The following is a 71232-nucleotide window of genomic DNA, read 5'->3' as shown; positions in this document are numbered from 1 at the left end:
TGAATATAGCTATCGCTGCATAACAGAAAAAAGACCTTTAATAAATGTATTCTTTCGTCGCTCTTTTTTATTGCTTTCGAAGGTTCCAACCCTAAACAAATATTCACATTATTTGAGTTTCAGAAGAATCCTCCTAAAAACTGCATTCCTGAAACAGCTCCGAAATGTAAAAACCCCGTAAATCTAGGGAGAAATCATTAACCCTAACAGCGCTAGGTTTAAACTAAATCACTGATAATAAACCACTTCTACGGAAAAACTTTTTGAATACCCATAATTAGAAATTAACTCTGAGTTGATACTGCAGTCAAGCTAAAGTTTGCAAATAATCATCATTCAAAAATATAAAAAGAATACTTAGCTGAACATCCTTGAGGCATCCAATGAAAGTTGGTTAATCTTGATTCACATAATTGACCACTTTTCTCAATAAATCACAATTCAGCAAAAGAAATTAACAATTTAAACCAAAAATATGAAAGGTCTTGAATTTTTTTCTCACAAATTAAATACAACCGTCATCGAAGGTCACAGCCTACCCTTTTCCGAAATTTCATATTTGGAGATAACTCAAAAACTGTTCTACTGAGATTTTTTTAAATATCATGTTTGGATTCAGCGCCCGGTATCACATTAAAAATGACCTTCAGTTTACTTAGATCAAAAATGCTGTAAACTAGTGTAATTATTGTTATTCTTCAAAATATTCATCTCTGAAAACGATTAAATTAAAAAAAAAAACATCCAAAAGTCCTTATCTGTGAATACAATGAATTTAAGTTATAAATTTAAATTACTCTCAAAAAGTATTTATTGATCAAGGTGTGACGAGCTTTAGTGATTTGTTTCTTTTGTAAAACTTACTGAAAAAACGTTATGAATAACTTCTACAAAATAGCCAATATTTTCAAAATTACTTTAAATAAAATTAATCAATCGAGAAGTTTTTATAAAATTTGAAATTCCGCAGTGAAAATCGAGGGAATTAAAATACCAATTTTAAGTGGTTCTGAACAAGGAAATCAGTTCAAAAATAATCTTTCAACTATTCCATCTAGTTTCGCAGCCATGAAATGCAGCATAGTCGAGTTGTTGAAGAATATAAGTATCTCCATTTTCAGGTTCACAAGAGATGTAAATGCACCTTAACAGGGTTAAATCGTTGTGGAATAAATTTTTTTTTTTTCAGTTTTGACGGCAATGACTTCGATAATGGAAAATAGTGACCTTAATCTTATTCTATAGTATTTTTTGATCAATAACATGAATTCGTCACAACTTGATATAACGATTTAAAAATAACATGCATTTAAATTTTGAGAAAAAAAACTGAAAATCAGCACAAGAAATCCAAATATATTAAATAAACATTTTATTAACATTAAAATTCAGATTTTTTTGATAGCATTTTCATATTAAACTAGCTGCTTTGGTGTGCCCCACCTTCCAAAATTGAATGAAATTTTATAACATTACTAGCTGATCCCATACGAACTCCGTTTCGCTTTCAACTTGGAATGTGTCATGAACAATTTGTATGGAAGTCAATTGCCGAGCATTTTCCAGATGCACCTCCGGATTCATTGTCAAGTAATAATTGCAAAAATATTGGACGATCACTTTTTTGTCGTCTGCTATTAAATTTGAAATCAGGAATGAATTGACCGTGCTAAGAATCCCCTATGTAAAAATTTCGACTCGATAGTTGCAAAATAGTGATAGTTGTAAACCCCTTTCGGTGGCCTCTTATACAATCTTTGAAATCTGAAATCGATTGCCCTTCCCTTAAAACTCCCGTGTGCAAATTTTCAAAGCAACCCATTGCTTAATAACGTCAATATTGCTTAAAGCAGTGAAAAATTAAATAATATGAACGACCCCTTTCATCGACCTCTGGAAAAATCATCTCAATCCGATGTCAAATAATGACGAAATTGCAAAAATATTGAAAGGTTAATATGGACGACCCCTTTTGCCGGCCCTTTACACTGAATTTGATATCTGAAATCCAGTGCTCGTCTTCAAAACTCTTGTGTACTAATTTTCATCTGAATCCGATGTATAAAAACGACAGTATCGCATTAACAGTGAATAGTTCATATGGACAACCCCTCTGGCCGACCCCTGACTTTTTAGGATAAGTGAATTCAACAGTTTGCCCCCTCCTATGTGCAAATTTTCATCCCAATCCGATGTATAAAAACATCAGTATCACTAATATATCGAAAAGTTAATATGGACTACCCCTTTCACCGGCCCCTTACACTGAATTTGATACCTCAAATCGATTGCACGTCACTCAAAGGTGTCGTGTACCAATTTTCATCTGAATATGCTGTATAATAACGTCAATATCGCAAAAACAGCGAACATTTAATATGGACGACCCCTTTGACCGACCCCTTACACAAAATTTAACACCTGCAATCAATCGATTGCTCGTCTTTCAAAACACTCATATGCAAATTTTCAACACAATCCGTCGAAAAGTAACGTCAATATTGCGAAAACAATATTTGTCTTGTATGGACGACCCCTTTCAGAAGGGGTCTTCCGAAAATCTGAAAACATTTTTCATCATTCCTGGTCCTAATAAATATCCATGCCAAATTTCAGACCTCTAGCTCTTAAAACGGCTGAGTCTAGAGAGGACAAACAAACAAACAAACATACAGAAATTGCTTTATATATATATATAATATATATATATATATATATATATATATATATATATATATATATATATATATATATATATATATATATATATATATATATATATATATATATATATATATATATATATATATATATATATAAAGCAATTTCTGTATGTTTGTTTGTTTGTTTGTCCTCTCTAGACTCAGCCGTTTTAAGAGCTAGAGGTCTGAAATTTGGCATGGATATTTATTAGGACCAGGAATGATGAAAAATGTTTTCAGATTTTCGGAAGACCCCTTCTGAAAGGGGTCGTCCATACAAGACAAATATTGTTTTCGCAATATTGACGTTACTTTTCGACGGATTGTGTTGAAAATTTGCATATGAGTGTTTTGAAAGACGAGCAATCGATTGATTGCAGGTGTTAAATTTTGTGTAAGGGGTCGGTCAAAGGGGTCGTCCATATTAAATGTTCGCTGTTTTTGCGATATTGACGTTATTATACAGCATATTCAGATGAAAATTGGTACACGACACCTTTGAGTGACGTGCAATCGATTTGAGGTATCAAATTCAGTGTAAGGGGCCGGTGAAAGGGGTAGTCCATATTAACTTTTCGATATATTAGTGATACTGATGTTTTTATACATCGGATTGGGATGAAAATTTGCACATAGGAGGGGGCAAACTGTTGAATTCACTTATCCTAAAAAGTCAGGGGTCGGCCAGAGGGGTTGTCCATATGAACTATTCACTGTTAATGCGATACTGTCGTTTTTATACATCGGATTCAGATGAAAATTAGTACACAAGAGTTTTGAAGACGAGCACTGGATTTCAGATATCAAATTCAGTGTAAAGGGCCGGCAAAAGGGGTCGTCCATATTAACCTTTCAATATTTTTGCAATTTCGTCATTATTTGACATCGGATTGAGATGATTTTTCCAGAGGTCGATGAAAGGGGTCGTTCATATTATTTAATTTTTCACTGCTTTAAGCAATATTGACGTTATTAAGCAATGGGTTGCTTTGAAAATTTGCACACGGGAGTTTTAAGGGAAGGGCAATCGATTTCAGATTTCAAAGATTGTATAAGAGGCCACCGAAAGGGGTTTACAACTATCACTATTTTGCAACTATCGAGTCGAAATTTTTACATAGGGGATTCTTAGCACGGTCAATTCATTCCTGATTTCAAATTTAATAGCAGACGACAAAAAAGTGATCGTCCAATATTTTTGCAATTATTACTTGACAATGAATCCGGAGGTGCATCTGGAAAATGCTCGGCAATTGACTTCCATACAAATTGTTCATGACACATTCCAAGTTGAAAGCGAAACGGAGTTCGTATGGGATCAGCTAGTAATGTTATAAAATTTCATTCAATTTTGGAAGGTGGGGCACACCAAAGCAGCTAGTTTAATATGAAAATGCTATCAAAAAAATCTGAATTTTAATGTTAATAAAATGTTTATTTAATATATTTGGATTTCTTGTGCTGATTTTCAGTTTTTTTTCTCAAAATTTAAATGCATGTTATTTTTAAATCGTTATATCAAGTTGTGACGAATTCATGTTATTGATCAAAAAATACTATAGAATAAGATTAAGGTCACTATTTTCCATTATCGAAGTCATTGCCGTCAAAACTGAAAAAAAAAAAATTTATTCCACAACGATTTAACCCTGTTAAGGTGCATTTACATCTCTTGTGAACCTGAAAATGGAGATACTTATATTCTTCAACAACTCGACTATGCTGCATTTCATGGCTGCGAAACTAGATGGAATAGTTGAAAGATTATTTTTGAACTGATTTCCTTGTTCAGAACCACTTAAAATTGGTATTTTAATTCCCTCGATTTTCACTGCGGAATTTCAAATTTTATAAAAACTTCTCGATTGATTAATTTTATTTAAAGTAATTTTGAAAATATTGGCTATTTTGTAGAAGTTATTCATAACGTTTTTTCAGTAAGTTTTACAAAAGAAACAAATCACTAAAGCTCGTCACACCTTGATCAATAAATACTTTTTGAGAGTAATTTAAATTTATAACTTAAATTCATTGTATTCACAGATAAGGACTTTTGGATGTTTTTTTTTTTAATTTAATCGTTTTCAGAGATGAATATTTTGAAGAATAACAATAATTACACTAGTTTACAGCATTTTTGATCTAAGTAAACTGAAGGTCATTTTTAATGTGATACCGGGCGCTGAATCCAAACATGATATTTAAAAAAATCTCAGTAGAACAGTTTTTGAGTTATCTCCAAATATGAAATTTCGGAAAAGGGTAGGCTGTGACCTTCGATGACGGTTGTATTTAATTTGTGAGAAAAAAATTCAAGACCTTTCATATTTTTGGTTTAAATTGTTAATTTCTTTTGCTGAATTGTGATTTATTGAGAAAAGTGGTCAATTATGTGAATCAAGATTAACCAACTTTCATTGGATGCCTCAAGGATGTTCAGCTAAGTATTCTTTTTATATTTTTGAATGATGATTATTTGCAAACTTTAGCTTGACTGCAGTATCAACTCAGAGTTAATTTCTAATTATGGGTATTCAAAAAGTTTTTCCGTAGAAGTGGTTTATTATCAGTGATTTAGTTTAAACCTAGCGCTGTTAGGGTTAATGATTTCTCCCTAGATTTACGGGGTTTTTACATTTCGGAGCTGTTTCAGGAATGCAGTTTTTAGGAGGATTCTTCTGAAACTCAAATAATGTGAATATTTGTTTAGGGTTGGAACCTTCGAAAGCAATAAAAAAGAGCGACGAAAGAATACATTTATTAAAGGTCTTTTTTCTGTTATGCAGCGATAGCTATATTCAAGTATTCTGAACATAACTTCAAACTTCGTTTTTCTTGGAAGCATAACTAAATTGTTTTGAATACCTTACATGTATGTATTGAGAATTTCACTCATTGAAAGTTTAATTATGTTAAAAAACTTATGAAATTACTGGTTCGATAGAAATATTCAAATTTGTATGTGCTTCTAGCTCTTGGCGCCACGTACAATGATTCTATTACGTTGGTTTATCCAATCAAACAACTTTAATTTCAAATGAGTAAACTAACAAAAGGCCAAAATTAGAGAATCATTGAGAAGTTGTTAGAATGACTATGATGTTAATTCTTCTTATATCAGGTTTTCAATTTGCCCTTTTCTTGTTCTTTTATTTCTTTAACATTCTAACTGATTCTGGAACTTTAATATAAAGTCGTTGTAGAAATTATTATTGTTTTGTGAAGCAATTAGAAAAGCTAGCTAGTTTGGTCAGAGGAGTTAATGTATTAAAATTAAGCACCGCATAATCTGGCTCGGTAGGCTGTGGCCGTCGATGACGGAAGTGTTTTTCCGTTTGAAGAAAATTTTCAAGAGTTCTGAAAAGGAGATTTAGGATTTTTCTGAGTTTCAAAGTTGTGAAAAGATGTGAAAATTTATCTGAAAACGGAATGATAGCGCTAAGTATTCCGGATCAGCCTTATGGTGTTGTAAAGCTGGTGGAGCATTGAATCCGACTGCAGGACGGATCAACATTATTTCTCAGATAAGTAGTTTGTTTAATTTTTTACAGATAGATAAAGAAAGAAAAATGTTTAGGAGGTTATTTTGAATATTTTGATAAACAGCATGAAGTCGAGCAGAAAATATTTCATTGGATAAATTGCATGGTTATTTTTTTGTGAAAACGCAAGTTACGGGTCAAGGAAAAGCCTTTTTTGCGTTTTTTTTTTTCTGAAGTCAGTTGGAGATAACACCTTCGGAGAGCATAATTCCATTTTTCTCAGCGGAGCTCTTGAGTTAGCGGATAGTAAAAACAATAGGTACTAAGTTTGAATCATAAACTCAAAGCAGAAGAAAGAAAATTCTATGTATAAATCAATGGAGTGAAAAATATTTAATTGATATAAAAATTATCGTGGTCAGGAAGGTATGAACTTTACGTTTCACAGATGTTCAAGATGGAAACATACGGTTGCGTTCGAACTGATTTTTCTGCCCCAAAGTGAGTTGACCAAATAGTTTTAGTAGGGCATTTTATGTTGAAGCATAAGAACATACACAATTCAATTCAATGGTAATTTTTATGGCATTTTAACGTGTGCTTCAGAAGTTTGGTTAGGCACTCAACCAAAGTAGTAGGTTGTTTATCAGAAAATATGTACATGGAAATAATTCTGTATTTGTTTGTGTTTTTTTGGGATAGGAGTGAATTATAAACTTTTTTTTTTTAACACGCTCTGGGTAGTTCGGATTATGTTTAGAAGTTTTAGTGCTTCGAAATTATGTTGAGTTTTCTCAAATAAGTTTTCATTTTTAACTAGCTTTTTATTCACCTAGGAACATTCTTAACAAAAGCATGTTCGCTCCCTCAGATAATTTCATATGTGAAAAATTTAACTTGTTTAAATGTCTCAACAACTTGAATTTTAATTTTAAATTATGAACAACTTATGGATCCTTTTTCAAAATTATTATTAGCTGCCCAACAGGATCCGAAATCACTTCAATTTTTATCTCAAGATACAAAAAATAAAAGCCACGCGACTATATAAAAGAAATATTTTTACAAATTTATGTTTACACTTGATAACAGTCGGTATTTTTTTTTTATCACCATTTAATCTAACATACTCATGCCTGCTTCTATAGAAACTTTATGAGTCAGGAAAATAATATTTATTGTTCACCGTAACACTAGTCAAAAGTGTCTTCCAACCAATTCCTTTAACCTCTCTCCCGACCAAAATTATTTTGCTGGGATGCAGAGGTGACCTCGGTCCTAAAGCACAAAATAGATCTTTCATCCTTTTTCTTTTTTTCAATCTATCCATTTACTACTAGGACGTGGCCGGCGCCGTTATTGACGTTAAAAGAGAGGGCATCAGTTTTGTGCAGTGTGAATGAGCTGCTAATCCCAAGCATCATTCATTTGACCTCTGAATAAAATTGATGGCCTCGGTCAATCACGGAGTAGCAACCATTGGCGATGTGGAACTTGTTCTACTGAGCCACGCCAGCGATCGTGGAACTCGAAGTGATAGTTATCATAATTTGATTTTTTGATAAGTCATGCATACATTTTCTTCAACCATGCATTTCGGGTTTTACGATTCAAGGTGGATGTGAGTAGTTAATCAAGCTAAGCTAAGCTAAAATTAAGCACCGCATAATCTTTATATGTATATATGGATGGAAATACGAGATAGTTCTAGGAAATCTAAGCAAAAATTTTTTTCGATATTTTACTTTAGAAAAGAGCCGTGTTAGAAAATGAAAAAATTAAAAATAATGACAACAAATAAGGCTTTCAGTTTGAGCAGGTAATAAATATACTACATCGCACTTGTCAAAAGTGTTTCCTGATCATATCCTTTATCCCACACTCCCAAAACAATTTCTCTTGCTAGGATGCAGAGGTGACCTCGGTCCTAAAGCACAAACTTGATTCTTTCATCCCTTTCTAAATTTTGCCTACCTATCAATTGACTACTAGGACGTGGCCGGCGCCGTTATTGATGGTTAAAGAGAGAGTATCAGTTTTGTGTATTGAGAGTGAGTCGCTAATCCCAAGCATCGTTCTTTTGACCTTTGCGCAAAATTGATAGCCTCGGTCAATCACGGAGTAGCAACCATTGGCGATGTGGAATTCTTTCTACTGAGCCACGCCTGCGATAATGGTGCTCGAAATGCATTTATTATAAAAAAACAATTAACAAAGTTCATATCATCAAATAACAATCAGAATCAGGAAAAACCATTTCAATGAATTCCATTTTGTAAAAAAATTAACAGAGCATTTCGGGTACAATGATTCAGGTGGATGTGAGTAGTCAATCAAGCTAAGCTAAGCTAGCTATCTCCAAATATGAAATTTCGGAAAAATAAAAAATGTACTTGTAGGTACTTAGATTAAAAAATCTCGGACTACATAACAATAATTTGAAATCCCTTTTTGGCATATTAAAGGTGAATAAATTTTCTATCGATCATCACAACACTATTTTTGCGTATGATCAACAGTATTGCTGATATTAGTAACTTTATGATTCATAGTTATTCATCAAAATCGGTTGAAAATTGAAGAAGTTATAATTACTTTACCATAACAGTAAATTTTGCATTTTTGAATAATTTAACGAACCGCAGTACACTTATCACAGTATAGGAAGAATCTAAAACTTCTGATGAAACAAAATTTTCTCTAAAAAATGCGTTTTTTTATAATTTTTTCTATCAGATAGTCAATAATATCAACAATACTATTGATCAGATGCAAAAATGGTGTCGGGATGATCGATAGAAAATTTATTCACCTTGAATATGCAAAAAAGGAATTTCAAATTACTGTTATGAAGTCCGAGATATATTAATCTAAATACAAGTAATATTTATTATGTTTCCGAATTTTGACATTTGGAGCATAACTCAAAAAACTGTTCTACTGAGATTTTTTGAATATAATTTTCGGATTCAGCGCCCGATTTCACATTATAAATATAGGTCGGTTAATAAGTTCACGATTTTTCTTTAATTTTGTAAATAATAATAAATAATAAATAATAATAATTATTTTTGTTTCTTTATATATTTCTAAAGAAGCTTTTTTTAAATGAACACCGGTTCTACTAGAATCGATCAAAACATTGTTTGAATGATCTGTCATTCACTGATCGAAACCAATTTCTATCTGCCATTGAATGAACCTGTTGCTAATTTTGAAGATTCAACCGATTTGACATTTCACTACGGAATATTTTTTTCACTGACTGGTGAGTTCACGTTCACGTTCGCGTCCGAGTTCACAAGAACTATAAACGAGCTTTAATACCGATCTAAATCGCGGAATTTGCAAAAGTTTACAATAGTTCGACCTCAAACAAAAAGAGAAATTATATTAAAGAAAAATGCTATTGCATTCACGTTTTTTATTTACAAAAAATAGCGTTTGTTTGAAAATCCATTTATTCAAAAATTGAAAAAATATCGAATTTTACAGTGTTCCGCACAATAAATCGAATTTCTCAGATAATTCCTCATGAGTTTATTTTTTGTTATCTGCAGTTCAACTTTCTTAATAGAATAAATTTAAAATATCCACGCGCTTTGGAGACAATTCGATTAAATCTAGCGTTATTTTAAAACAGTTCTTAGCATTAAAAGGTCAATGAAAAATAAGGTCATGAATTTGTACGCTTCGGCTTGTTTCTATGTTAAATGTCAATCCAAGATGTTTGTCTGATCTATTTATAACAAATCTAGGTATAAAATTCTTGATTTCGGTTATAAAACGCAAATATCAGCTAAACATATTTTTTTCAAATACATTTTTCAATCAAATAAATAATATTTAAGCTGTGAATAGAAGAGTCGCATGCGGCTCGCAAGCCGTATGTTGCCGACCACTGGTCTAGAAGATTGTTATAAGATGGAAAAAAGGGAATCAATCATGGCAAAAATAGTTCGGCGAATCTAAAAAACCCGACAAATTAGGTTGTGAGAGATCGATGTGCTATCGTTCAAAGACAAATTTCCAACCGTGTTTAGTGTTTAAAACTTCAAATGTCTTAATTACGATTCCCCCGATATAACAAAATTTCCGCGGTAAAAATCTAGGGAATCGAATATACAATTTTTTTTTAGCTGTTCAGAACACAAAGTCTGGTTCAAAATTCATACGTTAACATTTTCCCACAGACTACAACACCATTGTAACAAAACCAAATTATGTCGCATTTTCGAGTTATTGACGAGATAACATTTTCTTTCATTTTCACCTGGGATGAACATGCAGGGTCCTTCAACATGTCTCTTGTCAATGAAAGATCCCACTTAAAAAGTGTACATTTGTTAATTTAAGAATGATAATTACAATAAATCAACTAACTGGTCGCAGTGATAGGTACCCAACAAGGAAGAATGATAAGTGGTGCATTGTAGAACGTAGAACTAATTCGTATAGGATGGTTAGCTCTGGAAAGGCTTTCGGTTAGACAGACGAGTCCCATGTGCTAAAAGACAATTCTGAATATAAGGCATTACTTTTCTCACAAACGCACCTGTTACCCTGCATTTAGGTCATGCGCAGTAATGTTCTGAAACTTGAATCAATCGATGTGATTTTTGGGAAAAGACAACGGTTAGTTACAACGTAATATTTATTTTAGATATATGTATGTACAAAAAATCAGAATAATAAGTCAACCTTAAAGCGAAATGTTAAGCTTCCAACACATGATTTAAATAAGCTATATAACATATGGCAAGTTTTAAAATTTCTATTTTTGATAATTTTTTATCCGGCGGAAGTGTTGGTAATAACTTCCGGAGTTCTGTGAACGCTACGTTGAACGCTTCAACTCTAATCCTTTCACCTAAGGTAGGAAGAAAAATTTAAAAATAATTAAATCATAGAAACATTTAAATATAAACATTTTTACAACATACGTGTTGCGTGCGCCATGCGATATTTCAATGTAGCTCGCCGACGTCTTCTTCGTTCCTCTCTAGATAGTCCGGCTAGTTCCGATTGGACACCGTTGTCTTGCTTTCTTTTGCCACAACCGGCAGGGGCATTGATGCTGTTCTTGGATATTGGTATCGGAGTCAGGGATTCACATGTTAGTCCAGTTAACGAACCTCTACTTATGGACACTGTTGGAGGACTCGGAATCTGAAATTCGTCGATGCCGTACACCATCTGCAGATAATTATAGAAAGGTAATGTTCAATATAACTAATATTTCTTTGGTTAATGGTCTATAAGAATTATTATAAAATCTATAATCTGATCTCAGTGACTGTTTTAGAACTATTTTTTTTAAAATTATGATCGATTAAGTAATAACTAGAAAACTAAAAACAGTACACCCCAAGATTGCATTAATTTAGCTGGGGATCATGATCCTCTGAATTACAGGAAAACTGAGATTTGAACACGAGATTCGTTAAAAAAATGGAGTTTCCTAAGGTACGGAAAAATATCCATAAGAATCTCGTAACAATCCCTCGCTCCTGAAATTCGAAGTAACTCTGTTTTGAAATCTCAAGAGCACGCATAAATTAAGGATGATTTTCACCTGTACAGTGACCGAAACAAGAACAGTACCACTATGTGTTTTGCATGTTAAAATATAAACTATTGAAAATCACCAACATTTTCTTCTACAATTTGTTTTAAATTGTTTAATGGATGAAAATTTGTTTACTTTTTTGGACGAAGCTATTGACGTTAAGGATCAAGATTATTTCTTAAAATTTACTGTTTAAAAGTGAATAATAATGCTCCTACGAACTATTTGAATAGATATCTGCATTTTAAGCGTTTTTTTAGTATTTCAAAGGTTTTGAAGAGAGGGTGAATGACTACGAAGGTTAAAATCCTCTTTAAATAAATAAAAACAGAATAGAATAGAATAAAAAGGTTTTGAAGGCCGTTTTGAGAGATGCTTTTCCTGCGCTAAGGAATTTGATATTGAGCTATACTGCCGCTATTCGCAAGACTGTCCCATATGCATTTTCGTCATTTTTCAGTTTATCTCAAAAATCGTTCAAATACAGTTAGTTCTTTAATTTAGACTAAAAAATCTCATAACTTTGTTCTCAACATGTATGAAAAAAATACCAAGTCATGTCTGTCCCATTTGAAATATACCCGCAAAGCTGTCCCATATGTTTATTTTTACAGAATGCTTTAAAATTGCTCCTCTAATTTACGTTAATTCTACAAATATGCATACAATGTGTGCGACATAATAAGCATTAATTTGAATTACGGAAGTTAGACTAGATAAAACAGTCCAGTAAAGTCAAAAATAACAATTTCTATAAATTTTACAAGCTAAGTTTAGCATAATGATGCATGAGGCTTATTGAATTGTTTGTTAGAAAACATGGAAAACAGTCAGCTACAAAGCCATATTTTTCATAGGTTTTTGTTATGCTGTTACTTGCTGCTTGGACCTTCATAAAATCTATGAACAAAAATTCGGGTACCTTATAGCACACGCGTACGTCATATTGCATTGATTTATCTCGTTAAATATTTGCAGCCAAGATGCTTTGCTGTTTCTGATTCAGAATTAATTTAATTTAATCGACCGTAAAACTTTCCGAACGATGAAGGTACAGGTTGTTTTATTCATGGAACGTTGTTATTCATTTTATTTTAGACCTACTCAATTCTTACGATAAATTTACATTATCTTTATATAAATATGTCATAAACATCACTTCAAACTTATTTTCATCAGTAAACAACCAGTAAAGTGAACAATAGGGCTTTTGCTACACACACATACAAGAGGTCTGTTGGGCACACATTAGGGGTTTTTATATGCGAAAAAAGCAACATTCCATCAAAATGATGGTTTTCCCTTAAATGAATGCTAAATTTATCTGAAAAACATTCAAACAGTATATTTCGGATCATTTGCTAACAAGTGGAAACGATTCTGTGAGTATTTTATTGGATATCAGTGCGGAACCAAGCAAAACAAAAATGAAAACAATCCAACCATTATTGTAAAGCACATTAAAAGGTTTTCCCAGATCCTTTGCTCACGTATTGGGGTCTCTCATATAAAATTTAGAACCAGGAAGATGAAATTAAGAGTTTTCGTCACGAAACTGATTAAGAAACTTGAGCCTGCTTCCACTAAAAACGCTCGTATCCTGTATAAAGTCTTCATTTTCGTCGAAGAACCTCACCCAAAATTAGAAAAAAAAATCACAAACAAGTCAAAAAATGTTCTAGCTTTTGAAAAATGTATCGTACATAAGAAACTTTTCAATAGTTTCCATAAATTCTAGTAAGTATCTTTCTTTCGGCGATTTGTATTCATTTCACACGGGGCTGTCACATTGGTTTGCCCAACGGCTTACTAATACTAATGCACTGTGCAAAAGCCCTATACAGCGAAGATAGAGAGAATCAAATGATCAACTGACAAAAGAAAAGCCAAATATGGGACAGCTTTGCGGGTACATTTAAACGCATGCGAAATATACTCGCAAGGCTGACCCATCATTATTTTCTCCTCTGCATCAACAACTTCCAAAGCAAAAAAAATATTGGACGAAATTCTACAACAATTATCTTAATATCTGTGAAGAAAGAAATAGAAAAGGTTAAGTTTCAACCGAGGAATCCACGAAAGTTTTTAAAAATCTTTAAAGCCGTTTTTCTCGGTTCGTTGTTTTTGCATATGGGACAGACTTGCCGGCAGCGGCAGTATAATACTGCATCAAACTTCTTTAATTCTTCATTAACATTCATTAACATGACGTAAAATGATGAAACATATATTCTGGGCTGAATTTGAATCCAAGAAATAGGTTTCTTAATCAAAAATACTTATGTTTTCAAACAGTCAAACACTATTTCTCCAGTTTCAAGTCATAGATGACAGCACTATCTTGCTATCAAACGGAATTGAGACCCACTTTCGACTTTCCGGGATTATTAAGGTGTGCAAGATGATTTGGGCCAAGAAATAATTACTTGATACCGTGTGAACGCCTTGGAAATTCTAAGATCACTAAATCAAAAAATTAGAATTGTATCAAGATCACAAAAAAGTGAGTGTCTTGGACCGATAATCGGAACAATGTTGTACTTTCCGTTGGAGCTTGATGGCTAGCAGTATTATTAGTATTTATTTATTTACATAGTATTCCGTCTCACGACATAACTTGACGAACATAATTCCTGAAATTCACTCGGTCCATGGCAACCGTTCTCCAATTTCTCGGACTCCCCACGTTCGCCAGATCACGCTCCACTTTGTCTAACCACCTCGCTCGTTGCGTCCCCGCTCGTCTTGTTCCTACCGGATTCGTGCCCGTAGAGAACAACCGGTCTAATGATCGTCATATACAGGTTACACTTCGTGCGAGGGCTAAGTCTTCTCGACCGCAGTTGCTTGTGGAGTCCATAGTAGGCACGACTTCCGCTGATAATTCGCCTCCGGATCTCACGGCTGTTGTCATTGTCTGCGGTCACCAGTGAGCCGAGATAGACAAAGTCTTCGACTATCTCCAGCTCGTCGCCGTCGATCGTGACCTTGTTAATGCTGGACAAGCGGGTTCGATCGGTCTCGGATCCGCAGGCCAGCATGTACTTCGTCTTGGACGTATTAATCATCAACCCAATCCTTCCTGCTTCGCGTTTCAGTTTGCGGTAGATCTCCTCCACCGCCGCAGATGATCTGCCGACTATATCAGTGTCATCGGCAAAGCAGATAAGTTGACTGGTTCTGTTGAAAATCGCCACGCCTTCTAGCGCCACGTTGAACATCATGCAGGATAGACCATCACCTTGTCGAAACCCCTTGCGCGATTCAAATGAACTCGACAATTCACCCGAAATTCGCACACAGCACTGCGTTACATCCATCGTCGCCTTGATCAGCCTGATCAGCTTCCCGGGCAAGCCGTTCTCGTCCATGATTTTCCATAGCTCGTTACGGTCTATCGTGTCGTATGCGGCTTTGAAGTCGATGAATAGATGATACGTAGGGGCTTGGTGTTCACGGCATTTTTGGAGGATTTGCCGTAATGTGAATCTGGTCCGTCGTTGACCGTCCCTCCATGAAGCCGGCCTGATGACTTCCCACGAATCCCACGGCGGAGTAGGATTCGGGACAACACTTTGTAGGCGGCATTGAGGACAGTGATCGCTCGGTAGTTCTCACAGTCCAATTTGTCGCCCTTCTTGTAGATGGGGCATATTACCCCCTCCTTCCACTCCTCCGGTAGCTGTTCTATGTCCCAGATCCGGACTATCAACCGGTGTAGGCAATCGGCCAACTTGTCCGGGCCCATTTTGATGAGTTCAGCTGCGATGCCATCCTTCCCAGCTGACTTGTTTCTATACAGCTGGCGAATGGCTTCCTTAACTTCACTCTTCGTTGGGAGTGGCTCCTCTACGTCGTTGGCTACGCCGGCGATGTACCTTCCCCCACCTTCTTGATCTCCTGCATGTGCGCCGTTCAGGTGTTCGTCGAAGTGCTGCTTCCACCTTTTGATCACCTCACGATTGTCCATCAGGATGCCCCCGTCCCTATCGCGGCACATTTCGGCTTGCGGCACGAAGCCTTTGCGTGATGCGTTGAGTTTCTGATAGAACTTTCGTGTTTCTTGGGAACGATGCAGCTGCTCCAGCTCCTCGAGCTTCTCCTCCTCCAGGCGGGACTTTTTCTCCTGGAAAATTCGGACTCGCTGCCTCTTTCGCTGTCGGTGATTTTCCACATTTCGACGGGTGCCTCTTTGCACTACTGCCGCCCGCGCGGCATTTCATCGTCCATCACCCTCCTACACTGTTCGTCGAACCAGTCGTTCCGTCGAGTTCGCTCCACATAACCGATGACGTTCTCCGCAGCAAAAAAAATCAATGTTTTGGAATTGGAATAAAACAAATGTATCAACAAAACAAATGAGTACAGCCCATAATATTTTAGAAACTGCCCACCCATTTGATTTTTAAAAAAAAAGGAAAATACTTGAAACCAAACTCTCACAAGTAGCAGGGTATACTGCTAGAATAACTGCAGAGACTTTTAAAATTAAAATTAAAGGTGATTTTATTATACACAGTAAACGAAAATTACCGAGTTCGGTAATTTTTTTACCGAAATCCTAACATGTATAAATCGTTAAACTGTTCGGTAATTTTTTCGGTAAAAAACAAACGAACATCGGTAAATGAAGAATCGATTTATTTATTTTATTTATTGTTCACGGTCTTCGACAACTTAATATCATTCAGACTGATTTCTTAATCTATGCTTAAAACTATCTTTACTTATATTATAATCAAAACAAACACAAACTTGATTAAACAATTTACACGATATATCAAATGGGTTGTAAAATTCGTTTCTTCCATAATTAATAGTTCTTAGAGGCTCAAAATACCGTAGAGAGCGAGATGGGACATGATACGGTATCATTTCGACGAGGTTAGCACTGTCTATATTTCCGGATATGATGTCGAATATAAACAGGCGACGAAGAAGTATAATTCGTGAGCCGATCGGTTCGATGTTCAGGATCCCACATCGGTCATGGTAAGGTGGAAGTCTCTGAGGTTCATTCCATGGTAGATTAGGGAGTGCGTACCTTAAAAACCGCTTCTGGACTGATTCGAGAAGTTTCATACCGCCGATTGAGTTTGGTGCCCAGACTTGTATGTTGTACTCCAAACCACAGCGGACGAGCGAGCAGTACAATGCCTTCAGAGTGGTGATATCGGTGAATCCTTTGGTGTTTCTTACCAGAAATCCCAGCACTGTTTTAGCCTTCGCTATGGTTACAGCAAGATGTTCCTTGAAGTTTAGAGACTTATCCACAATCACACCCAAATCCCGAATAGATTCAGCTTTCTGAAGTACCGTGTTATCAGCTGTGTAAAGATGTGCGATCTCAACTCTGCTTCTAGTGAACGTTATGAGCTTACATTTTTTCAGATTAACTTCCATCGCATTTACTTGGCACCAGCACATAAGTTTATCGAGATCCTGCTGCAGTAACAAACAGTCTGAATATTGTGATATTGAGCGGTACATTTTCAGATCGTCAGCGTAGAATACTAATTCAGAATCAATTATATCACAAAGATCATTCATAAACAAGTTGAAAAGTAGTGGACCCAGATGACTTCCTTGAGGAACTCCAGAAGGAACAGTAAAGTTTCGGGATTTGATGTGACCCTGTCGGACAAATGCAGTTCTGTCTTGAAGCCACGATTCGAGCCATTTTACGATCCAAGTTGGGAATCCCATCTTTTCTAGTTTATCGATCAGGAGATTGTGGGGAAGCCGATCGAATGCCTTCGCAAAGTCCACATACAAAGCATCTACTTGCTTTTTACCGATGTTTGTTTATTTTTTACCGAAAAAATACCGAACAGTTTAACGATTTACACATGTAAGAATTTCGGTGAAAAAATTACCGAACTCGGTAATTTTCGTTTACTGTGTAGTAAGCAAACTCGTGTAATTTTGTAAAACTTGATTGCTTATACGTTATTTTCAAAATTACATGCAAAGGACATTGGAAAATAGTCGAATTACAGGAAGCACAAGAACACAAGAAAACTGCGAAGCATGCTACATAGGATGTCCTCCAATCAAATTGAAACAACGAATCTCACAATACAGGACTCAGACGAACGAACTCAAACGCCTATGGAACATCGGCAGTGAAAATTTATTCCGAATAATAGGAGGAAGTACGAATTTTCACACAATCAAATTACAGCTTTGTCTGATCAGCCGAATCAAACCTAACAATTACACACATTTTAGGTAAGGATCAGATAATCTTGTAAAGAATTTTTGATATTTAGTTTACACACAATGAACTTTGCAGTCCCTGATGACGATCCTATATGGATCGAAACGTTAAATAAAACGTCGTTTTCGATAAATCAAAAAGACTGAAAGCAGAAAAACTTATTTTGAGATTTCAGGTTTAAGAATCCGATTTAAGATTCAGATTTCTGATTAAAATTGTAACTTCAGATTTCAGATTCAGGTTTTAGATTTCAGATTCAGATTTCCCATTCAGATTTCAGATTCAAATTCCAGTTTGAGATTTCATATTTAGATTTCAGATTCAGATTGAGATATCAGATTCAGATTCAGATTTCAGATTTCAGAAGCAGATTTCAGATTCAGATTTCAGATTCAGATTTCAGATTCAGATTTCAGATTCAGATTTCAGATTCAGATTTCAGATTCAGATTTCAGATTCAGATTTCAGATTCAGATTTCAGATTCAGATTTCAGATTCAGATTTCAGATTCAGATTTCAGATTCAGATTTCAGATTCAGATTTCAGATTCAGATTTCAGATTCAGATTTCAGATTCAGATTTCAGATTCAGATTTCAGATTCAGATTTCAGATTCAGATTTCGGATTCAGATTTCAGATTCAGATTTCAGATTCAGATTTCAGATTCAGATTTCAGATTTCAGATTCAGATTTCAGATTTCAGATTTCAGAAGCAGATTTCAGATTCAGATTTCAGATTCGGTTTCAGATTAAAATTTCAGCTTCATTATCAGATTTCAAATTCAAATTGCATTCAGATTTCAGAATTTTGGTTTCAAATACCGATTTCAGATTCGAATTTTAAGGGGGGAGTAGGGTCTAACGGGTAAAAAAAACACCATTATCACGAATTTTTTTGAGCTATCGTTCAAACAAATGTATTCAATTTTTTGCATTATACAAAGCATTGTATAATGCGAACATTTAGTAATTTTTTCGTAGAAAAATATTGAAAAATGAGCCGGTGACGTAGCACTTTCGAGGATGCCTTTTGAAAAACAGGATTTGCGGTGGACACTGTATCTCAGCACAGAATCAACTGAAGTCAAAAAATCAGAACAAAATATTTTTAATAGATGTTTTTCTGGACCCCAACGATTTTATTTAACTTAAAAAAAAATTTATGAAATTTTTGTGGCTGTTTGAAGAAAAAACTACGATTTTTCACGAAAAAATCCGCCATTTTTTATCTGTAAAATCTCCCCGAAGTAAAAAAAAAAGAAAATCGTAGGAGTTTGGTATTTTATATGTAGAAAATATGTTCCAAATTTGAAAAGAATCGGTGAAGTAGTTTTCAAATGACGATGTCCACTGACTTTAAAAATGTGCTATCGAGAAAAGTTTGAAGTTTCTGCTCTAAAAATGATGCAGTATTAGATAAGAGGAGATAAAGGCCTTTAATTTTTACAGTTTTGCTTCGATTCACTTGAAAATTTGACACAATATTCTTGAAATGTTTTACAATAAGAAAATAAAAAAATAAAAAAATCGATTTTTTGAAAGTGTTAGACCCTACTCCCCCCTTAAGAGATGAACCAGCTGAAAGCTGAAAATATCTGTAAAAAGATATTAGAAAAAAGATTCAAACTTCAGATTATATGTAATTTCAAATTCAGAATTTAGATTCATATTTTGGATTCAGATTTCAGATTAAGATTTCAGGTTTCAGAATCAGATTTCAGGTTTCAGAATCAGATTTCAGTTTCAGGTTCAGATTTTAAATTCAGATTTCAGATCCATAATTTAAATTCAGATTTCAGACTTTTACTAAATACGACATCGCTTTTCACCGATAAGGCCGATAAATGAAGTAACACACATAAATTACGGTGATTAATCTCTTCATAACATTTCAGAATTCAGATTCAGATATCAGGTTCAGAAATCAGATTCTGATATCAGAATTCAGATTCAAATTTCAGATGCAGATGTAAGATTCAGATTTGAATTCGGACTCGGATTCCAGATACACAATTCAGATTCAGATTTCATTGTCAAATGTTAGATTCAGATTTAGAATTTAGATACAAATGATTTTTGATTTAAGTTTCAAATTCAGATTCCAGATTCACTCTCTAATCTGAATTTCAATTCCAGATCTTAATTCTGAATCTGGATACTGTTACTGAATTATGGATCTGAATGTTGATTCTAAATTTTATTTCTGAATCTGATCAATCTGAATCTAAATTCTGAATCGGAATTCTGAATTTGAATTCGGAATTATAATTCTGGATCTGAATTTACAGATTTGAAGTCTGCTAATAGATTTAGGGTTAGAGCACCATTTTCGGGAAGATTTGAGGAAACGGATCACAGTCTTATCAGAAGAGAATATTGTCAGCTTATCAAGGTTTCTGGAGGTTTTATCGAAGCTTAAGCACTTCTATACCTTACGAAAAGGAACCATACAGACATACACACATCTTTATTCTGAATTTCTGGACATGGAGTCTCTAACTTCTATGTGATTTTGAATCATAATTATGATTGATTTGCACATATGTCACAAGATCAGTGGCTCATCTTGTTATGCTTGTGATTCGCGACATTTCACTGGTAAATAACAGCATTCCACTGTTTTTGTAAAAATGTTCGCTTAAGTTAATCACAAAATTTTTATAAACCTTCATTGAACCGATCATATTTTTCTCTTTTCCATCATTGAAACATGTGTTTATTTATTTCAAGGAATGATTTTATCTGCGATGTTCGTTTCACTTCACGTAATCCAAGTTTGAGTTTCAGATAGGTACATGTTGAATCACTAACCATTTAAACTAATTCACCCGTTTCGCTGTACTTTAGCATTCCAATCACAACCGAATATTCTTGGTGACGTGCTTTTCACATGTCTCACATTCGACTGATGTTATCGGAAAAATCCAGACAGTCCAATCTGCCGGATTGTTGAGCAGATCCGGCGGAAAATTGTTTTCCTCTTCGATGTCTCTTCTTTCGCTGCATACAGCATGAATGAATGATGATGGTGGTTGCCTAAACCACGCCTCTATTCTCTCTTCGACCAATCACCAGTAAGTTCGAACAGCAGAAGGAAAGGTTAAAAGTTCGAACGACTTGCATGCAAGGTTTCTATATTTCAAGCTATTGGTAGAAGTCTAAGTCTAATGAAACAAAATTTGTTGCCTACTGACTGGTTGGTGAATTAATCAGACTAATTTATCGTTAATTTTTTTTTTCATTTTTTGTTCTTCGTTGTTTAAAACAGTTTCGTCATTTATTTTCTCATACAAACATTTTCAGTAAAAAATTATAAATAAAATATTGAAATATTATAAAATAATGATTTTTAACACGAAGAATTTCCTCAGGTTGATACTAATATTGTAATCAGATCTCGCTACGGAAAACCAGACAAGAACATATCTACATTATCCGTGATATTTTACAAACATGACAAGGAATGCTTCTCGAATAATTAGTTCTTAATTGTGTGTTGTATATTTTTAGAGAAATTAGTATCTTCCATTCGAAAGTATGATGTGCAAATATGCATTTTTGGTTAGGCGTTGAAGTTGACGCTTCACACCAACTATCTAAAACTAGATCAAGTTTTTAGAAGAAACAAATATTAATGGAAAAAGTGGTTCAAATCAAGGCTTTTTCAAACACGAGGTTCTCCGACTTTCACATTGTAATAAAACTGTATTTTCGTACGGTTAAAGATGAGCAGAGAGTTCCCTTTAAAATATGACTATTCAAATCTTGACCGTCATCGTGATCGTTGACAATGATCGAAGCTTTCATTACCTTGTAAAAAAGTACTTGAGTGGACTTATTGCCGGCAAAGATAAGAATCTATATTATTAAAAATTCAGCGTAGCGAACATCATTTTAATGATTCCGATTTTACCAATTTGGTTGTACTTTGGCGAACTCCTTAGAGTATCAGCAGCGGTCAGGTGTCAAAGCTATAATAACACTCCATTTTGACACTTCGACGGCGCACCGCAAGGTTTCAAACCAGGTGTTATCTTGCTCCTGGGTGTTAAAAAAGCGAGCCAGGAGTCAAATATGAATACCGACCAGCACCTGATTTGACAGGTGCTAAAGTGTCTAGGGAAAATTTACAAAAGAAAATAGCAACAAACAACAACAACACCTATCGATGCGTCACCAGTGGCAAAAATGAAAACCAGTTTAGCACTTACTGGTGCGCAAATGAGCTGCTAAAGCTAAAATAAGACCGAAAATGTGTCTCGGGTTAACACCTGGGATAGCACTTACCGGTACTGATGCTCTTAGTGTCATACAAAGCCATTCGGTGTCCCTTCAGTAACATTCCGTCATTCCAAGAAGTTTTTTGAGTAGGGTTCAGTCAGGACACAAATCACCATAGTGATTTACGGTTGTTTATTTGGACTAGCAAAACCAATCTTGTGGAGAAATTTTCTTCGACAATAGCAGTTTATGTTGAATGTATTCCTTATAGAATTTATTTTATTTCTCTAACCTTATAATCTCATTTCAACATTCAATTAGTACTTTCAACAACGAGCAATTAATTACTCAGTGCTAGTTTGAGTTTATTTCCTTCGCTAGGAAATATAACTACAGATGTTTGAGGAAAAGTAAACGAAACGCTTATTGCTTGGATTTCGGGTAAGTATTCCATTCAGTTAAAGTGTGCTCATTTGATAGGTTTTTTTTAATAAAAAATGCTGTAGTAATTTATTTAAAATGATTTCCTGTTTATTAGAATTGAAGAAAATAAATCAAATACATGTGTAGTTTGGAAGTTGTATTTCAAATGATCTGGTATGTAATAGAAGTTAGAAATTGCTACGCATAAACCGTTTCTATAGCTATGTGCTTTTAATTGTTTATTTTTAGAAGTGTGCGCAAATACCGTCAAACGGGGCATAATGCAAAAGCAGGATACAACATTTGTATACCACAACACTTATTCAATTTTTATTTTAATATAATGTGTTAAAGTTATCAATAAATTATAAGAAAATGATGATGACATTGTTTCTCACACCATGAGATAGATTTTTAAAGTTTTCGATTCTCATAGAAAATTAAAAAATCTAGCAAAAGGTGTATAAATTTTTACATTTTTCGATGCCGTAAAAAACTTTACTCAGTATGACGGATTGGCTCAATGATATCACCTAAAAACTTTATATTACTTTTTTTATCCTATACCAGCAATGTTTATGTAAATACATTTTTCGGACAGTCACCAAACTTTTTTAAATAAATATTTTCATAATTCAGTTAACAGTCTGGGCTAAAATGCATCAAAATGCAAATCAAAGATTCACCTTTTAAATCTCGTTTCTATATGCTGGAATATGATTGTTTTGCATCACGCGTTTGTCAATTTCAAAATCTCATCTATCGAAAAAATTTTTTTTTATGATTTCAGTTAGTAGAATTTTTTGTAGTATTTTTTAACCCTGAATGTATGCATCACCCTCATGCTTTTTCTTTATAAACATTTCTGACAGAAAAAATGTAAAATTCAAAAAAACACAAATGCTGGAAAAACCAGCAAAAAGAATCATGCGTGCTGGTTTCCAGCAAAATTTGGATTGCTGAACGTTTCCAACATTTTTTTTTGCTGGAAATCGAGGCAAAAATTGACTTCGTATATAACTGTGGTGAACAATGTCATTGGTATACAATATCATTCATGTTAAAAAGGATTTAAAAAGCAAAAAAAAAAAAATTTAAAATCAAGGATTTAAATTTGTTTGAAATAACTTTTAAATAATCTTCTTTTACAGAATGCATTCAAAACCCCCATTCTTTTTATATGTTAGAGACATTAACATTTCAGAATATCACAACATAAAATTCATTAAAAAAAATCGAATGTAAGGAATTGAAAATTAGCGCAAATCGAACGAGCATGGCTGTAAAAAAATGAAAATAGTTTCACTTTCCTCACCGACACCAAAACATTTTTCTTGTTTAGATATTTAAATATACTTCTGAGTTTGAAGTTTGTTCGAAAGTAGGCCTTAGTTTGGCTGGCAGCGAAAAAATTTCCTCCTGCCAAAATTTGTGTTTCTATTTAATTTAATGTTTTGTTATACAATTTGAAAAATACAATGATTCTGTTAAGTTCAGTGCACATAAGGAGCAGCCTTCCATCCATCAGTTTTGAAACCGGATGTGTTCAAATCTTAAGAGGAAGCCGAAGAGAAAGCTCTTCCGATGGATACCACCAGGGCTTCCGACATTTAGCAGACGGACGAGGATTTGCGGAAAAACTATTTTATCTGGAGCTAAGTATTTTTTTATCCTAAAACTTTGATATTTATCGGTTGGTGGGATAGTCCATACGTTTCCGCGTTACGTTTCGGGCACATGACATTATTTCTAAGATGCTGCTCGAAAAATATGCTACCTAAATATTTTCTCGAAAGAAGATTAGTGAAGAGAGGTTATCAAGAATATTATCAGAGAATGGACTAGTTATTTCACTAGGTGGTTGGTACAAAATATTAAGAAATTTTTAATTCTTAGTGGTTAACAGAGCAACTTTTTATATTTTTTTTTTACATATTTGAAATGATTTGGACTGTTTATTCTAAAGATCAAAAGAGTCGATTGATAGTCAAATGAGGATAGAGTTTGCATTCAATTTCAGTTTATTTATTTTTAACAATAAAACAGCAAGTTGCATTTTTATCGAATTTTTTTTATTTCATCACTGGAAAAATATATTCAAACCATTTCCTATGGCATCAGTTTTAATACTTTTTCCTAGTCAATATTTACATTCAGGTATAAATTTACCATTGAAAAGAGGAATCAAGGAAAGTTGATTTATTAATTTTTGGTATACTGAAAAGTTTTAGTTGTCCAAAAAGTCTTAAATCAGTATTAAAAAGACAGCGAATTTCCATGCTTTTAAAAAAAATGTTTTAAAAGAGTTGCTATTCATCTTAATTTTTATTTTTAAACAATGTAGCTTACAGTTAGAAAAAAAAACAAAAATAGCAAAAATTACATTTTCAACACACATATTTCATAAAAAAATGTTGGAAATAAGACAACAAAATAGTTTGAATCAAAATTAAAAAGTTTAAACCTTGCAAATATAAAATTGTTTTAAAATTTTAGTTTCCACCAACTTATTGCTTTGATAATGTTGAAATGTTTCTTTGTTTTGATCAAAGTTAAAAATACAAAAAAAAAAATTAAAAATTTATAGCTCAGATCAAAAAACTTAGATGATGGCTTTCAGAAAGACACTCATAACTAACTTACAGTTTGATGATTGAAAATAAATTCTAAATGAGTTTACGAGTCTTATCATGAATTTTTCTTTTAAGATTGTGTTTGTTTCAATTTTATTAATAGTATCGTTTGTTTCAACTATTTTTGGTTCGATCCAGGAAAAGAAGTGAACACAATTTTCAAAATCTTCCTTCCAAAAAGCGTTCCTAAATAGATTGTCTTTAAGACTATCTTTTTTGAGCGCTTAGTTTGATTTTTTTTTCTCGATGGAAGTGTGTTTGCGAAATTGATGGTTTAGTTCGTACCTCTCAATACATTAACAACGTAATAACATTACTTATGATTAAAAGTTAGCTTTGAAAATAATATAAGAATTGTGTGTGTTTTTAAATTATCAAAAAATGAAACTGAAAGAATGGGGATAGTTGCTCAGTATGGATGGTGAATTGTAATAATTTTGTTGAATGTTTTTTTTTGTTGGATCCTTGTATTGAATTGAATTAAATTACAATTACGAAATTGTTTTGTTTCATGCTACACAATATGGTTGAAAATCCTTGATATATCAGTTTATAAACTCTTTATGGATTTGAAAAAAAATTACACTTTCAAATGTGAGGCAAAGAAAAAAGAAAAGAATCCAAGAGTTTTCAAAAAGGCAATAATCATAGAAAAACAATTTGAAAAAAAATGTGTCTAATTATTACAATATAATTTATTTTCATTATAAGTTGCTTTCCGTCTTCAACCATTAAAGTCTTTTTAAAAACTTTTTGCTTCAACAGGGATCAGTGTTAGGGAATATAGCTAGTTTATCAAGAAAGAAATTCGGATGGTTTTGATTTGCCTTCAATATTCTACTCGATCCATTTTTATTGGATTTTTATCAAAAGCCTCATAGAAATAGGAGTTCCCTTAGGGAATGTTAAGGGTATAGAAGGTGTAGGAAAATCATGATCGCACCATTTACCAAAATGGATCCTGATCTCTACCTTTCACCAACTAACACAACCCCTTCCTTGGGTACTTGAATATGGATTCGCAGACGTATAGACGGTTTCCATAGTTTGTGATACTAGCTTTTCTCTGATTCTGGGTATTTAAAAAAACTTTTTTTTTGAGTATGCAGGAGCGAGAGGTTGTTAGTTAAACTTAAAGAGTATCTTACTAACAATCCTTCCATTTTCCTAATTGACTACTAGGACGTGGCCGGCGCCGTTATTAATCATTTAAATCATATAAAAAAGGGAGAGCATCAGTTTTGTACATAAGAACAGCTACTAATCCCAAGCACTATTCTTTTGGACTTCGTGCAAAATTGATGGCCTCGATTAATCACGGAGTAGCAACCATTGGCGATGTGGAACTTGTTCTGCTTAGCCATGCCAGCGATCATGGAATTCGAAATGTATAGTTTGAAAACAAATGTAAAAAACACGAAGTCCCTTTAGAATCAATTTTAAAAAAAAAATTTAAATGAAGCATTTCGAGTTCAATGATTTAACCCTTCGTTTCATAAAGTAACAAATTTGCAACAATTAATGTATGGAAAAAGTGAAAAATCGTATTTTATTTTAATTTTTTTTCTTGATGTACTCATCATTTCCAACTGTAACAAATGATTTTTAAGGAAAAATAAAAAATCATGAAATGAAGGGTTAAGGTGGATATGAGTAGTCAAGCTTAAATATACTTCTGAGATTGAAATCAGTACCTAACTCTGAAAAGTCGTTTTTGGAAATGCAAAATGGAAATGTAACAAGAACAACCGCTTGGAAAATAAGTTATTTTAGAAAAAAAAATAAAAAAGCTTTATATCACGATGATTTACGGCGTGTTCGTAAACTGATTTTTTGTGTGATGCATCGCTTTTTTTTTGGTAGATGTCAAATCACCTTCCAATGCTTTGGCATACAGTTTGTTTAATTTACAAACGCCAGCATCGATGGAAAAAATCACTTCGATAGAAAAAATCAATTTACCGACACGCCGTTAATTACCGTAATAATTTGGTCATCAAGACTGCTGTTAAAACTGCTTATCACTGCTTCACAGATAGAATTAGTAGTTTCCTTGGAACATTTCTAGGGGAATAGAAGGTGTTGGAAAACACGATCGTACCATTTTCCAAAATGGTACTGATCTATCAAGATAGGTAGATCAATAAGTATGACATTGCGCTTAACCTCAATCGACAGAACTGTGTAAACGCAGGGTCAAAAATAGTTATGAAATTTCGAACAATATGTATGGGATTTGAAACAAAATTACAATTTTTGGAATTGAGGGGTCTTATTGTTCAAATAAGTGATCAGTCGCATTCTTTGAAATAACTTGTGTAGCGATTAGTAAAATTTATGTTCAAAAGCTTTAAATATTCTGACTGCACACACAAAACTTTCGGGGCTCCACTTTCCCTTAGCAAAAATATTTTTTTACTGTTGAGTTAGCAAAAAGCTAGATTTACTTGAGTTTAGCAAAAAAAAAAGTTCATTTTGCTTGATTTTAGTAAAACGAAGGTTTTCTAGCCGCTTTGTGTACAGACAGCAGCCGCCGCGGGTTGGAAGAAAAACAGCGCGCGTTGTCGAAAGTTCGATGCTGGTGGTTCTAGAGGTCAACAACTAAATACTAGCCAAATCGACACCGGATGCGTACAGGTAAGGGCCGATAATGAATTGAACAGATTTTTCGATTTTTAATTCAAAATTGTTTGTTTGTTTTTCTTCCTACCAGGTTACAACTGCAACAGGAAATCCGCAACAGACAGGAAATGAAAGGGGACTGTAGAGAATAGGATTGATTAGGAGTTAAATTGAATTATTGATTAAATAGACTACTAGACGTACTAGAGCTAACGTTCAATTCGAATGAATCATGTGTTGCTCTTGTCTGCGCGACTGTGAGAACATGCTTCAGTTGCGTAGCGTTAGCATGAATTGTCACATTAGAGAGAAGAGAGAAAAACAGATGTTTGATAAGTGTGTTTGTGAAATCGATTGAAAAATCAGCATAGAGAAATTAGTTGATGTCTTGGTATGCATGTTGGCAATAAAAGTCGTTAGTTTCATAGCTAGGTGGAAGAGGTCAGTTAAGAAAGTATATTTCATGAGTAAGCACGCGTTTTTAAGAGCAACGACGCGCGGTCACTACATTGGTGCAGCATACGCTCCCACCATCTTGTTGCTTAATTAGTTTTTTTTAAGTGATGTATTCAGTCTCAGAAGTTTAAAGATAATGATTAAAAAGAAAATTTTGGCAGTGTGAATAGTTTCAATGCATGATTGATAGTGGCTTTTTTTGCTGTGAAACCATTTAGAAGAAGGAAGAAAAACTTAATTTACCCATTTTTTTTTCAAAATGGCGAACATGGCAATGATTTTTGGATTCAAAGCGAGAAATTATTTTGGAGGGGATTTATACCAAAAACACTTATTTAAATGAAAATGTATTTTTCATGGAAGAATATTGAAACGCTGTGTGGAACACTTGATTTCGAAGTTATGAAACCAAAACGAAAAATGGGAGACATTTCAATGTAAATTTTTATTGGCAAATTTTTAAGGAAATTTAAATAATTTAAAACGTATATTTTTCGTATAAAAAATTAAAGAAAAGCTTATAAGGATCGAAAGCAAATTCAAAAAGTTTTTTGAAACAATTTATACGAAGTTTTATATTAAAAACGAAAACTATGAGGAATTTTGGTGATTATTCAGAGTTTTTTTTAAACAAGCGTTGTATTTTCAAAAAGAAAAAAACTATTTGGAACGAGTTTTTAAGAAAAGCGTAAAATTAAATAGAAAGTTATGATTGATATATCGAAATCAAAACCAAGAATGGCTGAAGTATTTGAGATATTAAGTTTTTATTCTAACAAACGAAATATTAAAAAAACGGATATTTTTGGAATCATAAGATAATGAATAATAATTAAAGTGGAACGAAAACATGAAGTATCACTGTTTGGGTACAGTGCGAAGTAATAAAATCTGAACTAAATAGGATTGGAAAATCAATTTGAAAATAATTTTTCAAACAATCGAAATATTACCAAAAGATTGGATGTTTTTGAACAGTTTATTTTTTTGAATCGAAAAAAAACAATAAATTATTGAATTTGATCGAAGTTTCAAAGTTCGAATGCTCGTTGGAAAGAAAACGAAATCGATTAGAGAATGAGTTTAAGGAAAGAAGGTTTCATTGAAAAAAGGAGATATCATTGAAATAAAACTTGTATTTTTACAAAGAGGTTTTCTGTCTTGAAAAATGGAAACAATTTTTAAGGTTGAATTTTTTTATTTAAAAGGATTTAAATAGTTGAATATTAATTTTAAACAAAAAAACCATTTAGAAAAAAAAGGTTTAATATAAATCATAATTATGGGAACGTGGTAAATAAAACAAATCGGATGAAAGTAAATTATGGAAGTTTTATCTAAAAAATAAGTGAAGTATCGGAATTAAAAAAAGAGATTGGAGCATATTAAGAAACAGTTTCATTAAATCTGGTATATAATACTAACATAAAAAAATAGCACCTATTTACAGTCATCAGTTTTACTGAATCAAACGAAATTGTATCAACGAAACGAATATTTTGGATAGAGCTTTTATTAAATGCGTCAATTTTTTAAAACAAAATCATTCAATTGAATAAAGTTACTCTTCATAGTTTTTTTCTTGGAATTTGTTAACATGAAAGTATTTGTATGAAGAAGAACTGTTTAATGGAATTAACAGAGATTCTTCATAATGAATATTTATAACTAAGTTGAAGTTCTCTATAGAAACTTTCTTCCCAGTCTTGTGATCGAAACGAAAAATGATTGGAGTATTTGAATTAAAAAAACTGGTTGAAAGTGAACGAGACAACAGCAAAAAAAATAGTTTTGGTAGAAATTTTATTCAAAAATGTTTTATTTAATAGAAATGATAAATGATTATAATGGAACGAAGGAATGTTGAATTAATTTTAAGAAGCAGCTAATTTTTAACGAAGTGATAATTGAAACGATGTTTTTTTTAAAAAAATATTTTAGAATGCCGGGATAATAAACCGAAATATTATGGATCTAAAGCAATTAAAATGATTTTTCATTTTTGGGCAGAAATCTAAGCGAAAATTGTTGGAACTTTTTTTAAACTGTGACCCAAAGATGGGTCTTGACTCAAACATTCAGTCAGCGAAACTTTTTTTGTAGAGAAATGAATCCAACTTAGATGAAATTTCAGGGACTAGAAAGGGAAAATTGATGTTGAAAAACATGCGAAAAAAAATTTGCCTTGTCTCCCGGTGAGACTTGAACCCACATCTTGCGCCTCTCCGGGGCCCATGTATTAACATTCTACTACAGGAGACCAACCTGGCGTATGAATATTATACTGGTTGAGTGTCGATGTCTATCGGAATGAAGGGAATAGTTCTCCCATGTGATCATAATCATTTTTCCTGGTCTATTTCTATTCCCATCTTTTCATCTTACGGTAGTTGGACTCAAATTTGGATATTTTAGGCACGGCAAGATTTGCATTGCCTTCTCATATACTGCACGGGTTGTCAGTTATGATGAGAAATGATGCGTTTGCCGTATTTGGATATCCAACCAAATTCGGTGTTTGGCACCGCCTTATTTTCTATTTTTAAACTGTGACCCAAAGATGGGTCTTGACTCAAACATTCAGTCAGCGAAACTTTTTTTGTAGAGAAATGAATCCAACTTAGATGAAATTTCAGGGACTAGAAAGGGAAAATTGATGTTGAAAAACATGCGAAAAAAATTCGCCTTGTCTCCCGGTGAGACTTGAACCCACATCTTGCGCCTCTCCGGGGCCCATGTATTAACATTCTACTACAGGAGACCAACCTGGCGTATGAATATTATACTGGTTGAGTGTCGATGTCTATCGGAATGAAGGGAATAGTTCTCCCATGTGATCATAATCATTTTTCCTGGTCTATTTCTATTCCCATCTTTTCATCTTACGGTAGTTGGACTCAAATTTGGATATTTTAGGCACGGCAAGATTTGCATTGCCTTCTCATATACTGCACGGGTTGTCAGTTATGATGAGAAATGATGCGTTTGCCGTATTTGGATATCCAACCAAATTCGGTGTTTGGCACCGCCTTATTTTCTATTTTTAAACTGTGACCCAAAGATGGGTCTTGACTCAAACATTCAGTCAGCGAAACTTTTTTTGTAGAGAAATGAATCCAACTTAGATGAAATTTCAGGGACTAGAAAGGGAAAATTGATGTTGAAAAACATGCGAAAAAAATTCGCCTTGTCTGGAATGGGAATGGGAATGGGAATAGAAATAGACCAGGAAAAATGATTATGATCACATGGGAGAACTATTCCCTTCATTCCGATAGACATCGACACTCAACCAGTATAATATTCATACGCCAGGTTGGTCTCCTGTAGTAGAATGTTAATACATGGGCCCCGGAGAGGCGCAAGATGTGGGTTCAAGTCTCACCGGGAGACAAGGCGAATTTTTTTCGCATGTTTTTCAACATCAATTTTCCCTTTCTAGTCCCTGAAATTTCATCTAAGTTGGATTCATTTCTCTACAAAAAAAGTTTCGCTGACTGAATGTTTGAGTCAAGACCCATCTTTGGGTCACAGTTTAAAAATAGAAAATAAGGCGGTGCCAAACACCGAATTTGGTTGGATATCCAAATACGGCAAACGCATCATTTCTCATCATAACTGACAACCCGTGCAGTATATGAGAAGGCAATGCAAATCTTGCCGTGCCTAAAATATCCAAATTTGAGTCCAACTACCGTAAGATGAAAAGATGGGAATAGAAATAGACCAGGAAAAATGATTATGATCACATGGGAGAACTATTCCCTTCATTCCGATAGACATCGACACTCAACCAGTATAATATTCATACGCCAGGTTGGTCTCCTGTAGTAGAATGTTAATACATGGGCCCCGGAGAGGCGCAAGATGTGGGTTCAAGTCTCACCGGGAGACAAGGCGAATTTTTTTCGCATGTTTTTCAACATCAATTTTCCCTTTCTAGTCCCTGAAATTTCATCTAAGTTGGATTCATTTCTCTACAAAAAAAGTTTCGCTGACTGAATGTTTGAGTCAAGACCCATCTTTGGGTCACAGTTTAAAAATAGAAAATAAGGCGGTGCCAAACACCGAATTTGGTTGGATATCCAAATACGGCAAACGCATCATTTCTCATCATAACTGACAACCCGTGCAGTATATGAGAAGGCAATGCAAATCTTGCCGTGCCTAAAATATCCAAATTTGAGTCCAACTACCGTAAGATGAAAAGATGGGAATAGAAATAGACCAGGAAAAATGATTATGATCACATGGGAGAACTATTCCCTTCATTCCGATAGACATCGACACTCAACCAGTATAATATTCATACGCCAGGTTGGTCTCCTGTAGTAGAATGTTAATACATGGGCCCCGGAGAGGCGCAAGATGTGGGTTCAAGTCTCACCGGGAGACAAGGCGAATTTTTTTCGCATGTTTTTCAACATCAATTTTCCCTTTCTAGTCCCTGAAATTTCATCTAAGTTGGATTCATTTCTCTACATTGTTGGAACTTTTTTTAAAAAAAAAATTTCATCGAACAAACGATAATTTCCAAAAAAATAATGTTCTGGAACTTTTTGAAAATAATGAATAGTTGAAATGGAACAAATGCTAGTTGAAATTCTTTTAAGAATCATTTTGTAGTATTTAAGTTAAAACTTAAATGTCTGTGGGGTTTGAAATGGCCATTTCTATTGGAACACCGAACATAATTTTTTTTAGAGTTTTGATCAAGAGTTTCGAATTTTCTAGCAGGATTGTTAATTCAAATAAATCAATTCAAGTTAGCTTTTTTTGTAAATAATTTTCAGTAAAAGTAGAAAATTGAATGGCATTTGTTCAAGATACATACTAAATGAGAGTAAGTTGTAACGCAATTAAAAGTTTTGTTTTGCTGGGATGATTCAAACGGGTCGAAAGTAAGTTGAAATTATTTTTCCTGCAAGTGTGGGAATCGAAGCGATAATAGCTGGATCGTTTTATAGGAAAGATTCCTTTGGACCAATGAAATATTTTCTTACGAATGTTTGAAAATGAAAATTCTAGAAATAACAAACGGTTTAAATAGCAGTTATACAAGTTGGCATTCTTTTTAGATAGTTTGTTTTTGTGAATTTTTGAAGGTCAAAGCTAAAATAATTGTAAGATTCTAAATTTAAAGAAGTTGTAATTGAGAAACACGAAGCTTCGTTTGAAAAGAAAACATTTTTTTGTTTAAAGTTTTTATCAAGAGCGTAAATGTAATAGAAAAGATGAATAATTCAATGAACCAAGTGGAAGTGAGAATGCTTTTTGGAAACAGTGTTTGATTTACGAACTATTTTTCTATTTAAAAAAAAACGAAAACGAAAGAAACGAAAAATGACAGGAGTATTTGAATTAAAAAAATTTAAGAAATCATAAATCTAATGCAGTTCGAGCAAAACTCGTGGGTAACTCGGTTGCCACTGCCAATAAACGAAAACACTTTAAAGGAAAATGATTTTGATTCAAAAACTATTTGAAAGCCCAAACTTTAAAAAGGACACTTTAAAAGAAGCTAATGAATTTTAATTAAATTTTTTTTTGCCCGTATATGAATTGAAAGTTTCCTGGAAATCTATTTTCTTTTGTTTAATGTGAAGTTATTAAATCATACCAAAAAATTTATTTTAAATAATAACTTTCAATAAAATTTGAAACAAACGTATTATTAATAGAAACCTATTATTTTGAAAAGCTCAAAAGCATAGGTCTTCATCCAAAACGATAAGTGGACGAAATGCATCGATACAAAGTTGGACTTATTTTAAAGATATTTTTTGTAAATTTTAATTAATAATCGCGATTTATGGAATCAAAGCTTTAAATATTGTAGCTTAAAATGGTAGTGAAAAAAGCAAACGGAACATTCATTAAAAAAATACTTCAACTTGGGATGTGCCCAAATATTCACTATAACTCATATGGGACGAACGCAAGTTGTTAGGCCTTTTAGAAAAGTTGATTTGTGCAAAGTATTAGAATCGAAAAGTTAAATATTTGAAGTATTGAAAATACGAAGTTTTTATAACAAATCAAACAGAATTAAAAAAAAGTTATGTTAATAATAATTTCCAGTGAAAGATAGAGGTAACATTTTTAATAATACAAACGGAAAGAAAAGTATTGGAATTAAAAATGAAAATCATTTGAATGTTTGTAACGAAGTTTTTATTGAAAATAACTATATTTTATTGAAAGTTATATTTTTTAAAAAGATTTATCAAATATGTTAAACTTGTTGACAAAACCTTGTGGCTCTTTTTAGCATTGTTGAACGTTTTTGTGTAAAACCAGATACTTTGAAGAGTAGGCAAGGGGGCGGATGTAGAGAATAGGATTGATTAGGAGTTAAATTGAATTATTGATTAAATAGACTACTAGACGTACTAGAGCTAACGTTCAATTCGAATGAATCATGTGTTGCTCTTGTCTGCGCGACTGTGAGAACATGCTTCAGTTGCGTAGCGTTAGCATGAATTGTCACATTAGAGAGAAGAGAGAAAAACAGATGTTTGATAAGTGTGTTTGTGAAATCGATTGAAAAATCAGCATAGAGAAATTAGTTGATGTCTTGGTATGCATGTTGGCAATAAAAGTCGTTAGTTTCATAGCTAGGTGGAAGAGGTCAGTTAAGAAAGTATATTTCATGAGTAAGCACGCGTTTTTAAGAGCAACGACGCGCGGTCACTACAGGGACCACAACTGGAATATCAACGAGCTGCATTCGGCACACACTCCGGTGCATTCGATGCGAAAAATGGCTCGACAGTTGGCTCGCCGGAATCGGAACTTCCGTTGAACGAAAAGTGTGAAATAAAATAGCAAAAAATGTGAAAAATAAAATAAAAGTGAATGAAATTTGTGTATTCTATTTCACAATCAAACATTCTCCCTGATTCTCCAGAAAAAAAAACAATAAATTTTTAAATTTCAGAACCAGCGAAATTTTCCTTCGGTTTTTGCTGAAAATTTGAGTAAAAATTGCGGCGGCAAACTTTTTGCTCGTTTGCTAAAATAATAGTTTAAAACTATTGCTAAATTGATTGCTAAGTTTCTAGCTGGTCAAATTTGAGCAAATTTTTGCTAAATTTCGGCCTCGAAAATTTTGTGTGCAAGGCAGTTTTTCTTTGGCAATTTAGCAGCATTTCAGCAAAATATTCAAATTTTGGAAAGCATTTTTTCAAATGTAGTTGCAAAAATATGCTAAAAAGAATAACTTGCTACTAATTGTAATGAATGCTTCTTTATTTTAGATAAACAAAATGTAAAACAAATCAGTTATGAGGAATTATGCAAAAAGCCATTTTTTTAACTCAATAGAAAATCTACGTTACAAATACGTATTCCACACGTACAAGAGCTTAATACATTGTAAATACTTTGGTGAACATTTTTATATTCTTTGCAGAATTTTAAAACCAGCAGTTTTTCTAAAAAACTAATAATTTAAAAAAATTCCATACATTTCTGTGGAATTCTACTGAAACAACCCTTTCCTTGGATATTTGAATATAGATTCGCAGACGTATAAGCGGTTTCTATAGTTGGTGATATTGACTTATAGATCTTTGTTTCTGAATTTTTCAAAACTAGTCTTTGGAATATATAGCGACAAAAGGTTGTTGATTGATTCTAGAAAGTATCTTACTACTAACAATCCTTCCTTAATTCCTCATTAATAGGACGTGGCCGGCGCCGTTATTGATCTTTTTTGTTTTTTTTTTAAATGGGAGAGCAGTGTTATACACTGAGAATCAAATATACCATTCTCTACTGGGAAAGACGGAGAACGGAGAATAAAAAACCGCCGTGCGATAGTTGCAAAACACCCCATTCTTTTTTCATGTTTCTCACTGTTGTAGCTAACCGAATTTCGTGACAATCATTTAATCTTGAAAATCGAAAGAATTCCCGTTCGAGTGTTCAGGAAGTCGATCAAATGCAGGAAAGAAATCCCCTGTCTCACGCTCACGTGACATTGCAGAAATAACAGTTGTGTTTTCATATTCGTGCTTTTTTTCCGGTCATCATTTTTTACCGCGAAAAATTTCAACTCGTCATTTTCTGTTACAATTACCGTTTGTGGTGGTCGGTACTCGCGCAGAATATCCGGGCGGAAGTAAAACTGTATATAGTTGTGGAGAACGGAACAATGTGCAACCGGGATCAGGTTCCAGCGAAGTTTGAAATATCAGTTTTGGAGAATGGTACGCTTATTCGAATGCAAGATGCTTTCCCACGAGATCTTGGGCCATGGTTTATCGACTTCATTCGAATTTGGTGCCGGTATCATAACCCCGGAACGCAAGGCACAGGTTCACACGGCGCATCGGCGTTTTAGTAAACGTATCAACAATATTTTTGATTTTTTTTTACAGAGAAAGTGTCCCGCCAGTGTGGTGTGAGCTAAGAAGGGGAGATAAAGACAAAATGGCCACCTTAGGAAGGACGCTAATTTAATCATGATAAAATATAATTTTTGAGTTACTTCATTGTTTCGTGTTCAGACACTGAAAAAGTCTATTTCCTAACGGGCTTAAACTTGAAAAAGTAGATAAAAACGCATTCAAAAATGCATTTTAAATTGTTTGCCAAAAGCTCAAAATTAGGCACTGTATGGGCATAATAAGAACCCCCACTTGGGCAGTGACAAAATCTTCAAAGCTTGAAATCTTAAACTTCAAACTCTTCTTTTGAAAATTTATAAACTTTTAAGTTGTTTTTGTAGTATATAACCATGTTTTTTAAATGATCATGATTTTTTAATAAATCTTTGAAAACTTCGAAAAATGATTCGAAGTAGCAACTTTAAAGCTAAGTTTGAATGCGCAATGCTAAATAAATTTTTATTTGTTTTGTGCTTTCAATATTTACAACAAAACTTGGAGTTCCTTTTTTTTCTTACTGAATGGTCAGAGTCAGAAATTATCCATTTTCCGAATAAGCACTTTGTCAGTTTAATTGAACATGATTTATCTAACATTCAAATAGAGGTAAAGTGATTGAGTTTTTGTAACAACTCATACGATACGTGCAATTCATGTTGTCTAGTGATTTTTTTCTTAGTGAGAACCTTCTGGTAAGGTTCGATTCAAGTGAAAAATAACCAGGTTCAGTGTTGAACAGTCATGGTGCTGCGGTAGTTTTCGCTGCTTTTAATATTTATGGTGAGCTCGTTTCTTTTTAATTTTATTACGATTCTTCGCGATAACCTTTACATTCACCGACAATTGCATCAGATAACGAATTTGTTAAAATTAAAGCATTAACGGGAAAAGATAGTCATATTGAAAATAGAACTGAATTTCGCGGATCAGCGGAAGATTTTTGGCTATTCCTGCTTTCCATGCCTGTTGTGACTTGGTATATGAATTTTACGATGCACGGTAGACTCAGCCTTTGTCCTTTTTTTTTTTTTTTTTTTTTTTTTTTTTTTTTTTTTTTTTTTTTGTAGCGGCCCACCACACTCCCCCATACCAAAAGGCTCCATTGAGCCCCCTGGTAATGGACGCTACTGTTCTCAGCACGTCTGGCAGCAGAAACAACAACAAACAATCTAATACGCGACGCGAGCAAAACATTACTCGTGCTGAGAACTCAAAGTTTATAGTTTAATGCGAGGATATGTGGCGATATAAGTTAAACTAATTTATACTTTGAATCTCAATGGAAAGAGATTTCCTTTAAAGAGATTCATTTTTAAGAAAATGTTAAATATTTATATAAAAAGTAATACTAAAATTAAGAGATTAAAATTAAAAGATTAAGTTATAACTATAATTTTACAATAATTAACGCTACAAAATTACAAAAATAATAAAGGCTAGCTTTGTTCGGCTGGTTTTACGGACTTAATTTATCTTTAAATATTTGAAGCAATTTGACTTTGAAAATGGATCGTGAACTGATTTCTTTTAATTCATTAGGTAGGGAATTATATTTTGTTGGTCCAATAAACGATATCCTTTTTTGTCCTAGGGAGGTTGAGGATCGACAGCGTTGAAGATGATTTAAGTGACGAGTATTATGTGTTCGTATTCCCGTTGTGAAACGTAGGTTTTGAATAGAAGTTGACGAATGCAGGTTATCAAAGACATACAATATAGTTTGGAGATCACAAAGATCTGATAAGGGTAAGATATTATGGACTCTGGATGAATAAATAAGCCTAGTTGGATGCAGCAAAGGAAGATTGTAAATATTTTTCAAGCATCTATTTTGCAAAGTTTGAAGTTTATGTAAGTGTGAAAGAGATGCTCGTCCCCAGACTGTTATAAGATAATGAAATAAAGAGTGAATGAAAGCATAATAGAATTTTAAAAGAACATGTTGTGGCACAAAGTTCTTCAATCTCCACAGTACACCACAGAGGGGAGAAATTCTTTTTTCTAAATGTTGTATATGACAACTCCAGGAAAGAGTACTATCTAAATGAATACCTAGGTATTTGAAGGTTTTCACCTCTTGTATGGCAAACTGATTCATATGTGGATCCCTGTGTTGTGATATTACTTTCCTGGATGAATGGAATAACATGTATTTAGTTTTTTCGTAGTTTAAAGAGAGTAGATTGCTATTGAAAAATGTAGATAGCAATCTCAAATCATGTTCCAGGTTTTCGATTATTGTATTTGGAGACTTTCCTGTGTAAAATAAAGCAGTATCATCCGCAAAAAGCCGTGCTGTACCAATAAGAGGAAGATTACAAATGTCGTTAATGTAAATAAGAAAAAGTAAAGGACCTATGTTACTGCCCTGTGGAACTCCTATATTGATATTTCTGAATTCGCTTGCTATTCCTTCAACCACAACAAATTGTTTCCTGTTGTTCAAATAACTTCGAATTATGTCATTTGCTTTTCCCCTTATTCCGTATCTGTTTAATTTTTCTAATAATATTTCATGATTCAGTGTGTCGAACGCTTTTTTCAGGTCCAAAAATAAAGCTCCGACAATATTTTTAGAATCAACCTCTGTTATAATTGAGTCAACTAGTTCAGAAATAGCTATAAGAGTGCTTGAGCCCGCTCTGAAACCGTATTGCATTTTGTATAAAATATTATTACAATTAAGAAAACTCATGATTCTGTTTACTAGTAATTTTTCGAACACTTTGCTCCTATGTTAATTTTGTGTTTTGAAAATTAATGATATACATTTAATTGTATACATGATGTTCAAACAAATATTTTCTCCTTTCGATCTGTTCAATGGTGGGAAGTTGTAAACGCTATTAGAGAAATCAAATTAAATGCAACGGGTCTAGATGGCCTGCCGATAAGGTTCGTGAGAATCACGCTCCCGTTTATTGTAGGACCTATAACGTTTATGTTCAACAGAATTATCGAAACCTCAGTATTCCCATCGATTTGGAAACATGCCAAAATAATACCATTGCGAAAAAAAACCACACTTAAATTCAGTGAGTAATCTTCGGCCAATAAGTATTTTGTGTACAATATCCAAAGTTTTTGAAAAACTCTTGAAGCAACAGATGTCACTCTTTATTGAGGAAAATGAGCTACTTACTGTACATGAAGCCGGTTTCCCTAAAGGTCACAGCATCAAAACAGCATCACTTCGCGTGTACGATGACCTGGCTCGCGTTATCGATAAAAAAGGCACTGCCATATTAGTGCTGTTGGATTTCTCAAAGGCATTCGACACAATTCCACATGGAAAACTCTGCTCCAAACTAAGCACCCAGTTTCGTTTTTCAAACTTCTTCTGTGGGGACCAGCAGTCAGAATGTGCCACCGTACCGTCTGGGGTGCCTCAAGGTTCAGTGATTGGTCCACTACTTTTTTGCTGTCATGTGAACGATCTACCTGGTGTTTTAAAGCATTGCTCCATCCAACTTTACGCCAACGATGTTCAACTGTATATTGGTCGCCTCGGTCCTTGCGGTCGAGACGTCATCAACATGGTCAACGAAAACCTGAAGAATATCGAGCAATGGTCCCATCTGAACCAACTTCTTGTAAATCCTGCGAAAAGCAAAGCCCTATTTTTAAACGGAAGACGACGTAACGACCTTCAGTGGGACGAATTGGTAAACCAACAATGCGGCAAGGTGTATGCGAGTCTTCGTTTATTGCGTGGGAGTGCGATGCTGGCTCTTTTAAACACACGATTAAATTTGTTTAAGGCCTTAATCCTACCTCACTTTTTATTTGGCGATCTACTTCATGTGAAACCAAGTGCCAGAAGCTTCGATAGACTCCGTGTTGCTCTCAATTGCTGCTGCGTACGCTTCGTATATGGTTTGGATAGATACGCACACGTAAGTCACCTCCAGAAAAACTTAATCGGTTGACCTTTGAAAAACTTGTACGCCCATCGATCCTGTTTATTTATTCGCAAGCTGATAACAACTGGATCAACCGATTCACGAAGCAATTTTTAAGAGGGGCTGCCTAGAGTTTTGGAACCGAAATTAATTGAATTTGAATTCAGAAAATTTTGTATAATTTGATAGATAACTTATAATGTAAAATAATGTACACCAGAATACCCCGATAGTGGCAAATTAAAAAGGTGAACCTTTATGCCACGAGACAAATAAACAAACAAACAAACACACAAACAAACAAATGGTTATTGAATTATAGGAGATTTTATGCTCCAATAATAATTTATTCACTATGTACTTTTTTCTAGTGTCTGTGAAAGGGCTTGAAGCATTGTTTTCTGTATTTCTATATTCGGTTAAATTCATATTTGTTCTGGAAATAAACATACCCGTTCTACGAATAAATTGGTAATTATCTTCGACTTCCATGTTAAGTTACAATAGTAATAGCGTTCGTAGAGTTGAATTAAAATTTTTAATGAAAACAATAGAGCAATGTTGGAAATTTTGAGTATTCCGTATTCTATTGTAATCGAAAAGCTTCAATTATTTTGACCCTATTTTTACATAAATTGATTCAACAAACTCGTGCTCAATTTTTATTAATAATAATTCGATTCGATTTTATACCAATTTTAGTAGTTCCCCTCTAAAGTTGGGGATGCATATCAGAAACCTAATCGTTTTGAAAATAAAAAAAGCCTCTTTAGAAATGTTAGGAGTTTCAATAGGAAACTTAGGGGGTGAGGAGCATAGGTATCAAGTGACTAAGTCGCCTACCAAGGTGATTTCCCATGTCACACGTCCCTTACCCCCAAACAATCAGCGTGGAGAAATGTGGAGCGATGACGTACAGCCGGTCTCCGCTAAACATATCTCTACATTAGGGTGTCCCAAAATTGCATTACTTCTGGGAATCTGGGGGCTCACCCTCCCAATGGTAGATTAGGATGTGCAGAACAAACTTTTATATGGGGCCGACTAAAAAAAATCATGTTTAGAGGTTCCGCAAGCGCGATCTTTGAAAAAAGTCCACTTTCAAAAGATTTGATTTTAAATAAATTCTAAGTCCAAAAGTTTTCATAAAATTTATATATTTTATATTTTTTTAATTTTGTTTGAGTTAAATACCACACGTAAAAAATGAAAAATGAACCAAATTTGTATCAAAATGTAAAACAAGCAAGCTATTTCCAAGAAAAAAAATTTTTTTGGTCCAAAAATTTCGAATTCAACTGACCAAAATGTGTACCAAGCGTAAAATATTTTTGATACCAATGCCATCAAAAGATGCGGATTTTTGTGCAATTAAACTTAGCTGAACAAAATATGTTGTTTGTATCATCGTGTAAAGAGCTATTCACGGTTTAATCCTCAATAAAAATCAAAATTTAGGATATTTTTTATTCAATTTCTAAAATTTGTCTTAATAAATACCTGCTTTAAAATCAAAATACTTGCAAAAAAAGACTTTGATGGTTTAGGGAATTCATCAGAAGGCCATATGCCAAATTTGAGCGGAATCGAACAACAGGAAGGGGTTGCACTGAATCTCAAGTGTGAAAGGGATTCTGAGACATAGTGTCTAAAGAAGCATAAAAAACTGGTTTTTCATCATACATTTTTTTCCTTATTATTTTATTAAAATTATTATTATTTATTATTTTATTAAAATTTCAGTTAAGACTAACATTTCACCTGAAGACTGCAACTCGATTGGACTTAAAACAAAAAAGTTATGGCTGTTCAAAGATTGTGTTTTGGTTACAAATTGTCCTGTAAAACGTAATGAGTAAAATGTACTCATTGTGTGTTAAACGACAATTTGCCACAAAAATACAATCTTTGAACAGCCATAACTTTTTTGTTTTAAGTCCAATCGAGTTGCAGTCTTCAGGTGAAATGTTAGTCATAACTGAAATTTTAATAAAATCTACATAATCAAGCAATCGATAGATAAGGAAAAAAATGTATGATGAAAAACCAGTTTTTTATGCTTCTTTAGAACACTATGTCTCAAAATCCCTTTCACACTTGAGATTCAGTGCAACCCCTTCCTGTTGTTCGATTCTGCTCAAATTTGGCATATGGCCTTCTGATGAATTCCCTAAACCATCAAAGTCTTTTTTTGCAAGTATTTGGATTTTAAAGCAGGTATTTATTAAGACAAATTTGAGAAATTGAATAAAAAATATCCTAAATTTTGATTTTTATTGAGGATTAAACCGTGAATAGCTCTTTACACGATGATACAAACAACATATTTTGTTCAGCTAAGTTTAATTGCACAAAAATCCGCATCTTTTGATGGCATTGGTATCAAAAATATTTTACGCTTGGTACACATTTTGGTCAGTTGAATTCGAAATTTTTGGATCAACAAAATTTTTTTTCTTGGAAATAGCTTGCTTGTTTTACATTTTGACACAAATTTGGTTCATTTTTCATTTTTTACGTGTGGTATTTAACTCAAACAAAATTAAAAAAATATAAAATATATAAATTTTATGAAAACTTTTGGACTTAGAATTTATTTAAAATCAAATCTTTTGAAAGTGGACTTTTTTCAAAGATCGCGCTTGCGGAACCTCTAAACATGATTTTTTTTAGTCGGCCCCATATAAAAGTTTGTTCTGCACATCCTAATCTACCATTGGGAGGGTGAGCCCCCAGATTCCCAGAAGTTATGCAATTTTGGGACACCCTACTCTACATGTGTTGCACTTCCCTTCCTCCTATCGACTACATGGACTTGGCCGGCGTCGTTATTGGTTTATTTCAAAGTAGGAGATCCTCAAAATTGTACAGTGAGATCGTGTTGCTTGTTCCCAGCAGCTTTCATTTGGTTCATTATGCAATGTTGATTATCTCGAACCAATCACGGCCAGGAGGGGCCGCAGGTGGACCGTAGTGGATAGCAAGTTCAAGCTCAAGCTTAATTGAACATTATTTATAAAGTTAATATTAAGAACTTAAAAAATGACCTTTTCTGGCCTGTTATTTTGATAATTGGAAGAATTTTATTTTAGAAAAAGGATTTATCTCTGACTTTGATCACAGGCGCTCTTGAAATAATATTCAATTCCTTCTTTGTTTTTATCAAATGAAATTCAATCGTCAACTTTTGAATAATCCTTCTAAGTACAAATGGATTTTTTTTAAATCAAAAACTCACATTTCAAGTCGTGTGTCGTCAAGTGTGTTTTGGAAATATATAATTCAAATCTGAAAAATAGACTGTTGAAAATTTATTTTGAAGCAAATTTCTAGTTCACAATGAGGAACATCATTTTGAAAAATTTATCAATGATTTACCGGAAATGGCATTGATTTGAAACATTCATTATGATTTGTTTATAAAATTTTATTTTTTTATCAGTAAAATTTATTATTTTTTGAGTTTGTGAGATATTCATGAGTAAGAAAATGGTGTTAGAAATCAATTTCCTTATGTATTGTTTATTTTTGGAATTGTTATTATTTTTAGTGAAATTTGAATTTCAAACCTAAACCCCCCCCCCCCCCCACCCCCCCATGGACGGGTCTTTCGCACGGGCCTGGCTTAATATACCCAGGTACTCGTTAATCCCTTATCTCCCTTAATACTCAAAAAAGGAAAAAAATGTGTTAAATATTTTTTTTTTTTGTAGAGAAATGAATCCAACTTAGATGCAATTTCAGGGACTAGATAAGAGAAAATCGATGTTGAAAAACATGCGAAAAAAAAATCGCCTTGTCTCCCGGTGAGACTTGAACCCACATCTTGCGCCTCTCCGGGGCCCATGTATTAACATTCTACTACAGGAGACCAACCTGGCGTATGAATATTATACTGGTTGAGTGTCGATGTCTATCGGAATGAAGGGAATAGTTCTCCCATGTGATCATAATCATTTTTCTTGGTCTATTTCTATTCCCATCATTTCATCTTACGGTAGTTGGAATCAAGTTTGGACATTTTTAAGCACGGCAAGATTTGCATTGCCGTGCTTAAAAATGTCCAAACTTGATTCCAACTACCGTAAGATGAAATGATGGGAATAGAAATAGACCAAGAAAAATGATTATGATCACATGGAAGAACTATTCCCTTCATTCCGATAGACATCGACACTCAACCAGTATAATATTCATACGCCAGGTTGGTCTCCTGTAGTAGAATGTTAATACATGGGACCCGGAGAGGCGCAAGATGTGGGTTCAAGTCTCACCGGGAGACAAGGCGAATTTTTTTCGCATGTTTTTCAACATCGATTTTCTCTTATCTAGTCCCTGAAATTTCATCTAAGTTGGATTCATTTCTCTACAAAAAAAGTTTCGCTGACTGAATGTTTGAGTCAAGAGTCAAGACCCATCTCTGGGTCGCAATTTAAAAATGTGTTAAATATTTAAAAATAAATTTCAATCAAACTTCGTCAAACAATTGTGTTTGTTTATTCAAATAGTGCGTTGGGATTAATTTGAATAATAAAAAGAATCACGAAGCGGAGGAAAGGATACCTAAATTCACTAAAAATCTCAGAAAAAAGCCTTTTTGAACTCACAGGAAAATTTAAATAGATCTGCAAATTATAGGAAAACGCGGATTCGAACCTTCAGGTCAATTTGACAGTTGTTTTTCTGGGCACTTTTTCTGTCCCAATATCTGTCCTCTATTTTCAGCTGTTGAAAATAGAGGACGAAATCGTCCCGTCCCGACCGTAGGAAAAAAGATTAAGTGTGAAGTGTGTAACAAAGAAAATTAAAATTGTAAACCCTACGGAATAAAAAATGATACAAAGATATCTAAGATCGCAGAGATTAACCAGCCACTCCCATGTTTCTCTAATACTTTCTATCACCTTCACCTAGTAGTCCTATGTGTTTTGTTTTGATGCTCCGATGCATTCATTGCAATTCACACGGAAATTTAGGTCTGTTTTATTCATTCAGAATTAAATATCCACGAATAGCCTCATAGGTGTAAAGTGTCACTAATAAAGACAAAAAAGAATTAAATATCACGATCTAAAAATCAAACGAATTTTCTAATTTGGTTTCAACCTGCAAGACGATTGGGCAAACGATAACGATTAGCAAATTACTCTAACTATCATTCAAAAATAAACAAAACCAACAGGTGCTACAAAGTGATATAGGATAATCCCCTATTACACGCCTTATAAAGATAATTTAAATGTAAAGGTGTTATTTAAAATCAATCAAAAAGCAACACTTGCCCCGGCTGTTCTTGCACAAATCCCTAACCGTATATGCACAAGATCCCTGTCGTCCTCTTTTCACATTGATCCAATTGGAACACGTGGTAAAATTTCGACTTTCCCTCCGCCGTTATTTTGCTTCATACTATCTTCCCCTCGATGGAAAAACGAGTACAGTAGGTACCGAAAAAAAATTAAATAGACACTCATCTCACTTCAAGGGCGTTTTCTTGGCTCCTGCAACAGTGCACAGTCGCTTTTTGGGAACAAAAATTTCGATTCTAGCCTTACTTATGAACTTAATAAATGGTAAGGTTCGGAAAATTAGAAGCAAATTTTCAAATATAATCACTTTATAAAAATATAAAGTTATTATATGTTCTATTATGCTCAGGGATATTAAAGAATCATCTTTGAGAAAAAACATCCTTCTGCGAAAAGTTGTAATTATTATTATTATTATTATTATTATTATTGATTAGAGACCTTTAAACCACCCGGGTCATTCGGGTCTGTCTGTAGCTTTGATATTGTTATGAAATTTAAAAAATCCCAATGAGAGTTTAATTCTTCTGTTTACATTTTTGTTTAAATTTGGCTTTATCAGTTTCAACATTTTTGTATCACTCGAGAGTTTGTATTTCACATTAAATTGGAAGGATCTGTAACAGCATCATGTCCCTACAAACCGAGTAGAACTGTATCCGATACCAGTGGCGTTCGGTGGACCTATTGTATTAAACTGACAAATGCGGACATTCGTAATTAATAATGCAAAACGGTTTTAGTAAACGAATTAAATTGTGATAAATTGCTCCCAGGATATTTTGTGCAAACACACCGACGTTGTTTGGACACATGTATGGGAGGACGGAATCTAGACAGATGAGAATTACATCCCTCAACTATAAACCATGGATAAAACGAAGTCGAGGGGCGTTTGCAGCATCCCTTTTTTCTGGCAGCGGCGGTTCAGTTCAGCGCTTATCAATCCAGCAATGTTTGCAGTGATAGGCAAGTGTTTTGTTATGCTATGCGCTATATTAAACACTTGTATTTCCAGGGAGGGTGCATAATGACAATATGCTGTCGACTTTTTTCCCGCAACACGTGTTGATTCGGAGGGTGTGAAAGTTTGTCTGGTAAAATTGAAACAACTTTTTTCCTCCGAGTGATGAGTACTCGGAAAATTTCATGGTTAGGCGCATACAACCTTAATTAGCTCAATCTAGGTTGTTGCGGCATTGGTTTAGGGTGAAACGCGTTTCGGCACGCTCCATCATCGCTTCGTCTTCAGTTTTCTTCATTCAAATTAGAATGAAGTGATAATTTGTAAATATTCCTGCTGAAACCTATCGCGTTACATGCATTTTTAATCATATTCGCTTTTATATTTTTTCGTTCCCACGGTTGAGAAAATTTCTCAATTTGTTTTAGAAATTGTAGCTGAGAAACAATTGCATATTCAGAAAAAAAAATCAAAATCAACATTTCCATAATATTTTATTTGATTTCGTAGATTAGGAAATACCAGGTCAGTAAACGACAAAAAATGGACACTGCATACTCGGCCGAGATTATAAATAAATTTGGTAATATGAACTTACGCAACAAGCCACGTAGCAAGGAACCGGAATATGGAAAACTGACCCCGGAACAGATATTAGATGTACATCGGCCACTTCACGAAAGGCCAAAAACGGCACAATTTGTACCAGCGATTTGCAACTTTCAAACGGCCCGCAAAATGGCCCAGGAAAATCTGGAACATCAACCACTCCCCGATGCCGTTATGGATATAGCTTTTCGGAAGGCGCAAGTGGCAGGGTCATCAAATCCAGGAGCTGCGCTAGAAGTTGGACCATATGCAACAGGTGAGATCATTAACCCTCATCCGCATTAGGGTGTCATTTTGACACCATTGCAAGTTTGAAGGCTTGTAACTTTTTTCAGAAGCTTCAAAATACAAAAATTTCTTCGGGGACCCTAAATGAATTCAAAAGTTCTCCAATATTGCATCTCTACTTTTTTTTATGGACGAACCCTGGAAGCCTGGACAAAAAAACTCCCTTTACCGACTTTTGGTGTCAAATCTATTTAAGTCGTTTGAATTATTATGAACTTCATATAAAACTTATATCAATAGAAACCTTGTAATGTCAGTAAAATATGATTAGAACATTATATACAGCTAAAGTTACAAGTTTTCTCGTTATTCAGCATGAAAGAAAAAAAATCCGAAAAAACATGCCTCACGAAAACTGCTGTAGTTCATAAGTTACACGTTCAAAAAATATTTGCCTTATGCATATGAAAGCTGAAGTTAATGCCTACATCATGAAGACAAGAAATATTTTTTAAAGATTTTTTTAATGAAATGGTCACAAAAAGTGGTCTAAAAAACCTACTTTTCATTAGATTGCTAGTAAATACTGTTTGAGCGATGGTAGAGCTTTAGAAAAAAATATGACAACAAACTTTATTAAAATTCTAACATTTTGCTGTCTTTAGATTTTTGATGCAACAAAAATTGAATTTACTGGAATTTTCCAAAGTTCACTACTTTGCGCAATTTTTTACCAATTGAAATTTCATCTGTTTTTGTGGTCCACCGTCAGGTTGTACCCGGATTATCAGTGCTTTTACTTTGTTTGGACCAACAAAGAGTACACAGTAAACGAAAATTACCGAGTTCGGTAATTGTTTTACCGAAATCCTAACATGTGTAAATCGTTAAACTGTTCGGTAATTTTTTCGGTAAAAAATAAACGAACATCGGTAAATCGATTCTTCATTTACCGATGTTCGTTTGTTTTTTACCGAAAAAATTACCGAACAGTTTAACGATTTACACATGTTAGGATTTCGGTAAAAAAAATTACCGAACTCGGCAATTTCCGTTTACTGGTGGGTGGTTATTTGGGAAGAGAGCCAAGCCGAGAGCCGAAATAATGATGCGTGTCGTGCGTTTCTTGGTTGGATTTCGGCATTATTTCGGCTCTCGGCTTGGCTCTCTTCCCAAATCACCACCCACCGTACCTACTCGGAGAGCAAACAAACACGTTTTGCTGGACGCGCTGCTTGTGGTTCTAGAAATACAGGAATGATTTTACGTTTATTATTTTCATATTTTTGTGAAATCCCCCAGCGTGAATTGTTGCACCTCACTAGAATGTAGATTAAATGTGCTTTCCAATGAATATACTTTTGATTGGTCCAAACAAAGTAAAAGCACTGAAAATCCGGGTACAACCTGACGGTGGACCACAAAAACAGATGAAATTTCAATTTGTAAAAAAATCGCGCAAAGTAGTCAACTTTGAAAAATTCCAGTAAATTCAATTTTTGTTGCATGGAAAATCTAAAGACAGCAAAATGTTAGAATTTTAATAGATTTTGAGTCATATTTTGTCAAAAACTCTACCATCGCTCAAACAGTATTTACAAGCAATCGAATGAAAAACAGGTTTTTCAGACCACTTTTTTGAACTTTTTGTGACCATTTCATTAAAAAAATTTAAAAAATTTTTCCTTGGTTCCATGATGTAGACATTAACTTCAGCTTTCATATGCATAAGGCAAATATTTTTTTGGACGTGTAATACCTATATGAAATACAGTATTTTTCCTGAGGCATGTTTTTTCGGATTTTTTTTCTTTCATGCTGAATAACGAGAAAACTAGTAGCTTAAACTATATATAATGTTCTAAACATATTTTTCTGACATTACAAGGATTCTATTGATAGAAGTTTTCTATGAAATTAATTATAATTCAAACGATTTAGATAGATTTTACTTTTGGGGTGTCAAATTGACTTTTAGACTTATTTTTAAGGTTCGGATGGTTATCGTGATTTTGAAGGTAAAAAGTAAATTTTATTAATAAATCAATGCTGAGAAAACACGTGTTCATAATAACCTCGCATCTTGAAAAGTATGGGGTAAATATGAATACAAAGAAGTGGTGTGGGTGAATATTTTTTTCAACATAAAATCATATCACACCCCATAGAGCATCAATTACCAAACGTGAAACTTTCAAAAACAACATTTTAAATCCATTCACATTGAAGAGGAAGCCAGACATGTCTCCAAACGATTTTCGCTTCTCAGAGACATAAATTTTATTATTAGCTGTAACTACAAAATTTATACAGTTAGGTTTGCAAGTCATAAACTGTAACTTATCAATAGAATGACAGACTATCACATTTGATCACTCTTGTTCATAATTACCCCACTTAGCCCTACATTATTTTTAGATGCCGGTTTTTTTTTTGTTTTCAGGTGTCGGCTGTAAGAATTACAAGGCCGGCCCTACTAAATGCACAAAATATAGAGTATATCGACCTAAAACATGTGGTGTCATCCCAAAACCGCTGAGTGCTTCGGGTATGAATGAAAGAATTCCCGATTTTAAAAAACCTAAAAAGACCGGAGCTATGGACTTGGCTATTGGGTGGGACTACCGTACAAAGCATGAACCTCACAAAGGAATCTACATGGATGGTTCCAAACCTTCTGTTGCTCCTCCAATATTTGAAGTCGTTGAGCCTCCGAGAGATTTAACGTTGCCAAACGGTTGGTTAATTAAAAGTTTTTTAAATTTCAATAGTGATTTGTCGTTATTATATTTCAGTTGTGCACTCTGGAGGAGTTTTCTCGAATACATTGGGAGAGGAAGATTTCTTCGATCGTGATGTGATACGACAGCATGACGAATACACGAAAAATTACAATTTGGAAAACCGATGTAAATGTAATGGTAGCTCGAAACCTAAATCTGCCAGATCGAATAAATCAGCTAAATCAAATCGATCCGAACGACAGAAATCACCCAATGAACGTTCGAAGGAAACGCAAGAATCAGCCGAACTCCCTGATCTTTCAGAACATGTTAATCCAAATTCTCCACTTATGATGCACATGGTAGAACATGAAATGATGATGCCCAACTCTAGGCAACGATCGCCGAGTGATAAGCAAAAAGATAATAAGATTCCACGTTTATGTCATAATACCCAGCCGGATGAGATTACTTACAAAGTGCAGCACGAGTTTCGGTGCGCGTTCAAAGCTGGAATTCCACAGAGCAATTCTTCAGGGACGGTTGCTAGCTTTGATAGTGGGATTTCGAACTGCTCTAAAAAAAATGAATCAAAAAAGCTAATTGTTCCCAAACCAAGAGATCCGTATAGCAAGAAAAATTATATAATAGACTCCCTTGTGCCTCCGTTTGCATTCTGGAAAAAAGGTTCCGGCTATCCAGATTACTGGCGTTTGGTAAGTGTTTACCAACACGCCTATAAGCCGGCAGAAAAACGAAAATACCCCTTGCTCAAGACAGTGTATCAATAATATTGTTAAATTTCTCACAGAAATAGCAAAATGTGCACAATAATGGATTTCTTTTTCAGAGATTGCTAATAAAATTGAACGGATTAGAATAAAATTTCGTTGTATTACTGTTATTCATGTGTCTACGAAAGTTAAATAGTTTTTATCTTTCGATGCGTTTTCCACCACATTTACATGATTGTGAAGGTTATATTTTTCTTTGAGATTTTCATACTTGCGTAGAAAGTAATTGTTATGATGACTTTCCAACACTTGGCTTACAATTTGCAACCATACCTTTTCCGTTATACTCTCCTGACCATCTATTGCATCACGTCTTGAAGTCATTAACAGTCGTTGCCTCAGTATTTGGGCATCCGTTATTGGGTCCTCTTGGTTTGCATAGAAATCGTTTTCTTAAAAAAAAAAAACAGTTACATATTTATAAGTCAAAATCAAAATTTTCAAATCACCTTGTAAGAATTTCGGAACGAAGAGTAAATCAATTTGTCCGTCATCGCCTGGGCTGAAGATTCGTAGTTTCGATCCTTTGAACAAATATTTGTACAATTTTTCGTCTGGTTTATTTTCGTGAGTACTCAGTTCCCTGCGATTGCATTTGTTTTTAACAAACACAATTTTTGGGTTTAAAGTTTGCATATCTTTTTGTTCCTTTTGAAGCATCATTTCTGCGCAAATTAACAGTCTTGAAAATTGGGCACAAAAAAAACACATATAAGTGGAAGAGTTTTTCGCATATAAGCCAGGTTTACACTTCCCGTGAAAATGAACATGAAAAACCCTTATTTTGTCAACGCGTCACAACTAGTGTTTGTAACATGGTTGAATCGATAGGGAATGGTTGAAAGATGAAAATCCAGCTGTGATTGTTTTTTGAAACCTTGTAGAACTGTTTTTATTCCGATTCCCTCGGTTTTCACCGCGGAATTTGCACCATGGTGGGGGAATCGGAATAAACACAGTTTTGAACAATAAGACAAGTTTTATTTTCATCTTTCAACCATTCCGTATCAATTCCACCATGTTATAAAATCTAGTTTAGACGTGTTGCTGAATTATCGACAAATTAAGATTTTTAAATTTTCATTTTTACGAGAAGTGCAAAAGGACTCTAAGATATGAATCTTTCAATTTTTATACTTACCGTATAAAATTGATATTAAAATAATCCTCTTGCAGCACTATTAGGACGTGACAAACGCTCAACAAAAGCATTATCTTCCGAATGTCATCCAGTTCACTTGTGACGAAATCCTTTTTATTACTGTTTGCTAACACAGGAGCACTATCCAGTAGAATTATACGGTCTTTTGTAATATGCATATGGATTTCTGCAGGGAAGAATACAAAGAAGCAATTAATCATATAGCTTTAGTGAACAAAACTGCGGTCTAGACCTATTGAATTGATTAAATTAAAAGCACAGATCCCGCACATTGCTGATATTCTGAAGTTGAAGAATATTTTTTCAATATACTTCAGCCCTTCAACGTCAGTAGAACACGAAAATATGTGATCCCCAATTGTTCAACGTCATTTTATAACTGCACATTTTTAGTCAACTAATGTCTTTATTGTCCAGGGGTTTAATTGCGTTTGATGTGATTTATATACTCACCATCATCGACAATACTTGAGTCGTATTCATCAAAAGAACTGTTTATAGGGAAAACATTGTTCCCCAAATAGAACAAGGTTTGCTCAATATCTTTTTTCTGAGGTGAACAAGCCAAAAGATTCAGAATTGTGGATTTACCAGCCCCTCGCATGCCAATGGCACCAAATACAGCAAAATCGTTATTCCCTTCTATAAGGTAATCAAACGCATGGACATTGAGTGTGTTATTGCCGCTCACGAGATTGACTGGTTTGGTCATACTGCAGACAACGGCCGCGTTCTTTGGGATCTCTTGACTGTGTATAGCCTTGGGGTTTTCTAATTCCTTGATTCCAGGTAATGGTTGATCGGCTGATTTATTCGGAGGATTTTTGGAGGCAATAGTAATAACAGGGTCGGTTTTTTGTGGCACATTATCCTTATCCTTGGCTTTAAGAAGTATTCGTGGTTGCAGAGAGCCGTCCTTCGGATTACCATCTCCGGTTTTTGAAAAATAAGCTTTTGCCTAATATTTCGATGATAATTATTGTTATTAGAGGAGGTAGTACTACAGGTTTCCACATTACTTACCTTATTTCCAGGTTTTTTAGTTTTCTTTGGATCCATTTTGTGCTTTTATATTTTTAAATAAATTTTAAAATATATGGAACAAAACAATCTATTTACAGCGAAAATACCCAGTCCCATGCATCAAAGAGTTTTTCGGAGTCCGTCGGAGTTGAATGTTTTACACGCTAACTTTTGGCTACCCCTTAACTAATAATTTTGACCTATATATACACTTTTCAAAATAATCAAATGACGAACATCAAAGCAATAGATAATTTAGATTGCCATTCTATATAAAACTGCCAAATTTTCATAACTATTTTTGTTGGTATGCAAGCATGCTGTGTACATACACGAAGCTTTGAAGTGAGGTTAAGCGCAATGGCCTAACTGTTATTTTCCATGTACTATGGCAAAGTATTAAAGTTTTTTCTTCGTAGTTAGGCCCATGACATAGTGAGAGCGATGCGATGCGAAAAGGCCAATGTGAATTCGAGCGGCGGAACAAATTGACATCTGCTTCGCCGCGTTGAGTAAGTCAGGTTTAAGCGATTCACATACATTTTCTTTAAATGTGGTTGGCCGCATTGAACCGCATTCGCCGGTTCGCATACACGGAAAATAATAAAAAGGTAAAATTTACCGAGACAGCAAAGGTGAATGCTCGCAAAAGCCAAAAAGGTAACTTCTACCTATTCGAGGTGAAACTCACCTCACAGCGAGGTAAAATATACCTGAAACGAAGAATGAAAAAAGGTACAATTCACCGAGAAAAAATGTGAATCCAAAAAAGGTAAATTTCACCTCGTAGCGAGGTGAAGTTCACCTGAATTGAGCTGAATCAAAAAAGTATAATTCACCTAGAAAGAAAGGTAAATCCAAATAAGGTAAAATTTACCTCGTAGCCAGGTGAAGTTGACCTGGATTGAGCTCAACAAAACGGTACAAATCATCTCGAAAAAAAGTAACTATTTGACGAATCCGTTTATTGAGGTTAAGCTGTTTTGCCGTTGAGGAACAAGTTCTGCTTCGTGCACAATATGTGAAAATCGGAACAAAATGGTAAGTGTTTTCTTAGATTTCATTTAGTTGTGCTGGTTCTCTTCATAATACTTTGCTTTTGTTTCAGATCGGCCCACAGAGCTTCGTGTTGTATTCCCGTCAGCCTTCAGATATTATTCCGGACAAGCCGGACCTGACAAGCTTGGCGAACAAAGGACCTGCCTCAACAATTTTTAAAGAACACGGTGATATATTTCAAAAATAAATATTAGGTAACTCCCTATTTATTTCAAATAAATACCAATTTTTTCATGAATTGTGTTTTTTTTAAATTAATTATTATTGAAGAAACCAATCAAACAAACAAGCATTTACCTTTTAAATCAGTGAATGGGAAAACGGTATTATTTACTATTTTGCTAGGTGAATGAGAAAATGGTAAAATCTACCTTTTTGCTAGGTGAATTGAAAAAAGGTAAAATTTACCTTTTTGCTAGGTGAATAAAAAAAAGGTAAAATTTACCTCGAAAGAGGGGTGGAAAAAATTCACCTCGCAAAAAGGTAAATTTTACCTTTTTTTTATTTTCCGTGATAGCATCGCACTCACTATTGGCGTATTTTTTTTATTCCGGATTTGGCTCTGGAACCGTCCGAATAAAAAAACGACTTTCGGGTTTCGAGTTATTCCATACGTAGGTGTGCGTGAGAACGAGCGGAATGTTTACATGCATGATTCTCCCTTCTGGATTTCTTTACTCGGTTCTTCACATCCGGATTGCCTTTTTTCGTGTCCAGATTGCACTGGACAACAGATAGTACGATTTTGCTTGGCTGAGAGGTTCAAAATCGCGGCAATAATCATTTTACCGTTCATTATTTCAACTGTTTTGCTTTCATCCAAAAACAGCTGTTTAATGTTTTGACAACAACGTTGAGAGTATTGGTGAACTTCTCGCAAAACTGACTTTCTTCTCAGGGCGACTCCGTCCATTTTTCGAGCAAACCTAGGTTCCCTCTAGAGCAATAAATGAGCACGATGACAGCAGTTAGAGCGAACCTAGGTTGCCTCCAGGTGAAAAAAAATACGGTATATGTCGTTAACGGCCTTACCATGACAAAAGTGACGTTACTACCGAAAATTTTTACGACGCATTTTGCCTTGGATAAATGAACTCCCTGATAACAACGCGTCGCGACGTAGGTACTGTTTAATTTTTTCTTTCCGACATGCAATATAGAGCTTTTGCGCCACCTCGTAAAAGTGTACCTCATTGGTTTTCAATAACGGAACGGGTCAATTTTACACCTTTAAGGGGTAGCCAAAAGTTTGCGTGTACACTTTAAAATTGACTAAAAAATTTTAATCATGTAAAGATAAAGTGAAGCTGAAGATTCTCTTTTGGCTTGAATGCTATTTTCAAACAGTGATGGTTGAATTTCGCTTCAATTATTCATTAATTATAACAACTTGTGTTAAATACTCGCGCTGAGAAACTAGTGCAAATTATCATCGATGAAAGGTAATGAAGTTCTCTAAGAAATTGCTACCAAATAAGGTATTAAATAGCGTTCTAATCTTCAGTTTTCAGTTGATATTGAAGGCAGGAGCGGAACGGTGCGGTTGCAACAGCGTGGATTTTACGTTCTCATAACAACCGGACCAACACGGCGGGATTAATATTGAGGGACAATTTAGGGTACTACGGCTTAAGTAAACAGGTTACAATGGATTCCGAAAACGAGAACAACAAATATGTTGATGATGATTGTATGAACGACATCGAGGAAGAAGAGAGGAGAAATTTCTACAACATAATCTACGCCTTTAAATGCTATCGGTAAGTAAACCTTGTATTTACTCAATGATTTCAATCATCCATCCCGCACATGAAATTGATCATTTTTTTTATGCCAGCTATATACACACAACTAAAGTGTTCAATAAAGCCAAAAGCTGCATTTACTTAAATTGTATAGAATGTTTTTAAAACTTTTGAATTTGCTTTTTCGTCTAATTTAAGATTATATTTTATTATAGATTTAAAATGTAATATTATAAATTATAATTCCCAGAACAAATGCCTTGAACCATGTTAATCGAAGGGAAGCTTATTTGAACTGTCTACCCGGTAATCACCAGGACATGTTGGCAAAGTATCGTGACCATTTACAAAAGCTTCGATACTGCATCGACGCCAACAGCAAAGTGATCAAGAATATTATCCAGGATGCCGATTGCCTTTTCTACAACGATACCGGAACTATAGCGCAACAAATTCAACCGACAAGCGATGTCAAGGTGCGCTCTCAAGATATTCAAAAAGTCCATATCACTTTGAAGCAAATTTTCCGCGATTGGACTGTAGAGGGTTTAGCAGAAAGAGATCAATGCTATAAACCGATCATCGATGAAATATCGAACTACTACAATTCGCAAACATGGTAGGAAATTCTTTAGGCACTTTATCACCCAATATTTCTGTATTTAATTTTATTTTTCTAGCAATATTGAGGACGTTAAAGTGTTGGTTCCAGGAGCTGGTCTTGGACGATTGATTTACGAGATAGCATACCGTGGATATTATTGTGAAGGAAATGAGTTTTCGCTATTTATGCTCATAGCCTCAAACTTTGTTCTCAACAGGTAATACATGTTTCTAAATTGTTTATATACGCTCTTTAAGTTATTGATGATTGTTTCTTTGTAGATGTGTTATTGAAAACCAGTGTACTTTCTACCCATGGGTGCACCAATATGTCAATAATTTGTCGAGAAGTGATCAAATTGAGGCTATCTATTTCCCAGATATTAGTCCGACCAAATTCCCTCCGAAAGGTACCATGAATATGGTGGCCGGAGACTTCCTGCAAGTCTACAAAGATGAAAATTATTGGGACTGTGTGGCCACTTGCTTTTTTATAGACTGCGCTAACAATATCATTGAGTTTGTAGAAGCGATCTTCAATATTCTCAAGCCAGGTGGAATATGGATTAATCTAGGACCCCTGCTGTATCATTTTTCGGATGTACCTAATGAAAACAGTATAGAGCCTACATACGAAGATTTGGTCGTTATCATCAGATCCTGTGGATTTAACATTTTGGTAATATTTTTCGAACTAAAAAAAAGAAATAAAATAATTTCATATGTGTCTATTTCAGAAAAACAAAACTGATGTCCCAACCAAATATGCTCAAAATCCGGCATCGATGCACCAAAGCGAGTACAAAAGCATATTTTTAGTTTGTCAAAAACCTTTTCAAAGCTAGGCTGTGCCACGTACAAGCCCATACTTTTCTCTCTTTGAACATTCATCAATACTCTTCCTTTATTTAACTACCGATCACAGTTTGAGTTAAGAAACTGTACAAACATTGAAGGGATTTTGTCAATTGTCGATCCGGGCGTGGTGTGGAGCTTCATATAATTCAAGAATTGTCGCCGAATGCGGTTGAGTTGAGCAGCATTCATGTCTGCTGGAACGTCTACTTCAAGCATCTGTTTGCTGGAATTGGCTGTTTTCACCTTCACCGATCCGACGAGGCCTAACTTTCGGGCTGACAGTACTTGATCGATGATTTCTTGGGTTATTTTATCCATCTCAAACAGAAAATTTGTAGAACTAAGAGGAGGCTGTGGAGTAAGAGAAAACATAATTAAATTACATAGTACTATGTACATCGTAACACCACCGACAATACAAAAAGTTTTGAAAATTAAATGAAAGAAAAAATGTTCCGTGTTCCAAATCCGAATGGAAAGAGAGAAATAACTTAAATGTAACTCACGTTCTGCGTTGATAAATTTGGTACAAGAGATTTCGTAGTGTAGAGTGCGTTGAATAAGTTTTCCTCATCGAGTTCCTCCTCGGGAAACCAAGTGAACAAAGGGCTATCCCAGCGGTTGTTGTGTTGAGGTTCTTCGTAACGTAAACATAGAGCATCAAACACGTCTTTTTCATATGCTTTTCGATTTTTGTTATCCGTTTCGTTAAATGCCCAGGCCTGGTCTTTTGTAATGGCACAATAAACAGTACACTGAGTAGTTCGGGAAGCTTTGCTTGCACAGAATATTTCGTATCGATATCCCTTAATGTAGTTACTGCCGTCAATCACGACAACATCGTTCTTGTTCAAAAGCCGCAACGCTTCAGATTTCATATTAGATCGTACCATTTTTTCCTTTTGGGAGTCTCGGAACATGTCATTTTTCTCGAATCCGGCTAGTTGAATACAATTTTCCTCAGACACGATGTTGACCGTTTTCCCACGATTTTCCAAACAATGTTTTATTTGTTCTGCACGGGTTGATTTACCACTAGATGGTAAACCAGTAACTATTACCAATGGCATGTTTAATCAAAAATATTCCAAAATAAAATTTAATTCGCAAATGGTATATTTACACACTCGAAACTCAATATACCCGAATTTTGGTTACGGACTCCCTTGCTCCTTCAACCGGAATGAGAGAAAGGATGCCAAATGAAAACATTAGTATATAGTCCTATTTGCCGCTGGTAGTGTTCGTGATATTATGTTGGTTGTTTCACCAACACTTATCAGTTTTGGGACAATCAACCTCAAAAACAACCATGTGTGCCCGTTTTTTGTACCGAGAATTTTTGAGGTTAATTGTCCTGTCTCATCTGTACACGCTCAGCAAGTGTGCGTAAGAAATGTCAAAAACAACTCTATAGGCGGGGTTGATGAGGCAGCTCTATATTATAGAAATTCAAACTTTAAAAAATAAAAAAAATAATTGTGTTGAATAACAAATCCTTACAAACTCAAGGGGCGATTTCTCACGCTTTATGACAGATAAGATGACTTGAAATGCTCCCGTCGCTCGACTGCAGTCCCATATTTTTGCCTACCAAGGTTATCTTCATTTGTGAGTTATCAAAATACCTTCGAAGTAGGTGCCCGAAAACGCTGAAACGAGTATCAAACATTCATTGGTATGCAAAATATCATCGGAGGGAGATAAAAGAAATTCATTATCAATTGTTGGGAAACCACACAAATGTGATTCTTAATACATGGCATCCCTGTAAAAGTTGTGCAAATTTCATCTCTTCACATATTTCGCCCATTTCGCCTGTTTTGTACAGTTTTGTTGCAACCACAAAATGGGTCATCATACAAACTTTGTTCTGATCAGTTATTTAATAAATATCCATGCATATATCTATAATGTCCAGAATCGGATGAAAAGAAAGTTTACTAAAATTCTTATTTGAGACCACGCCATCTCACTGTTGAATGAAAAAAAAAAAAAATAGAAAATAGCATAAAATAGTGACAATTTCGGCAACACGCGATTCAGATCCAAAGTCAAGTTCATAAACGATTGATGACGTAGTATCGCAAGTCAATTAGGTATTGGCAGAATTTAATTTCATTGAATACAGTTGAGACCTGTTAAAGCACCAGCGAGAGATGGCATCGAAGGTTTACAATTTACTGGTTGGTACTGCGGATAAATTCGTTCCCAATGGTTTGAGACCACTGTGGAATCATGCTGCGGGTGAGTGATATCGCGTTAACGAACGTGAAGGTCATAATATGCTTCCTTGCACATGTTACAGCGAATTGTTTTTTTATTGCTTCGTATGATGTGATTATATAATATACCTACTTATGCATTGTTTCTTAAATAAACCGTATCCTTATCTCATTCACAGGACCGAAAACCGTTTTTTTCTGGGCTCCTGTCTTCAAATGGGTAAGTTGTATTCTTTATCATGTGTAAGCAATAAGCTAAACCTAGTTTGGATAGTTATAAAGCCTAGTCCACACTAGGCAACATGAACTGCGATTTTTGTTATGAGACGAACTTTGTTGTCTGTTGTTGTTGTTGGAAACCTGAGACGGTCTCAGTAGTGTCTCCCGAAGAAAATGGGAGACGCTGAGACCGTCTCGAGACGAACCGTCTCCTAGTGTGGACTAGGCTTAAGTTTCTGCGTTGAATTTTGTATTTTTAAATCCAGTTGTAATTGCTTATTTTAGGCTTTAGCCTCCAGAAAACAGCATAGGTGTAAATACATCACTAGGAATACCATTTGAATTAGGGAAAGTAAATAAGAATCAATTTTAATCTTTCTTTCGGGTGCCGTTTCCAAAGGTTATGCTGTAGTATACCTTCTCATATTTACCTAATTGTAAACATTACATTTTTTTGCATTGATGCATCAGCTCGATCGATATTTTTGGTAGATGTCAAATCACTTTCCAATGCTTTTGCATACGTTTGTTTATAATTTCACGAACGCCAGCATCGATAGAAAAAAATCACTTCGATAGAAAAAATCAATTTGCGACCATATCGTCATAATGAATTACCTATGCTATCGGTATTCTCTATAATATGCATGGCATGGGATAGTTTTTTTTTTCAACTAACAAACCTTGAAGACAACTCCAATTTGTTTTGTAGGGTTTGGTTATTGCCGGACTGAGTGATCTCCGTCGTCCAGCTGATCAACTTTCGGTATCCCAGTCCGCATCGCTAGCTGCTACCGGAATCATCTGGTCCCGTTATTCGTTGGTGATCATCCCAAAAAACTATGGGCTTTTCTCGGTGAACCTCTTCGTAGCATTGACTCAGTGTGCACAGCTGTATAGAGCATGGGATTTTTCCAGACAAAATTCCAAAGCCATGGAAGCCGAAAAAAGTAACTAATCGCAGACGAACGAACAACTTCCTCGATGTTTAATATGATTGTTTGAAGGTAACAGAAACACGGGTTATAATCCTATTGAAGAAGTTTGTTAGGGTTTAGATAAATATAACAAGTGTGAAACACATAAACAGGACAAAAATGCACAAAATCTCAACATTTAATGTGATCAAAGATTTACAATCAACAGTGAATAAAATATATCGTATTAAAATAAACACGCTTTTGTTGTTGATAGTTTAAAGAATTATTGATGAATAGAAATCTCTCCTTATTACAAATGCGTAGATATTAGTATTTTGCTGTTCAGATCATCCCTATTTGAAATGAGTATTGAACCCAGGCACCTACTCATTCTGGCATCTCGTGTTGGGCTTGATTATGAAATTTGTTGTACCTCGTGTATCAGCCACGCTGAGAAGAGATTAGAACAGGCATGTCAAACTCGTTTGAGTGTACGGGCCGCATTGAAAATCTTTCATTTCCAAATTAATATTATTTCCTCTCGTAGCAAAAAAAAAAATCTTTTTTTTATATTTTGTGGCAGGAAAGCCAGCGTACTTCTGTGTAGTAGGGAATTTTGTGATAATTTAAGACGGGGCTACGCGGGCCGCATTGACCAAGGCCGCGGGCCGCATGCGGCCCGCGAACCCCCAGTTTGACATGCCTGGATTAGAACGAGATTTGCAGAGAGGCGCTTGAATGGAATCCAGAGGAACATCGAAGGAAAGGCAGACCCAGAAACCGTGGCTGCCTCCGGATCGTGAACAGTGGGGGTCTTACCGCGGCCCTATGCGCCGGAGAATCGACGCGGGACCATTAAGTAAGTAAGTAAGTGTATCAGCCAATGCAAGATGTGTGTAGTCACCAAATGCTATGTGTAGATATTCGAAGTCTACGTGAGATGGAAGGGACGGGCGTTTTTTTTTATTTATGCTTCTAAAACTTTTTGGCACTGTGGGTTTTGTATTCAGCCCCGATTTTGATACTACAATTTAAATTGTCTGTGACACTCAAATTAAAATGGATTGCTTGCAAATAAGCTCGAACATTTTACGAAGCTTCGAATAACTAAATCTAGCTCCAAGAAGTTCATTTGCTCGAAACAATTCAAAGCTAGCTTAAAAACGAAGCACTCCCAATTTTTTTCTACATATGTTTTAGAATGTTTCTTTAGATGTTTTTTGCTTAAATCCTTTTGACTAACAAACGCTTCAAATGAGCTGGTTTGAATTAACGAGAAATTGTAAATGAGGATACGGCCCTACTAGCTCAGCTATTGATCTCTGGGGATTGTATGTAACTCCCAAAATAGAATTTTTGACTTGTACCTAGTTGTATGCTGTTAGGGTGAGTGCCTTTTAAAAAATGGATTTTCGGATATAAAGCTTTACAGATATAGTTTGTTATTCGTTCAGATTAATACACTATTTATTTCAGGCAGTTGTAAAGCACAAACCAATCCAACAAATGGATAGAGACAGCAATTATGGGCAGATTATAATATTTCATACCAATGCAGCTATTATAGTAACAGACCGTAAAAATAAGGCGCCATGCGTAGGCTTCTTTAAATTTAATAAATTTGAAATTTTTTTAAAATACGTTCAGGTTGAAATTGGTTCTTTGTCTTTTTTGGTTCTTTCGTCGGATTGATCTAGATTAGCTTAGGATTGACCTAATTGTAGATGGAGGATAGGTTTAGTAGAGCCAAGCTATTGTAAATGCAATTGAGACTTGTGGCTACTTTCTAAAAAAATCGGATTATAAAATGCTTCAATTGAGATCAAACTCAATAGCTGTAGGTTAAGTACAATACATGTTAAATATCTTAGGTGTAAAAAATGCTTGATCGTAAAAAAGGATAATACCGCGATGCTCTTTGGTAGCAGAGAGTAATTTTTGCGATTAAGAGGAGTTGAAAACCTCCCTTGGGAAGGAATACAGAAAATAATTTGAACTGATGAAGGTCGTCAATGGGTTGCGTGGTGTTGAATGCGATCCTGAGAAATGATTTCTGATAGATCGGGTCTTAAGACAAAAACAATCTACCAAAATCCTGCAGAGAAACCACCAGGCGGAACACGGGCACGTCCCGAATCCTGTTGAGCATTCGACTGAGCAGCTGTTCCGGAGGAAGAAGATGCAGCCTTAGCTGCAGCTGGTGCAGCACCGTTCCCGGAATCCTCAGGAACGAAATTTTGCTCAACTCCATCAACTTTTTGGTTTGGATCCGTAGTGCCCATACAAGCGTTCAAATTGGAAGAGTTTTGCTGATTGTACTTTGGACGAGGTGGGTTAGCTTTAACTTCCGGTGAGCCAAAGATGTCCGAATGTCCACCGCCAGGCGGCTTCAGCACACGACTTGAGCACTTGCCTTCGCCAAGGCCCACGTTATATTCTGTCGAGCTCATACTCATGGAAACGAACAATGGCAGCCTGGAAACAAAGAACCGTAACAATTAAAAATCAGACGAAAATGTCGACTTTTTGTTTATTCATTATACCTATTAACAATAGAAAATCGAAATCTCCGCTGCGTTTTTCCGCAATCTTTCAGAAATTAGGTCAGAAAATTAACAGTATCGAAGGCCGCGCCTTATAACTTTTTAGTTGCTACCCTCCACGCAATCGTCAAATAAATCGAAGTGAAAGTCTGATGATGGCCTGACTAATTTTTTCACTGTTCTTTCCGCGCGACACTCGTTAAACCGTCAAATGCAGAAAATTTCGGGAGAAGTACTAGAATAGATCAAACCATAAAATTGCTTCCTTCATGCCATAATGATGTCTACACGCTCGATTTCAGAGAACCATTAATTGTTGAAAAATAACTATTTGATGGTTTTTGCTACAGCAGATTGTTAGGAATATTGAAATATTTGAATTTAAAAATATCTTAAACAATATTCCTTTCAATATTGAGCTTTCAAATGAATTTTTTTGAAACATCGCCAACTGTACTTACAGCTGACTATGTAGATTTAAGACGATCAAGTACTCGGAAGTCCGGACTATCGTAAATTTCAATAAAATTTCTAGAAGCGTCGCTGGCGAACTGGCAACAAAACACAGGCCAATGACATAGTGAGAGCGATGTGATGTAAATTGGCGAGCGGCAAAACAAATTTTACGCTGACATGGTGGACATTCCATTATGAAGATCCTTCATAATCTCCCGGTAATTGTTCCGGAACGACAAAATTTTGCGTCGTGTTCGTTGGTTGCTGTTCCGGTTCGAAGTGAACTCGCTAAGTGTTTTCAGTCCAACAGAAAGAGTTCAATTTTTAGTTCATAAGGTCGAACTCAGCTTTGATCCCTCGCCGAAGGAAAAAAGGGATCAATTTTGAGTTCGCAGTTCGTACACAGATGAACAGATGTACAAGCTCGAACAAAAAATCTTCAGAAACTTGTGTAAAATTTCCAGTGCTCTATTTTAAAGAAGTCGTTAAAAAATGACGAAAAACAGTGCCATCTATTGCTAGATTTCTAACTTTTGAACGGCGCAATAGATGGCACTGTTTCTAGATAGCTCTTTTAAATGTAACAATTTTTCGAAAGGACGCAATGGTATTTGAATTCAAAAATGAATAAATTTAAATACAATAAGACGAATTATTCTATACAATTAGATTAACCACGAATAATTTTTAGCTGGGGAAAATAGCATTATCATATTTTTTTTCACTACAGAGACTTCCGAAATAACAAACAGATGTACAAGCTTGAATTATTATATTCCAGAAACCAGTATAAATTTTCGAATGCTATCATTTAAACAAGCCGATTAAACTTTTGAAGTACCTCATTCTTGGAAGAGCACAATCGTATATGATCTCAAAAATTGATAAATTAACATCGTAGCAGAATGGACGGCTTCAATATATTCACAGCGAGGTAAATTTGCCTGTTTCATTTTATCTTCATTCTTTTTACTAAAAAAAGACTAACTAAGAACATCGGACAAGCCAGACGAACCAGTTGTTTTATCCAGTTGAGTTTAAAATTAAAAATCTCATGAAACAATACCGATTCTAGGCTATTCTGAGCGAGCATTTTATCGTATCATATCTGTTTCTATTTAGTGCTTCATGCTAGTTTGAAACAATTAGAAAACAGCTTAAAGCTAAAAAATTTCCATTACGCAAATCATAAATGTGTTGCGAATCTTCAAAACTCGTCAAATAGTAATTCGACATATTCATAACTGACTAATAGTTTGTTATTTTGTTTTGTTTACATTTCACTTTCTTCTTGACAGTTCTCTCTGGTGTCCTTGGAGACATCTGGTGGCTCAACCAAAACACATAAAATTGATTGAAAACGGTCGTTGGAACTTTACACACGTTTCAAGGGTTAGCTTGTACATCAGTTCATCAGTGGTTCGTACTCAGTTTTGAACCATTGCAAGGAGGAAAAAGCGTACACAGTAAACGAAAATTACCGAGTTCGGTAATTTTTTTTACCGAAATCCTAACATCCCGAGTAGCAGGAACCATGGTGTTACATTCATTTTCCAATGAATGCGAAGGTGATCATGTACTTCATGGTGAAAAGTACATCCTAGCTTTTAGTACAAAAATTTACACATCTCCAATTTTTCGTGTAGGATTTTGACAGCCGCAGCAATTTTCTTTCACGCTCATTTTCTTATAACCATTTATGATTCTTAAATAACCATTTTATGATGTTTACTTCAAAATCGCCAATATGGTTATTTTTCAATAATTTTTCTAGCAAGAATTTTAACCATTTTGGTAGTTTTCGAGTATAAACCATAAAATGGTTGAATAATTTGATATCGCCATTTTGAAAGCGGTTCAAACTGCAGCCGGACGCCCAAGCAAATTTTTTCTTCCGCGGAACAGCATCCAGTTTCCTGAAAAATCAGTTCTGAAAATCGTACAAACTTCGGATTTGTCGAAGATGGAGAAAGGTAAGTGATTTATTCCAATTATTTGTCGATCCCAACATCATGAACAAAGAAAAATTTCAGGGTGCCGACTGGATGATGCCGATTCGATTCCGTTTGATAAACCAACAACATTCCATAGGACGAGAACTCACACACCGGTCCATCGTTACCAGCCACTGCTAATGGAATACAGGAATTGTTTTTCACACCGCCCGGAAGGAGCTGGAGCACCACCCGGAAGGAGGCCAAAATATTTGAAAAACATCACCAGCGAGTCAAAGATTATTCGCCAGACCCGCCTCCTTCACCCTCTCCCCGTTAAAGATAGCAAACTAGGGATAATGGTATTGGCCATCCCGCAAGAGCTCGCTTTCTTATCAGGTTTCGGTAGCGCTCGTGGGGGAATTTTACTCCTGCTACCAGGTTATTCGGCTGCTGTTGGCGTTTGCTTAAAGCTAGGTGGCAGTCATAATATACAAAAAGGCTTTCAAATTACTACAATGGAGCATAGTTTATAAGTATTAAGTACAAAAACAATAAAATTAATGTTCTGATAACTCTTATTTTATCAATTCCTTCAACAATTGTAATCAAATCGCACAAAACAGCCCTTACGGTTGAAAAATAACCATTTTTGAATTTCTACGGTAATCTTCCATGCGGTTAAAAAACAACCATATTTCTACTTCTCCCCGAGAGGTCATTTTATGGGTTCTCATGGAGAACTCATAAAATGGCATTTCCCGGGAAAAGGTCAAAAATGGTTATTTTTGAATAATAAATGGTTTAATAGTTTCTAGCGTGTTTGTTAAAAAAAATCGCGGTCAGCATCAACATTTTCCGATACTTTTTCAGAAATTTAATCATCTACAGTGCTCGGATATGATCGAAACGGTGAGTTGTAATGATGTTTGGGAGAAAACGTCATTTTTATAATGCTTTTTATCAATTCCAGCGACATGATCCCTTCCACAAGGCTGTGAAGAGGGAAGGAATCGTTTATCCAGAATCCCGTAATGCGAACTGCAGAACATTCCAGCTGGTGGTCGTCGGAAAGATTGCAGCATTCTGGTATTTTGTGAAGTGGTTTTGCCTGATTTAATAATAAATATGTAAACGAAAACTAAACACGACAATTTTATTATAAGATCACGAAATAACATTGAATTTTATCGTAATTAAAACTATGGGAATTTAATTCATTAAAAAAACAATGAATTTCACAGTTTCTTTGAGGAAAACTGGAAGCTGTAATAACCATAAACTTTTTAGTTTTGTATTCTGAAATGTATGAAAAAAATTTGATTTTTTCATGGTTAAGTTGCTTAACAACCCCCTTTTTTTCATGGTGAATTTGGTCTAAACTATAAATTTAACTGTCGAAAACTATGAATTTGACAGTGCATTCATCGTTTCTTGTTCCATGATATTCATAGTGTCAACCATAAAATCCATGGTAATGTGAAAATGAAATTCATGGTATTTTCACAATGTTTTTCTATTCGGGATGTGTAAATCGTTAAACTGTTCTGTAATTTTTTCGGTAAAAAATAAACAAACTTCGGTAAATCGATTCTTTATTTACCGATGTTCGTTTATTTTTTACCGAAAAAATTACCGAACAGTTTAACGATTTACACATGTTAGGATTTCGGTAAAAAAATTACCGAACTCGGTAATTTTCGTTTACTGTGTAATACTTCACTTTTCTTTGTCGGAAGTCCGGACTTCCGAAGTAAAATTTAGTGCTGTTAATACTTTGTCTATTTAAATCAGAGGACTGAAACAGCTGTCAAATCGCTAACAAACGCAACGGACTAAATTTTTGGTACCCAGAACGTCAGTAGTGTGGTTTCCGAAATTATTCATATTTTCTCATCTAACATCGTATAGAGTTGTTTTTGACATTTCTTACGCACACTTGCTGAGCGTGTGCAGATGAGATGGGACAATTAACCTCAAAAACTCTCGGTACAAATAAAAGGGCAGCCGGTCGACACACATGGTCGTTTTTGAGGTTAATTGTCCCAAAACTGAAAAGTGCTGGTGAAACAACCAGCAAAAAATCACGAACACTACCAGCGGCAAATAGGACTATTGCAGATCTGAAGGGTTCATTTGAAAGCTTAGAAATTGTTGTTTTTTCATAAATTCATTCAAATTATCATATTTCAAAGTGTTTTTTGATAGTTTTACACGCCTCACACTATGATCAATCACCTGGCATCCCTGGACCCTCTTTTTCGGGTCGGACGTGGCGTCGCGTCAGCTGTCAACGCTGTCGTTGAGTACTAAAACGCTGACGCGCACGCGACGCACTGGGATTTTTTGCAGCACAATATAGCGTCCACTGACAAGGCTTTCCAGAATTTTTGAGACATAACTGCCTAACATTACAAAGCACAGAAAAATGAAGAAGAATTTATTTTTGAATATATTTGTGTCAAACTTTGACAAAAAAAGCATAAAAAAAGGAATATTCAAAACCATGCTGACGCGCTGGAATTTTGATTTATTTCAAAACGAAAACGTCGACGCTGGAGAACGCTGCTGTTTAGAACAAGTTTAGCGTTTTAGTACAATGCTGTCACTGACGCGACGCACCATAGTCCTATTTGCCGCTGGTAGTGTTCGTGGTATTATGCTGGTTGCTTCACCAATACTTTTCAGTTTTGGGACAATCAACCTCAAAAACGACCATGTGCGTCGACCGGCTGCCTGTTTTTTGTACCGAGAGTTTTTGAGGTTAATTGTCCCGTCTCATCTGTAGACGCTCAGCAAGTGTGCGTAAGAAATGTCAAAAACAACTCTATTGTGGTGGCTCAAACGGAAAACGGTATCCCCAAAATGAAATGCCAACGCGACGCTGATTCGACGCGACGTCTGACGTGCTATTGTGTGGGCGCGTTTAGCCAGCTGTCAAAACTTTTTCAATATGGCTTAACTTGGGATTTGGCATGTGAGTCCACCATACTAGATTCACCATGGATCAAACAAAACGCATCAATCCTGAGCTTTGTTTACTAAATAGCTAAATACAAGCAGTTTCACAAGTTTCATAGCACGCAGCAGATTGTGAAAAATACTTTGGATAATACAATAACGCAAAATGATAAAGTGCCCTAAACTGACCAAAGTTCCAGGAAATACCACTTACGGCAATGAAAAGGAGAAGCAAGGTTTCGTCGAAAATATCGCTAAGCTCAGCAAAATGGAGTTGCTGGATCTTAAAGAACGCCAGGAATTACTGTTACGAAACAAGTATGTTATTAACACATAGTTTAAAAATAAAATGCGCACGCTTCAATCTAAATTCTTACACATATTCTAAAAATCAAATCTTATATTGGACGATAAAATTACAAAATAATTTACAAGAATTGCCATTGAAATTAATTTTTGGTTTCCGCAGGAGTCGAATATCGAAACTTCCCGACAAAGGTGCTAAAATTCGGAATTTTTACGACAAAATAATAAAGCAATTGAAAGAGTACGAAGATATTGACCGAGCTGCTGACATGTTCTCGGAGCTGAACATTGCCACCGTAGGCAAGAAAAAAATTGAGCAACTGGAATGGATTGGAAAATATAATAACAATAAAGGCAACGAGTCTTTAATAGATAGTGATGATGACTTCGATGACCAGAATGTAGACCCTTTAAAAATACTGGCACAGAGTACTCATAGGGAGAAGAAAATTGTGATTGCTAAGCCTGATCCCACTTTACTTACGGAACAAGATCTAAAGGATATTGAAGAAATGAAACAGGAATCCGGTTCAGCAGATTTAGTTGAACTGAATTTTGATGCAAGTACGAGCAAATACAGAAATATGCATAAAAAGGTCAATAAAAGCAACCTAACAACTGATAACGAAAATATTGATCTTTTTGACAAACACTCCGAGTACATTTGTCATAAGGAATCTTTAAAAATCACAAAGAAAAAATTTCTACCCTTTAAAACGACAAAATCCAACGTTCATGACCCAGAAAAAGAGAAACTTCGTCATTCACAGCATCTAAAAACCTGGGAAAATTCATCCGCCACACCACCATCCATTTTGCATTCTCCAGCCAAATTACTGAGCCTTGAAGATGCAATACGTATTCAAGCTGAGAAAAATAAGCAACTCGAGCAAGCTAAGGCTTCTTATGCAGAAGAAAGGCTGAAACGACACGAAGAAATCCGTGCTCAGGTACAGGACACAATACGGAACGACGTTATGCGAGGCTCGGCAGCATTCACTACCTACCGAGATTTGTCTGAAAGTGAGGAAGAGGAGATCACTGCTGCTGGTAGCAGTGAAGATGGTGAAGAAAGTGATTTAGAAAACCACGATTTCTGATAAAGGCATCGATTATTCCAAGTTCCTTCATATTTTTCCATGTGATTGATTAATATCCACAAAATAAACTAATTTTTATTTATTATGTAAGTTGTAATTAATTCATTCGTTCATATGTTTGTTAACCTTCCAAAGCTGTTCGCAAAATTTCCGTACAGATCTATTTTAGATAAATTTGAGTTTACTTGTAATCTATCCAGTAACTGTAAAAGAGATACGATTCCTACAATTGTGAAAGTTTTCGGTGACTTTTTGTAAATTTTCTATTTTTAACTACGATGTAAAGTTAATGTGCATCTTTTTTAATCGCAAATTTCTCGTAAACTAGCTGTCTCTTGATGAAAAACTCTACATTGAAACAATCCTCACATTCGAAACAACCAGTTAGGAAAAGAAACGACGGGTAAAAATTGAGAAAAAAGGGTTTATTTGTAAAAATGTAAAATTTTGTCTCCAAACCCTACCTGGGGTAAGTGGGGACGGCTTTATACATACTTGATGTTTATACATTTTATCAATTTTCTACTTTTTTACTTGTTTTTTCTAAAATAAGTATATATTTTCGATAAGATCTGATTACACACAATAACCATTGAAAGATGCCTTATTAATAGTACCTTAACCTTTTTTCAAAATATCTGACGGTTCGAGCAATAAAGTATAATTCAACCAAAAAAACACAAATTTGTTGAAAATTTCTTGAGAAATCAAAGGGAAAATCTACCGTTCCCACTTACCCTGTGGTAACCTATCTTATAGTTTCCGGACGGATAAAAAATACAAATTTATAATTCGGATGCACAATGTCTAATATATATTTTCTTTGACATTTTATTCAAACCTACTATGATACTTTTCACAATGT

General features: G+C 34.7%; 8 protein-coding genes across 9 annotated transcripts; 5 read left to right on the top strand and 3 right to left on the bottom strand.

Annotated features, from left to right (window-relative positions):
• Window positions 1–10835: 10835 nt before the first annotated feature.
• On the top strand, window positions 10836–51326 carry LOC129744424 (uncharacterized). Of its 2 annotated transcripts, XM_055736936.1 has the most exons (5): window positions 10836–11059; window positions 11161–11400; window positions 47410–47764; window positions 50180–50473; window positions 50532–51326. In XM_055736936.1, exons 2-5 carry the CDS (start codon window positions 11299–11301, stop codon window positions 51248–51250), a joined length of 1470 nt encoding a protein of 489 aa, XP_055592911.1. In that variant the 5' UTR covers window positions 10836–11059; window positions 11161–11298; the 3' UTR covers window positions 51251–51326. The 2 variants fall into 2 exon arrangements, with proteins under 2 accessions (XP_055592911.1, XP_055592912.1); XM_055736937.1 differs by lacking the exons at window positions 10836–11059; window positions 11161–11400 and adding an exon at window positions 22399–22638.
• Window positions 51327–51335: 9 nt separating this feature from the next.
• LOC129744425 (protein SMG9) lies at window positions 51336–53598 on the bottom strand. Its single transcript, XM_055736938.1, has 5 exons — window positions 53439–53598; window positions 52869–53373; window positions 52395–52581; window positions 51703–51935; window positions 51336–51645 (listed from the first exon to the last, which is right to left on the bottom strand). The coding sequence occupies exons 1-5, from the start codon at window positions 53472–53474 to the stop codon at window positions 51365–51367; spliced, it is 1242 nt and encodes a 413-aa protein (XP_055592913.1). The 5' UTR covers window positions 53475–53598; the 3' UTR covers window positions 51336–51364.
• A 2197-nt stretch (window positions 53599–55795) lies between these two features.
• Window positions 55796–58155, top strand: LOC129744819 (carnosine N-methyltransferase). Its single transcript, XM_055737539.1, has 6 exons — window positions 55796–55939; window positions 56002–56257; window positions 56493–56861; window positions 56923–57063; window positions 57128–57524; window positions 57583–58155. The coding sequence occupies exons 2-6, from the start codon at window positions 56145–56147 to the stop codon at window positions 57688–57690; spliced, it is 1128 nt and encodes a 375-aa protein (XP_055593514.1). The 5' UTR covers window positions 55796–55939; window positions 56002–56144; the 3' UTR covers window positions 57691–58155.
• LOC129744820 (protein KTI12 homolog) lies at window positions 57559–58900 on the bottom strand. Its single transcript, XM_055737540.1, has 2 exons — window positions 58210–58900; window positions 57559–58054 (listed from the first exon to the last, which is right to left on the bottom strand). The coding sequence occupies exons 1-2, from the start codon at window positions 58771–58773 to the stop codon at window positions 57758–57760; spliced, it is 861 nt and encodes a 286-aa protein (XP_055593515.1). The 5' UTR covers window positions 58774–58900; the 3' UTR covers window positions 57559–57757.
• Window positions 58901–59543: 643 nt separating this feature from the next.
• On the top strand, window positions 59544–61321 carry LOC129746285 (mitochondrial pyruvate carrier 2-like). The gene is made up of 3 exons (XM_055739882.1): window positions 59544–59950; window positions 60108–60148; window positions 60860–61321. Exons 1-3 carry the CDS (start codon window positions 59863–59865, stop codon window positions 61103–61105), a joined length of 375 nt encoding a protein of 124 aa, XP_055595857.1. The 5' UTR covers window positions 59544–59862; the 3' UTR covers window positions 61106–61321.
• Window positions 61322–62505: 1184 nt separating this feature from the next.
• Window positions 62506–63840, bottom strand: LOC129746542 (uncharacterized). The gene is made up of 2 exons (XM_055740231.1): window positions 63611–63840; window positions 62506–63542 (listed from the first exon to the last, which is right to left on the bottom strand). Exon 2 carries the CDS (start codon window positions 63521–63523, stop codon window positions 63152–63154), a length of 372 nt encoding a protein of 123 aa, XP_055596206.1. The 5' UTR covers window positions 63524–63542; window positions 63611–63840; the 3' UTR covers window positions 62506–63151.
• A 1959-nt stretch (window positions 63841–65799) lies between these two features.
• Window positions 65800–66536, top strand: LOC129742520 (uncharacterized). The gene is made up of 2 exons (XM_055734428.1): window positions 65800–66039; window positions 66100–66536. The coding sequence occupies exons 1-2, from the start codon at window positions 66030–66032 to the stop codon at window positions 66534–66536; spliced, it is 447 nt and encodes a 148-aa protein (XP_055590403.1). The 5' UTR covers window positions 65800–66029.
• A 2481-nt stretch (window positions 66537–69017) lies between these two features.
• Window positions 69018–70452, top strand: LOC129746856 (uncharacterized). The gene is made up of 2 exons (XM_055740761.1): window positions 69018–69279; window positions 69431–70452. Exons 1-2 carry the CDS (start codon window positions 69128–69130, stop codon window positions 70365–70367), a joined length of 1089 nt encoding a protein of 362 aa, XP_055596736.1. The 5' UTR covers window positions 69018–69127; the 3' UTR covers window positions 70368–70452.
• Window positions 70453–71232: the final 780 nt, after the last annotated feature.

Source organism: Uranotaenia lowii, chromosome 2, assembly GCF_029784155.1.
Source record: "Uranotaenia lowii strain MFRU-FL chromosome 2, ASM2978415v1, whole genome shotgun sequence".
Lineage (NCBI taxonomy): Eukaryota > Metazoa > Arthropoda > Insecta > Diptera > Culicidae > Uranotaenia > Uranotaenia lowii.
Note: the sequence above shows the minus strand (reverse complement) of the source record. Positions and strands in the feature narration are given on the sequence as shown.

Bases quoted from the DNA above. Each gene is read 5' to 3' on its own strand.
- LOC129744424 (XM_055736936.1), top strand. From the start codon at position 11,299: ATGTTAGTCCAGTTAACGAACCTCTACTTATGGACACTGTTGGAGGAC. The intron at 11,401-47,409 runs GTAATGTTCAAT...TTGATTTCGTAG, and splicing joins CTGCAGATAATTATAGAAAG to ATTAGGAAATACCAGGTCAG. The intron at 47,765-50,179 runs GTGAGATCATTA...TTTTGTTTTCAG, and splicing joins AGTTGGACCATATGCAACAG to GTGTCGGCTGTAAGAATTAC.
- LOC129744425 (XM_055736938.1), bottom strand. From the start codon at position 53,474: ATGGATCCAAAGAAAACTAAAAAACCTGGAAATAAG. The intron at 51,936-52,394 runs GTAAGTATAAAA...CCAATTTTCAAG, and splicing joins TTTAATATCAATTTTATACG to ACTGTTAATTTGCGCAGAAA. The intron at 51,646-51,702 runs GTGATTTGAAAA...TTTTTTTTTAAG, and splicing joins CGTTCCGAAATTCTTACAAG to AAAACGATTTCTATGCAAAC.
- LOC129744819 (XM_055737539.1), top strand. From the start codon at position 56,145: ATGGATTCCGAAAACGAGAACAACAAATATGTTGATGATGATTGTATG. The intron at 57,064-57,127 runs GTAATACATGTT...GTTTCTTTGTAG, and splicing joins TCAAACTTTGTTCTCAACAG to ATGTGTTATTGAAAACCAGT. The intron at 57,525-57,582 runs GTAATATTTTTC...TGTCTATTTCAG, and splicing joins CCTGTGGATTTAACATTTTG to AAAAACAAAACTGATGTCCC.
- LOC129744820 (XM_055737540.1), bottom strand. From the start codon at position 58,773: ATGCCATTGGTAATAGTTACTGGTTTACCATCTAGTGGTAAATCAACC. The intron at 58,055-58,209 runs GTGAGTTACATT...CTTACTCCACAG, and splicing joins CAAATTTATCAACGCAGAAC to CCTCCTCTTAGTTCTACAAA.
- LOC129746285 (XM_055739882.1), top strand. From the start codon at position 59,863: ATGGCATCGAAGGTTTACAATTTACTGGTTGGTACTGCGGATAAATTC. The intron at 59,951-60,107 runs GTGAGTGATATC...TCTCATTCACAG, and splicing joins ACTGTGGAATCATGCTGCGG to GACCGAAAACCGTTTTTTTC. The intron at 60,149-60,859 runs GTAAGTTGTATT...TTTGTTTTGTAG, and splicing joins GGGCTCCTGTCTTCAAATGG to GGTTTGGTTATTGCCGGACT.
- LOC129746542 (XM_055740231.1), bottom strand. From the start codon at position 63,523: ATGAGTATGAGCTCGACAGAATATAACGTGGGCCTTGGCGAAGGCAAG.
- LOC129746856 (XM_055740761.1), top strand. From the start codon at position 69,128: ATGATAAAGTGCCCTAAACTGACCAAAGTTCCAGGAAATACCACTTAC. The intron at 69,280-69,430 runs GTATGTTATTAA...TGGTTTCCGCAG, and splicing joins GAATTACTGTTACGAAACAA to GAGTCGAATATCGAAACTTC.